This window comes from Bubalus kerabau, chromosome 12 (genome assembly GCF_029407905.1).
Source record: "Bubalus kerabau isolate K-KA32 ecotype Philippines breed swamp buffalo chromosome 12, PCC_UOA_SB_1v2, whole genome shotgun sequence".
Classification (NCBI taxonomy): Eukaryota; Metazoa; Chordata; class Mammalia; order Artiodactyla; family Bovidae; genus Bubalus; species Bubalus kerabau.
In genome coordinates, this window is record NC_073635.1 from 69,397,983 (window position 1) to 69,470,071 (window position 72,089).

The 72,089-nt window shown below is 41.4% G+C and overlaps 1 protein-coding gene across 1 annotated transcript; it reads right to left on the reverse strand.

The window, feature by feature from the left end:
• Positions 1-4,067: 4,067 nt before the first annotated feature.
• DCT (dopachrome tautomerase) lies at positions 4,068-44,035 on the reverse strand. The gene is made up of 8 exons (XM_055541869.1): positions 43,741-44,035; positions 34,863-35,162; positions 32,764-32,864; positions 32,469-32,635; positions 29,748-29,927; positions 28,021-28,156; positions 8,640-8,841; positions 4,068-4,613 (listed from the first exon to the last, which is right to left on the reverse strand). Exons 1-8 carry the CDS (start codon positions 44,033-44,035, stop codon positions 4,408-4,410), a joined length of 1,587 nt encoding a protein of 528 aa, XP_055397844.1. The 3' UTR covers positions 4,068-4,407.
• Between the last annotated feature and the right edge of the window lie 28,054 nt (positions 44,036-72,089).

The following is a 72,089-nucleotide window of genomic DNA, read 5'->3' on the forward strand; positions in this document are numbered from 1 at the left end:
ATCCCCCTGTACTAGACTGTGTGGAGTGAAATTCTATCTGGCAGATGTACAACTCACAATCTGAAAGATAGGCTGCTATTCATTTCACGACAGGGATACACAACCCTATTATCTTACGTTTTATCCAGTAAATGTTCAAACACAGGCCAGGGGCCCTAAATGAAAAGTTTTACTTTGAGAGTAGTTTATTCATTCAAAAAATATTTATAGAGTGATGAGCATGGGTTTCCCTGGTGGCTCAGTAAAGAATTTGCCTGCAATTCAGGAGACCTGGGTTCGATCCCTGGGTTGGGAAGATCCCCCCAGGAGGAGGGCATGGCAACCCACGCCAGAATACTTGCCTGGAGAAGTCCATGGACAGAGGAGCCAGGCAGGTCGCAGTCAGTGGGGTCGCAAAGAGTAGGACATGACTGAAGTGACTTAGCACAGATGCACACACACATTTCCTAAGTACTTAAAGTGCTTTGACACAATAGCATTGGAGCAGTATGGAGAGCTGTACAAGCTGACCTCTAGAAGCTTCAGGTCTTCTAGTAGAAGTGAACACCATGTCACCGTGACCTCATTGGCTCTACTTTCCTTCTTTTGGGCGTCTCCAACAAGTTGACTGAGCTAATAGCCTCTCTAGAAGGAGCCTGCCTCCCTAGGCAATGACTGCAAGTGGCCTCCCTACTCACCTCCCTCTCCAATATCACTCTTTAGACTATAGGGACATCAGAGGTAACTCTTTACCTGGGGAAAGGGGTAGTAGCTCATTTTCCTGCTTGTAAAATAGAGAGCTAGGAAGTAGGAGCTCAATAGAAACTCAATAGAAAGTAGAAACATCAGTTTATTTTAAGAGTTCTTTGTTTCTAAACTGAAGTATAATTGATGTATAATATCATATAAGTTACAAGTGTACAATATAGTGACTCAGAATTATACTGGATTATTATACTCATTTATAGATATTATAAAATACTGGCTATATTCCTTGTGCTGTACAATATAGCTTGGTAGCTTATTTTATACCTGATAGTTTGTACCTCTTAATCCCCATTCCCAGACTACCCCTCCCTCCTTCCCTCTCCCACTGGTAACTAGTTTGTTCTTGATATCTGTGAGTCTGTTTCTTTTTGTTACTTTCACTGTAAATGAATATGTATATTTCCACATGTAAGTGAAATCATACAGTATTTGTCTTTCTCTGCCTGATTTATTTCACTTAGCATAATATCCTCCAAGTTTAAGGACTTATTTTCCAAAGTGAAGTAGTTACTCATGTATTTTATGCATATACATAAATCTTATGTATATATTGAGTGCCAAAAAGATGTGAGTTGATGTTCACAAATTAAAAAACAATAGCCACCAACAAACAATAATCTGCAAAACATTTATTTTTATTTTCCTTTATAATAGCTTTCTACTTCTTCTTAATGTGAGATTAGAATTTTTCACTAGGATTATTATAATTAATAATATTAAATCCTAAGCAAATCACAAATTTATGTCAATGAATTTTAGAATTAGAAGAGAATTTAATTCACAAAGGAAAGATGTGATTGGATTTCACTTTTGAATGTTAGCTTCAAAAAAGCATTTCTTTTAAAATCATAATTCATATACATACAAGTTTTCTTATACTGCAGAGAGAAGCATATAAACCAATCTATTCATTTTCTTCAAGGTTGAATTTTTCCCCCCATCATTGAGATGTATTGCCATAAAATGCTTAATGATATTTTCTAAGTTCATTTGCATAGTATTCACTGCAAGTAAATAGCAACTTTTTACTCTACAGGTTTATTCTACCTTTAGATTTGCTGAAAGGCAGTCATCATTGATTTATTGTAATGTTAGAAAATGCTAGAAAATTTTACTCTTGTAATATGAGCTACAAAATTAGGAAATTATTTCTCTTAGGAAGGCATCATAAAGCATAATATTTATGAGAAGTTGCACACACTGTACTTAAAAGGAGCTAAGTATAAGTGGTTAGTCTTTATTTCTACTGCAGACAGATCTTGCTTTTAAACAAATCTTATGAGAATACGATATATGAAAATTCTGATATACTGGAAAGATAAGCTAGAGGTGGTTATGTGCTTTATAGAATTATTCATAATAGTTCATCCATAAAAAGTAATTTCCCCTGGTGCTTTTAATGTATAATTGATTTATACACAACTTTTCAGGAACGTACCTACCATGCACATTTATATCTTCATCTTAACATATTTCTCTTTTGGTTTACAAATTGGATGTAAAAATTAGTCCTCCAACAACTCTGAGGTCAGAGCATAAACTTTCCAGAGTGGGCCATGTTAATAACTCATTGATGAGTTTTCCATGAACTCTGTTAAAGGGAGGCATTGAGATCTATGCATGCGGCACTGGTTAGAGGTCCAGGCAAGGTTTCACCCCGTTCAGGAGCCTGGGCTGTTTTAATTCTCACCTGCTGAGCCTACTCTCAGATATACTTAATGAGACCCACTCAAATTCACTTAGTTCAGATTGAGCTTTGTCCTTTTCTCTCGCGTCTGAAGTCTTATTCCAGGGGATAACACAGGGTCTTGGTAACCTTGCACCTTCTAGCACTCCCATGTGGAGAAGGCTACAGAGACCTCTTAATCCCATTCACATACATCCATTCCAGTAGAGAGGAGCTGAAATGAGTGGACAGAAGGGCCACTCCTATGGCTTCACTCCTACTGCATGGGTATCAGATAGAAACAGATGAAATTGCCTTAAAAATCTCAAAAGCCATTAACATCTCAGAGGTGGGGATCATCTTGGTGAGTCTAAACATCTTTGTAAAGATTGCCTCATTCTTATCTCTCATAATCTGATGATTACTTAGTGAATCATAACCATTTAATTCTAAATTATTATATTTTGTACAGATGGTTCGCTTTTAAATGCTAAGACTTAACCAATTGGCATTTGTAAGTAACCATTAGTACAGTGCAGCATTAATGAATTTAAATTCAACTCTTTAAAATAAGTCAAATGCTTGAAAAATTTTTCATCTGAGGTTACCCAGCAAAGGAACTGGTTCAGGGTTGTGGCTTAGCTGGTAAAGAATCTGCCTGCAATGCGGGAGACCTGGGTTTGATCCCTGGGTTGGGAAGATCCCCTGGAGAAGGGAAAGGCTACCCACTCTATTCTGGCCTGGAGGATTCCATGGACTATATAGTCCATGCTGCTGCTAAGTCGCTTCAGTCATGTCCGACTCTGTGCGACCCCATAGACGGCAGCTTACCAGGCTCCCCCATCCCTGGGATTCTCCAGGCAAGAACACTGGAGTGGGTTGCCATTTCCTTCTCCAATGCATGAAAATAAAAGGTGAAATCGAAGTCACTCAGTCGTGTCCGACTCTCAGACCCATGGACTGCAGTCTATCAGGCTCCTCCATCCATTGATTTTCCAGGCAAGAGCACTGGAGTGGGGTGCCATTACCTTCTCTGTAGGGTCGCATAAAGTCAGACACGACTGAGGGACTTTCACTTTCAGCCAAATGATCAGGGCAATGGAATGTTAATCAAATTGTCTCCTGTTCAAGCTTAGAAGCTCACCAGACTTCTCCAGTCAGACTTTCCCAGAAAGAGTGATGCTGTACTCGTTAATAAGTTCAAAACAGTATATTAATCAACTAGATTAATTTAAACTAATTTAATCCTTGTCTGTTCACTTACCACTATAGGATCAATGTTTATTCAGCTATTGATTCTTGTGAGAGCTCTGCTATTAAGAACTGCAGACCCTTTATAAACTCTGTAACATCTAATTTATAAAAGAGAACCAAACTGATCATTCATTCATCCATTCTTATTCCCATATGGAAAATAAGGCCTATTTTCATCTTCAAGGCCATTTTAAAGACTGGAAAGAAAAAGAAAAATGAAGCCTCGGGAAGATGATCAGGAATCCACCTAAAAGCATAGATGTTTATGCCTAAAAGAGACCTTGGAGACTCATGCAGCACCTGCCACATTCCTGCCCTCCTTTACAAAGGAAGAAATGTGAGTTAAGAAAGATGTAACCATGACCTGGTCCAGTTCTCAAATTACACTGACCTACATATTTCAGTGAGTCCACTGTATTGATTTGGGGGGGGGGGATCAGAACACGAGGAGGCTTAATCAATCAGTATGGGGAATTATTATCAGATACCACCAGTTGTCCTCAGCTGTACCTTTGTTTGATGGTAGAGATACCCTCAAGCACTTTAGCTTGTTTGTTAAACAAACAAGCAAACCAGAAACTAGAGTTTCTACACATCTTCCATACTTGGGATCATCACTGTAACAGGAGGGGCTATACCAAAGCCCTTCAACGAAAGGAAGAACAGTGAGGATTCATTTGCAGGTTGTCAGTCAGACCTACGGCTTAGGCAGCCTCTTCTCTAGAGCAAGGTGTGAGCATCTAGGCTTCTTCGGTGTATCTTCTGTTGCTTAGCTGTGTCTCCACTAAGGGTGTATACCCTTTTCGAAGTCGTCTATATTGAAGGAAAAGAAGCAATGCAAAAAGGACAACCAAAACCACGAGCATCCCCGTAACCACTGAGAGCACTGTGGTCCAATCTGGAGTTTCTTCAACTGAAATTAAAGCAGAAGAAAAGAGTCTTACAACTGGGGTTTTCATCAGCTGAACACTCTTAGAAAAGGGAAGAATAAACCAGTGTGTCTTTTACGTGTGCTTTTGTTGATAAAGCAAAACTACACTGACTGGAATAAAATTTTTCTCCTTCCTTACGAACTATTTATCATATCCATAACTTTTTTTTGTGGAAGTGGAAAATGACATTCCATTGTTTGAATATAGCTTATTGTATTTTAAAAATTCCTTACGATAAATACTTATACAGAATAAACCCTCCAAGGAAGTATATAACTACTTTTGTGAGTTAGAAACTCATTTGTAAAAGTGCATGCTAAAATGGTATCTGGAGAACTGCAAAATATACAACAGCCAGGTCTAGAAATTCTGCTGTTGTTTCTACCTTTTTTATGGAGTGATCAGTGAGTAAGACGGATGAGACTGGAGATTATAACAGGGGTCATTCAAGAGAGAGAGTAGAAGAAATTTGGACCCATTTAAATAGTTGTGAATAAAATCAGGATCATTACATGATAAATGCAATCCTCTATTCAAACATATTTTTATAAGCACTTTTCCAAAATATTAATGGATTTCACTTCCAATGTATTTATGCCTATTTGTCATTTTCTTAAAAATTATTCTTGGGCAGTTGTTCTTAAAATCAGTTTTTCTGAAGTGGGTTCTTGTTCTGTACTCTACACTTCTCTAAATGTAAGACTGTCCTTCTAGTCCTTTCTCTCCAGTCCCACAGAGGACCCTGACTCATCCTGATGGGGTTTCTCCAAAAGGATTTTAATTTGTCTTTTCCTGCAACAATTGCCATCCTCATCTTCTTAAAACACAGGTTTTTATTCCGTCATTTCTTTGTTCAGGAGCCAAAAATGATTGCCTTTTGTTATTGTCCAAACTCTTCTGCCTAGCTTTTTTAAAAAATTACTTCTTTTTTTTTAAATTGCGGGAAAACATATATGACATATATTTTATCACCTTAACCATTTTTAAGTTCTGTGACATTAAATACATTCACATTGTTGACATTCATCACCACTATTCATCCATAGAACTTTTTTCCCTGCAAAACTGAAATAAATAATTCTCTAGTCTTCCATCCCTTCCCACTCTCTAGCAACAAGCAACCACTCTTTCTGTCTCTATGAATCTGACTACTATAGGTGCCCCATATAGTGGAATCATATAGGTTTTATCCTTTTGTGATTGGTTTATTTAACTTAGCATGTCTTCAAGATTCACCCATGTTACAGCATGTGTCAGGACTTCCTTCCTTTTTAAGGCTGAATAATATTCCATTGTGTGTATGGACCATATTTTATCTGTTGTTATTTTGCTTATCTATCAGTGGGTACTTGGGTTGCTCCCATCTTTTAAAAAAATTATTTATTTTTAATTGGAGGATAACTGCTTTACAATAGTGTGTTGATTTCTGCCACACATCAATATGAATAAGCCATAGGCACACATATGTCCCCTCCCTCTTATATCTCCCTCTTATTGCTTCCACCTTTTGCCTTTTGTGAATAATGCTGCTATGAATAGAGGTGTACAAATATCTGCTGGAGTACTTGCTTACAATTCTCTGGGGTCTATGCCCAGAAGCAGAATTGTTAGATTGCATGGTAATTCTGTGTTTAATTTTTTGAGGAGCTACCGTATTGTTTTTCACAGAGCCTATGCTAACATTCCCACCAGCAATGCATGAGGATTCCATTTTCTCCACATTCCCATCAACACTTGTTATTTTCTGCTTTCTTGGTAGCAGCCATCCTAATGGGTATAAAGTGGGATCTTATTATGGTTTCTGCCCAACTTTTACAGTTCCTGATAACCAGGCATTCTCTCAGATCCAGCCTTAATTCACAGTTAATTACTCAAGCCTTTCACTGCAGCCAGGTTTTCTTCTCATGGTCCTCTATATGGACTACATGTGTCTGTCATAGTCCTGTTCCCTGCCTGTCTTCAATCTAAAATGCCCCTTTCTTTCCCCCAACCTACCTAAAACTACCATCTCTTTTTTAAAAAACCTTTTTTCTTTTTTTGACCACATAGCACAGCATGTGGGATCTTAGTTCCCGTCCAGAGATTGAATCTGAGTCCCCTGCATTGGAAGACGTGGACTCAACCACTGGACACCCAGGGAAGTCCCTCCATCTCTTTAATCCAGTTCAGGACCCAGCTCCTTTCCCAAATCCCTCTCTCCCTTCTTCAATCTTGGGTTATAGTTATGTCGCCTCGGAGAGGATGTAAATTTTTGTCAAACCAATAAAAGAATGTGATTTGTATCTTCTAATGAGTTAGTGCATTCTGGGCATATTTAGACTCTGGGGTTATATCTGTTAATTGACTGATGTCAGAGGCCGTGGAAGCATGGTCAGAAGCACATGCCAAACTTTCTGACTATTATTATGTTCAATCCCAGAGAAATGAGAAAAGTTTCAAAGAGACCTTCTTACCTCAGCTGCCTAAAGAAGAGAAACTTCAAATCAGTAAAGAGAACAAGCTGCAGTAGATGTAGAACTGGAAGGGAAAACAGAGGGCAGAGTCCAGGGTCTGAAGGTTTTGAAAGTTGAGAGAGAAGGGGGCGGGGAGGGAGTAAGACACAGAGGGAGAGAGAGAGATGTGACCTCAGAAATGGTCTTGATTACTTTGCAGGCTGAGATTTAGAGAAGACGAAATAGCCATTAATGGGAAAATGCCACCAGCACATAGGCTGTGTGTTTTTCAGCTTCTTGACAAATTAAGAGATATTTTTTTTGACTGTTTTACCTTTCCTTTATCAACCTGTCCGAAGGTTCTTTAAATGGCACATGGAGCTATACTGGGGTCTGGACAAATTTGAAAAAAAAAAAAGTATGCCCCTACATTTATCAAAATATCTTTCTGTATTTTGAACCAAGTAGAAAAGCTAATAAAAAATCTACAACTTAAAAACAAGACTTCAGGACTTCCCTGGTGGTACAGTGATTAGGAATCCACCTGCTAACGCAGGGGACATGGGTTCGATACCTGGTCTGGGAAGATTCCACATGCCTGTGCAACTACGCCCATGCACCACGATTACTGAGCCCGTACTCTGGACGCAACATGCCATATCTCCAGAGTGCTACAACTACCGAAGCTCACGTACCGAGAGACTGTGCTCTACAACAAGAGAAGCCACCGCAGTGAGAAGCCTGAACACCGCATCCAAGAGCGGTCATCGCTCACTGCAACTAGAGAAGCCTTCACACAGCAACAAAGACCCAGCACAGCCAAAAATAAATCAGTAAAATTATTTTTTTTAAAGAATAAAAACATGATTTCAAAAAATTCATTTAAAAAAGTGTACCCATGAAGTCCCACACAGCCCAGTCTACTGGCAGGTCATTGTCATCTTTAGAAACCCACCAGGCAGGGGTGGTGTGGGTTAACTGGGAAAAAAAATACATGGCCTACTTACAAACTAACACAGAGGTATAAAACAAACAACAGCCTGGCTTTAAAATTTTGATACTGTATTCAACATGGATTTTTTTTTTGGCATTAATTTGGGTTTTTGATAATATTGCATTATATAATTACTTAGCTCAATTACTGAATTTTTGGCTTCCCTTTGAACTTTGTGCCTGAGGCAAGTGCTGCATTTGCCTCACCTTAAACCCAGCTTTGTCTTTAAGTAAAGATCTCTAAGAGGTCCTGCTAGTCGCCATCCATCTGTGGCTACTGCATTTTGATTTTATTGGTTAGGCATTTCAAACCATGACTGGTTTTCAATTGTCAGATCAGGTGCAGTTGTAGATACTTGCCCTAAAACAAGTTCTCTTAACAACTTTCAATTTTCTAAAACAAGAGTCATCCAACAGTCCCTTTTCTGATGTTTAATTGGTAGTTTAAAGGCTCATTTTGTAACTATACATACTCTAAAAAATTGCCAATAAACTTATCTAGATCTGAGCACTTCAATTTAAGGTCTTGATTTAGAAGAAAAAAGAAAGGAAAAAAGAAAAGAAAGCCTCTTTAGAAGATTAATGAATCAGTCATTTAGAAGTTGCATTAGTTACCTGGCAGATCAATGGCATAACTGTAGCCAAGTTGGTCTGCGGTTAAAAAGAGTTCCTCATTAGTCACCGGAGGGAAGAAAGGAACCATGTTATACATCCGATTGTGACCAATAGGTGCCAGCTCCCGAGGCCAGGCATCCACAGGCGGATTGAATCTTTTCATCCACTCGTCAAAAATGGCATCAGTGAAGGAATGAAGGACCTTCAAGACAGTTGAACACAGTGTTAACACTGATGGATGTGTGTTCAGTCACTAAGTCATGTCTGACTCTTTTGTGACCCCATGGCCTGTAGCCTGCCAGGCTCCTCTGTCCATGGGATTTCCCAGGCAACAATACTGGAGTGGGTTGCCATTTCCTTCTCCAGGGGATCTTCCTGACCCAGGAATACAACCAGTGTCTCCTGCCATAGCAGACGTATTTTTCACCACTGTGTCACTCGGGAAGCCCTGCCAATATTGATGAGTCTGTTCTAATCAGACCAATCTAATTGGAACTTTCTCTAAAATGAAATGAAGTTGGTTTTTCTTGACATCAGGAACTTCTTGATGACATACTCACTGGCAAGTTCCCCTGGAGAAGGGAATGGCAACCCACTCCAGTATTCTTGTCTGGAAAATTCCATGGACAGAGGAGCCTGGCAGACTATAGTCCATGGGGGCAGAGTTGGACATGACTCAGGACTAACACTTTGCTTTTCACTTTCAAGGCTGTATGGCATATCACTCCATAAACCCCTTTGTTAAGTGAACAAAGTAAGGTTCATGTTGCAGATGCAGCACTGGTTTAAGAATATTTGAGGCCTTCAACAAATTCATGTTAATTATTACATTCAGAAAAAAAGGCAAGTATGATCAGATATATAGTGCAGCCAATATTCAGATGCTTTGCTTTTAACAAGGAAGAAAGGAGACATTGTGTTTACCAAGAGTATAATACAAATGGATAATTAAAAGAAAGAAAACATCCAAAACGGGTCTTCAAATTTCTCCCACCCTTCTATGTGCTCACTATATAAGCCTCTTATTTGAATTCTCAGTGTTAGGCCAGCAAAAGAAAAGTCTAAAAACGTTGTGCATAGTGCTGTTTTATTTTCTCAAGAAAGCTGTCAAAGTCCTTTTCAAAGACAGCAGTTATTACGTGTTTTAAAATATTAACAGCAAAATTTCACATTTATAGTCCTGATTTTGCAATAGGACACAAACATGAGTGTTCAGCCCAGGCCGTTAGAGGTCCTCTTTCACTCCTAGAAGTTCAGGGAGCCCAGGGACTCCGTCTGATTTTCCTTCCCTCTTTGTCTGCAGCGTCTGTCAGTCACTCCAGGGCTTGTCACACAGGGGAAAGGAGATACTTACTTCAGTAAACGCAGGTTAAATGAATTCATTTATCCGCCCACCAGTATAGTACTGGTGAAGTTATACTACCACTTATTTGTTCATCAATTTTCCATAATGAGACTCCTAACCCCTAAAAGTCAGAGATAAGGTCTTTTCACCTTTGGAGTTTTAGGCTTAGTCTAAAACTTGGACAGAGTCGATGTTTAATAAGTTTCTGTTGGCTGACGACAGTGCCATGCAAAGTACTTTTATATTTTGTACAACTCGTCCAAGGGCTTCCCTAGTGACTCAGATGGCAACAAATCCATCTGCAACACAGGAGACCGGGGTTCAATCCCTGGGTTGGGAAGATCCCCTGGAGCAGGGCTTGGCAACCCACTCCAGTATTCTTGCCATAAAGAAGTCTGATCATTGAAGAACTGATGCTTTCAAACAGTGGTGCTGGAGAAGCCTTTTGAGAGTCTCTTGGACAACAAGAGGTCAAACCAATCAATCTTAAGGAAACCAACCCTGAATATTCACTGAAATGACTGATGCTGAAGCTGAAGCTCCAATCCTTCAGCCACCTGGTGTGAAGAGCCGACTCACTGGAAAAGACTCTGAAGTTGGAAAAGATTGAGGGCAGGAGGAGAAGAGGGTGACAGAGGGTGAGATGGTTGGATGGCATCGTCGACTCAATGGACACGAGTTTGAGCAAACTCCAGGAGAGAGTGAAGGAGAGGGAAGCCTGGCGTGCTAGAGTCCATGGGCTCACACAGAGTCGGGCACGACTGAGCAGTTAACAATTTCACTTTCTGGTTTGTACTACTGCTGCTTTTTAGTAGATAATAGTTTCAGATTTTACCCGAGGTTCCTTGTAGCTTTCTACCTGAATTGTCTCACGTGTCTACATTCACGATAGTGAAAAGAATCAAGTGATTTACTGAAAGGATTTTTTTTCCTGAATGGATTTTTAAAGTTCATGGCAAGTATGAAATGAAAATATCTCCTGCCATATTAATAAACAAGACATGTCACAACCATCAGCGATTTCTGGCCTCCGAATGGGCATGAGGGCTCCTGAAACTGCTGCCACACACCACCCCCGTGGTGATTGCTGAGGAGCTGGGAGAATCCAGGAAGCAATATGAACAAGGAAACAAGATTGGCCCCAGATAGTTGAGGCACATATGAAAGGAATGAATTCAATGAGCCCAGAGGCTTACACCTTCACATGCACAGAATGCTAAATTCCTTAACTTGATACCTGATCTTTGATGTTAAGACTGCCTGTTCCCTTTGTTGCAAACTTGTATATAGCAGGACTTCCCCTCCTGCCTTCTTAGAGCGGTTTTCTCAGAGCCACTGAGATGCTGTCTCCCGGACTCGGAGTCCTAAACATTCCCGCCAAATAAAGTAACTCTCTACTTTTAGGTTGTGACTGTATTTTTTGGTCAATGCAAGATACATGTTAAAAACCAAAACATCAAATTGTAAGACCTGGGCTTTCACAGAGAGAAAATATTTTTTGAGTTCTGAAATCTTGTCTTTGAGTCACAGAATTTAAGCCCCGAGGGAATAAAAGGCATCAAGCTTATCAAATGAACAACAGCTTTGAAGGAACACATGATAATTCGAGAGATCATGTCTCTCACAAATAGAGTTCAAGAGAAGTTCCTCTTTGAGAAGGGGCATTAACCCTGGAAAAGGAGCTGAGCGTTAGCTGTTGGTGTAGGTCTCTGAAAACAATATCACGTGTGGTAAAATCCTGGGAGCTCCACATAAGGTTAGAAGTTTCCCAGAGAGAGCTCCATGTTCCAGGTCTGGCCTCGGGAGCCTGCCTCAAGTGTGGAGCCTGAGCAATAGATGTTCAATGTCTATGAGTAGCAAGCACTATTGATTGCTTGCCCAATAGCGTTTCTCCTCTTCTTTCTCGGTAACTTCTTTGGTGTTTGTGGTGAAGCAATGTGCCAAGTTATCCATGAGATTTAGCTGGAAATCACTGGATAGGACTTCTAGAAAATCTTGTTAAAGATGGTTTCCTAACCTAAAAAGGGGCCCCTTTCCCCTCTCCATTCCTCCTCACTGCTTCCTGGAACATGGGTGTGATGGCTGAAGCTGCAGCAGCTATCTTAGCAGCCCGCAAGCAAAGCTAAGAAAAGAAGCCACGCACCAAGGATGGTTAAGCAGAAAGACAGAAGGAGTTGATGATGACTATGGAGATACTATACCAAGGCTGAACCACCTGCCACCGGAGTTCTTTTACATAAAGAGAAAAATAAACCTCTCTATTTGTTGCTTAGACTTCTGTAATTTTGGTTTTCTATTTTAAGCAGTTGAACCAAGTGCTAACTGATACACAGAAAAAGGCATGTATCAGAATGTACTTTCTAAGAAAGGCCGCACAATATCTCTTAAACTTTTAGAAACCATCTGAGTTGAAGTCAGAGATCAAACTGTGATTTTTAAAAAAAAGAGATAAGAGAATCTCAGGGCAGAGAAAGATGTAGAGTCAATGCTCTAAGAGGCAAATAACTGGGTGAAAACACCAGAATTCACCAGGTGTGGAAGGGTAAACAATTAGGGAGGGGATGAGACTCTAAAGAAATTCATAATTTGGAGGGAAAGAACAGGGGAAGAGTAATAAGGAGAAGATTATAGGTCTCAGATGAACCGTTAAACATTATCCAATAAAAGCTCTAATAGGAACTACATACAGATGAACCAATTTATAGAATGTAGTTTAAAAAAAAAAAGGCCAGCATATGCCAAGGAGATGCAAAATAGGCAAGAGACCAAGTGCTGTGAGCAACAATGTATCCAGAGGCTAGAAAGAAAAGCAGGGCAACAGGGAGACTAGGTATTTTTGATAAACTTGTGACCATTGTTCCTAAATGAAATAACCTGAATTGCTTTTGATAAACCAGTGGTATTTTTGTTGAAAAGTGTTGGTCGCTCAGTCATCTCTGACTCTTGTGACCCAAAGAGCTACAGACCGCCAGGGTCCTCTGTCTGTGGGATTTCCCAGCCATTCCCTTTTCTAGGGGATCTTTCCAACCCAGGGATCGAACCCAGGTCTTCTACACTGCAGGTGGATTCTTTACCATCTGAGCCAACAGGGAAGCCCCATCTTTGTTGAACACAGGTTGAAAATAAGCTACTATCTCTGTAAACATAATTCGAGGGCATAAATAAAAGCAAAAGCAAAGTAAAAGTAAACTGCTGTTGCCTTATATCTGCTATAGAGATTTATACTTATATTTTAGCATTAATAATTGAGTGCCTCAGAAATGAGGTTACAAATTTTGGTACACAAACTTAGCCTATCTTATTCCAACAAAGTAAACATAGGTATAGGAAGGAAAAAATAATGCTAAATTTCAACTTGCAAAGCAGTATTGAAGAAAATGTGATTACATGGGCTTTCAAGGTAAAAAAATTTTAATGCAACCTTGCAGAAGAAAGCAATTGATCGACAAATACTGTGCTTAGAGGCATAAAGAAACTTAATAAAGTACTGGGAAAACATGCATATCTTTCTCAAGATCACTGGAGGATAAAGTTACTAACAACCTTCTCTTGTCATTGTTGTCATTTAGTCGCTAAGTTGTGTCCAACTCTTTTGCGACTCCATAGATTGTACCCTATCAGCCTCCTCTGTCCGTAGGATTCCACAGGCAAGAATACTGGAGAGGGTTGCCATTTCTCCAGGAGATCTTGCCAACTCAGGGATCGAACTTGTGTTTCCTGTATTGGCAGGCAGATTCTTTACCTCTGAGCCACCTAGGAATCCAACCTTCACTTAGGGGACTGAAAATTCAGATTGTTGCCACGTGGAATCTCTGACATAAGAAGAGTATTTGTGCCTACAGCAAGATTGCTATGGAATATTTATTTATTCTTGCTTTCTTCTATCAAGGATTTGAAGCATGGTATAGCCAAGATGTTGGTTTTATATACCTAAAGAAGCCATATGTAATAGGCTTGAAATAGTTACATAACACTCAATTTCTACTTAGCTGACTACTAAGCTCTCCCACTGGAGAAGGCAATGGCACCCCACTCCAGTACTCTTGCCTGGAAAATCCCATGGGCGGAGGAGCCTGGTAGACTGCAGTCCATGGGGTCGCTAAGAGTCAGACACGACTGAGTGACTTCCCTTTCACTTTTCACTTTCATGCATTGGAGAAGGAAATGGCAACCCACTCGAGTGTTCTTGCCTGGAGAATCCCAGGGACGGGGGAGCCTGGTGGGCTGCCGTCTATGGGGTCGCACAGAGTCAGACACAACTGAAGTGACTTAGCTTAGCTTAAGCTCTCCCACAGGGAGATGAGTACTCCATAGGCAGCACATTTAGTGAGAGACAAGAAACCACCAGAGAAAATGGGCATTTGAATAACAATAGAGTCTCCCGGGCAGTGCTAAGCCCAGATGGTGTTTCTCCTTTTACTATAATTTTCTTTCCCTCTCCTTTTCTACCCACTCTCTCATTGCATCCTGAGCAGACAGAATGGAAGGTATTTTTTCAGGCAGTTTGGAAGAGTTACTGAAGGAAAGCACCCTTTCTGCATAGCTTTGTATGATAGCATTGTATACAAAATACACATATGTATACATATAATTATACCATATACATTGTATACAAGATATAATAATATGCATATAAAAGAAATAGCAAGAGCATTAGGAATTCAACTGCGATATCCCTGAGAAAGAAAGCTTGTAGTTTAAACATTAAATTTTGAACAGATGCAAACAGAGGACTACAGGAGAGTTCTGCTGTTAATATGTCCTTTAAAAGATGTGACTAGTTTGGGATACATCATAGGCAAACAATACGGATTGAAAAGAGAAGACCAGGGTGATGTTAGAAGAGATTCTAGATAGGAACTGAGATACTCCCAGGCCATTTGAGGTTAAGGAGCCTCCAAAGCTCTAAGAGAGGAACTCCAATCAATGCTAGAACCATCTTAGATATGTACATATATTATGGTTTGCCATTATATTACTTAATTCATCAATGTGCTGAGTTGCTCAGTCATGTCCAACTCTTTGCAACCCCATGGACTATAGCCCACCAGCCTCCTCCATCCATGGGATTCTCCAGGCAAGAATATTGGAGTGGGTTGCCATTTCCTTCTTCACAATTCATCAATAATGAAGTGTATACAGTTCATCTCTTAGGTTTAATTCTTCTGTGTAGACTATGTGTTTATCCTTATAAAATTTAGACTTGAAAAGAACCCTTTCAGCTTCATTTAACCATTTAGCATGTGCAAGTTAAAGATCAAAACATCCCTACAAACTATTATTTATAAAATAAGCTACAAGGATATACTGTAAAACACAGGGACTATAGCTAATGTTTTTAAATAACTCTAAGTGTAGTATAATCCTTAAAAATTGTGAATCAGGGCTTCCCTGATGGTACAGTGGTTACAACTCTGAGCTTCCAATGCAGGGGGCACAGGTTTGATCCCTGGTCAGGGAACTAAGATCCTACAAGCCACATGGTGCAGCCCCCCAAAAATAAATAAATAATTATTAAAATAAAGTAAAATTATATTAAAAAGAAACCCACTTCTGTATAATTTTTAAAAATTTAATTAGGAATCACCAAATTGTATACTTGTAACATACAATATTGTACATCAAGTATACTTCAATAAAGAAAATAAATAAGAGTATATCATGATAGAATGTGTGATATACACTTCAGTCAAGAGTATTTCTTGTACTTAATTAAATATTATTATAGCTTTTCAATTGTTAAGAAAAATAAAATCACCCCCTGCTCAGAACTGAGCCTATGGAAACCCTGACATCCTGGAAGATCCTGCCCCAAGGAGGTGGCCAGCCACCCTTGCTGGTACCTCAGCTCTTGCAAAATTCACCAAGATGGTAGGAATTAGCAGCTGTCTATTTCAGGTATTTAAAAACACATAGATTCAATAAAATAAATGTGACATTTTAAAAACATGAATCCTTACTCATGATAAAACCAATGCCCTATCTTTCCAAAAGTCAAGCAAAATCATTTAGACCTGCCTCTTCACCAATTAGTGTTAATTCCCTGGTGGCTCAGAGGGTAAAGCGTCTGCCTGCAACGCAGGTAGACCTGGGTTCCATCCCTGGGTCGGGAAGATCCTCTGGAGAAGGAAATGGCACCCCACTCCAGTACCTTTGCCCAGAAAATCCCATGGGCGGAGGAGCCCGGTAGGCTACAGTCCATGGGGTCACAAAGAGTCGGACACGACTGAGCGACTTCACTTTCACTTTCTTTCCCATCAACATGATCTGACAGGACAAAATGTCCTCAGTGGTCATGAAAGCAATTGTGAAGGGATCAAGGGAAGAACTGTCTAAACAGACAAAAGGCAAAATTGCAGCTGGAATACTCAACATGGGGAAATTTTTGAGTAGAAAACTTTTCTTATAATCTCTTCTCAGCCACTTACATAGGGTGTTGTACTCCCCTTAGCCTCTCTGAACTTTATTGTCCCCATATTCACCACACACAGTTTTGTGAAGTTAAAAATTATGTTTACATGGCATCTAGTGACACAGTAATAAGTGCTCAATAATCTGATATTCTCCTCACAAGTTTACTGCATATCAACCGAGTACTAACCACTAACTAACCTACATACCTAACCACTGATGCAGAGGTTGGATGTGGTATTAGTTATAATGTGAGCTTCCCTTAAGCTAGTGAACCCTAGAAAACACAGTAAAATTTTAAGATTCTTTTTATATCGACCATTTTTTAAATCTTCATTGAGTTTGTTACAATATTCTGTTTTACGTTCTGGATTTTTGGGTCTGAGGCATGTGAGATCTTAGCTCCCCAACAGGGATGGAACACATACCCCCTGCATTGGAAGGCTAAGTCTTAACCACTGGACTGCCAGGGAAGTCCCCTAAGAACACATTTTTATATGAACAGAGTATTAGGTTTCCAAGAAAAATAAAATATTTAAAGAGGATGTTTTATATGTTGCTAACTTTGGGGGCTTCCCTCATAGGTCAGTTGGTAAAGAATCCGCCTGCAATGCAGGAGACCCCAGTTCGATTCCTGGGTCAGGAAGAGCCCCTGGAGAAGGGATAGGCTACCCACTCCAGTATTCTTGGGCTTCCCTTGTGGCTCAGCTGGTAAAGAAACCTCCTGCAATGTGGGAAATCTGGGTGTGATCCCTGGGTTGGGAAGATCCCTTGGAGAGGGGAAAGGCTACCCACTCCAGTATTCTGGCCTGGAGAATTCCATGGACTGTATAGTCCATGGGTTTGCAAAGAGTTAGACACGGCTGAGCCACTTTCACTTCACTACATAGAGAACAAAGCATTTCACTATTTCTCTTGAAAGTGAAAGTGAAAGTCGCTCAGTTGTGTCTGACTCTTTGCAACCCCATGGACTGCAGCTTGCCAGGCTCCTCTGTCCATGGACTTCTCCAGGCCAGAATACTGGAGTGGGTACCTGTTCCCTTCTCCAAGCGATCTTCCCAACTCAGGGATAGAACCCAGGTCTCCCGTACTACAGGTGGATTCTTTACCACCTGAGCCACCAGGGAAGTCCTAATTCTCTTAAGAACCTTTCATTTTTTTTTCTCTTCCCAGAACTCATTATCCTATGTGAATAGACAGACCACAGAAAAGAAAATGCAAAAGATTCCTTAAATATGTGAAAAGATGCTGAACTTCATTTAGAAGAAAAGAAATGAAAATGAAACTCACTGAAATATTTTCACCTATCAATTGGCAAAAATGGAAAAGGTGATAATATACCAGACTAATGAGAGAGAGTGGAGGAGCTGTCCCTCTGCTACATAGCTGGGTAGAGGGAAAAAATCATTCAACCTTCCACAGGGCAATTTGGCAATATCTACCAAATTTCAAATGCATTTATTTCACTTTTCAGCCAGTAATTCTCTCGCTTATCCTATATGTTCATTTATTGCTGAATTGTTCATAAACCAAAAGATGAGAAACCACCTAAACATCCATCAGTAGGAGACCAATTTGGCAGTGAGTTCATGCTAGAGATGGAGAAGGAAATGGCAACCCACTCCAGTATTCTTGCCTGGAGAATCCCATGGACGGAGGAGCCTGGTAGGCTACAGTCCACTGTGTCGCAAAGAGTCGGACACGACTGAGCGACTTCACTTTCACTTTCACTTCATGCTAGAGAATACCATACGTGTGTGCTCAGTCATGCCCAAGTTATTTGTGAACCTATGGACTGTAGTTTGCCAGGCTCCACTGTCCATGGAATTTTCTTGGCAAGAATACTAGAATGGGTTGCCTTTTCCTCCTCCAGGGGATCTTCCCGACCTAAGAATGGAACCCCTGTCTCCTGCATTACAGGCAAATTCTTTATCACTGAGCCACTTGGAAAGCCCACAGAACACCATGCAACCTTTTAAAAGAAAAGTGTTTAAAATAAGTAAAACAAATAAAGAGTAAAAGTCACAGAAGTGTCTATAGTATGCCTTCATTTGGATAAAGAAATATATAAAGAAATATATAATGTTCTTGTATATTTATAAATTATATCTGGAAGAATAAATAAAAATGAGAATGGATAGCTGGGAGCTGGTATTGATAAAGGGATTTCATTTTATGCCTTTTTCATTTGAACCTGTTATGTGCATTATATGTTATAAAGTTTTTAAATTAAAAAATTTAGGAAACTACATAACATTCAGAAAATATGTGCATTATATTGGCTACTGTCAAATATATATGAATATGAAAGGAAATAAGCAAGAATATTAAAATGGAATTATAGGCACTTTAAAATATTTTTGCCAATATATCTGCAATTATAAATTATTAAAAATCATTAAATGGTTAAAAATTTTTATTTTATTTTTTAACTTTACATAATTGTATTAGTTTTGCCAAATATCAAAATGAATCCGCCACAGGTATACATGTGTTCCCTATCCTGAACCCTCCTCCCTCCTCCCTCCCCATTCCATCCCTCTGGGTCGTCCCAGTGCACCAGCCCCAAGCATCCAGTATCGTGCATCGAACCTGGACTGGCAACTCGTTTCATACATGATATTTTACATGTTTCAATGCCATTCTCCCAAATCTTCCCACCCTCTCCCTCTCCAACAGAGTCCATAAGACTGTTCTATACATCAGTGTCTCTTTTGCTGTCTCGTACACAGGGTTATTGTTACCATCTTTCTAAATTCCATATATATGCGTTAGTATACTGTATTGGTGTTTTTCTTTCTGGCTTACTTCACTCTGTATAATAGGCCCCAGTTTCATCCACCTCATTAGAACTGATTCAAATGTATTCTTTTTAATGGCGGAGTAATACTCCATTGTGTATATGTACCACTGCTTTCTTATCCATTCATCTGCTGATGGACTCTAGGTTGCTTCCATGTCCTGGCTATTATAAACAGTGCTGCGATGAACATTGGGGTACACGTGTCTCTTTCCCTTCTGGTTTCCTCAGTGTGTATGCCCAGCAGTGGGATTGCTGGATCATAAGGCAGTTCTATTTCCAGTTTTTTAAGGAATCTCCACACTGTTCTCCATAGTAATTGACATAATACAACATTATTTTCAATGCTCAAGGTATTTGTCTAATTACAACTTTTCTTTTTAAAAAAGATAAATAAAGTAGATCCATTTTTAAGTGTTCTTGAGGGGATAAAAACAAGGCCCTATATACTTTTTAAAAATTTTTCAACTAACTCATAATAATTCAGAAATATTTATACTCGCTATTGTGACCTATTAATTTTATTGCAGTTTAGGAAAATAGAGTCAGACAAGATCTTACAGGCTTAACTTGGTGTAGTCCATTAGATCTTCGTTTTTAGAAACTCATTTTTGGGAATTCCCTGGTGGTCCAGTGGGTAGGACTCTGAAATTCCACTGCAGGGGGCACGAGTTGGATCTCTGGCTGGGGAACTAAGATCCTGCAAGATGCACAGCATGGCCGAAATACAACAGAAAAAACTCATTTTCTCTTTTCTTGCTTTATATTCTTAAATTTGTCTCTTATCCAAATGATTGTCATTATTAAGAAATATAAATAAATAGGATTTACTGTATAGCATAGGAAACTATTTTCAACATCTTGTAATAATCTAATAACCTATAATGGAAAGAATCTTAAAAAGAATATATATATACATATACACACATATTGTATTAGTTTCAGGTGTAAAGTGATTCAGTTACATATATAATATACACAAAGTGAAAATGAAAGTCTCTCAGTCGTGTCTGACTCTTTGCGACCCCGTGGACTATACAGTCCATGGAATTTTCCAGGCAAGAATACAGAAGTGGGCAGCCTTTCCCTTCTCCAGGAGATCTTCCCAGCCCATAGATTGAACCCAGGTCTCCCGCATTGCAGGTGAATTCTTTACCAGCTGAACCACAAGGAAGCCCGTAATATATACAATAATATATGTAAATAAATCAACAGACTGAGGCGACTTAGCAGCAGCAACAGCAGCTCAATAAAAAAAGAAATAAATATGAATGGTAATAAGGCTGCTGGTATGTCTTAATTCCATTTAGAATTTTAACGTAAAAGGTGAAGAACAGACACATGAGCTATTCAGTAATTATTAACTGTGCTGCTGCTGCTAAGTCACCTCAGTCGTGTCTGACTCTGTGCAACCCCATAGACAGCAGCCCACCAGGCTCCCCCGTCCCTGGGATTCTCCAGGCAAGAACACTCGAGTGGGTTGCCATTTCCTTCTCCAATGCATGAAAGTGAAAAGTGAAAGGGAAGTCGCTCAGTCGTGTCCAACTCTTTGCGACCCCATGGACTGCAGCCTACCAGGCTCCTCCATCCATGGGATTTTCCAGGCAAGAGTACTGGAGTGGGTTGCCATTGCCTTCTCCAATTATTAACTGTGCAACCTATTAATCTCCCCACCAAGAATTAAAACTTGCTGAATGTACCTTTTCTAAGAGGATAACATCCAAATACATCATTAAGAATATTTTCTTTAGGAATTGGGCACAAAGTCACTAATCCTCTAACATAGTTTCTTTCATGGCAGTTAACTATTTAACTTTGCAGTCTATTGGTTTCCCTCCTTTTTTTCTTTTCTAGGTTATACCCAAATTTGGTATTGAAAACAGAACTATTTAGCATTCTTGTGACCTAATCTTACTTTCCATGATAAATGTGTGCATTTCCTTCAATTACCTTAAAATTAGAATTTCAGAGATTGGTTCAGAGTATTTCCTGCATTTTAACATCACACCTTCTCATACTCATTTCGATCAAATACAAATGTGTGTTTCTCTTGCTTGAAGAGATTTCACAAAAAACAAATTTAATAAATGTCATATGCAATATGTTTGCATAAATTTGAATTCCAGAAGCCATAACTCTGTAAACTTAAATGCTTTCACCTGGCTCTCAATATTGTTGAAGCTGAATTGGCTTCAACATGAAACTCTTTGTCAATAGCCTAAAGTAATTGTGAGTTCTGGAACTGGTGCCAAAACATTACTCCTTCTGTGCCTTCAAAGAAAGGCTGTGGCTTTTTGTCTATTTATATGCACACAACTTATACCAAGGAAAACAAATTTTTAAATATTAAAGGTATTAAAAGTAATGAAGACAAGGATGATAAAACATCTTGTGTCTTTCAACTAATGTAAGTCACAGAATCCCACATCCACAAAATCATAATGTGGGCTTCCAGCTAGAGCAGGAAGAGAAAGATGACTAAAGAGATATCTGTACTACACAGAAGACACTGATCCCTTCCAGCCAGGGTTGACAAACTAAAACCTGCTGGGTAAACAGGGCTCACTATTCTTGTAAATAAAGTTTTATTAGAACACCACACTTGTAGGCAGATAGGAGACAGATGGTCTGAAAGGAAAGAACCAAATATAGCTTTTTGACATAAAAAACACCATTTTAAGCCTATGCCATTTTGCCATCTAGGCCTGGCCACAGTGTTTGCCCTTGAACAAGCCTCAGTAATGAGGATTTTAAATGAACAAAAAACCAAATTGACTGTTACCAGACAAGATAAGTAACAATAGCAAAGGTAACAAATCAGTTGTAAAGACTCTCCGTTCTGTTTTAATATTAAAGATTAGCCTCAAGCACTTTCTTGAGCTGTTCTGAAGAATCTAAACCCTCTTCTGAAAGCCCTCATCCACTAGATGAGTGGAGCCTAGGAGATGATGATGTTAACCTTTTCTCACTTGAAACTTAAGCTGGGACTAAAGCCAAGTCCAACTAAAGCTTGGACTCTGTCAATCTTTGCTCCAATTCTATGCTGAATCCCGGGTGGTTCAGCTGGTAAAGAATCTGCCTGCAATGCGGGAGACCTGGGTTTGATCCCTAGGTTGGTTGGGAAGATCCCCTGGAGAAGGTAAAGGCTACCCACTCCAGTATTCTGGCTTGTATAGTCCATGGGGTCACAAAGAGTCAGACTCGACTGAGCGACTTTCACTTCAGTTCACTTTATGCTGAATTCTCCTATGCACAAGTCCCTTCATGAATATTCATGTACCCTTAGCTTAAAACGTCCCCAGTTTTGCTATTCCTCCAGGAGACGCTGCTTTGGGAAAGACCCCAAATGTTCTCCTTACTTGCTATAAGTAATAAATCCTTCCTTCTCCCAATTGATCTTTGGCTTGGCTGTGTTTTCTGGCTAAACATCCACCAAGAGATGATCCCAGTTTTGGGTAACACACTCACTTGTTCATGATTGTCTATGGCTCCTTTCCTGCTACAGCGGCAAGGCTGCACACCTACAACAGAGACCATCTTGTCTGCAAAGCCTAAAACATGTGCTATCTGGTCATTGACAGAAAAATGTTGTCAAACCCTGCAGATTAGTAGGGTTTCCTCAAAATACTGCTGCTGAGTCATGTCCCACTGTCTGACACCCCACTGAGGTGGGACTGTGGCCCATCAGGCTCCTCTGACCATGGGATTCTCCAGGCAAGAATATTGGAATTGGTTGCCATTTCCTGCCCTAGGGGATCTTTCCAATCCAGGGATCAAATCCATGTCTCCTGCATTACAGATGGATTCTTTACTGACTGAGCCACCAGAGAAGCCCACTTAGTGGGTTTCCTCAAAATAAGGAGATAAGATTTGGCAATCCTTGAAACTTAGGACCAAAAATCAAATTACTAGCCATCACCACTCTTACCTTTGGTAGGAGTGAAAGGTTTGGGTTTAACCTTCAATTTGTCAGAGGACTGCTATTCACATAATATTTTGGAGTACTGTGTAAAGAGTACTGTAATATTCTCCCTTATTAATAAGGGTTGTTATGTACAAATTAAAAATGTATGTTTTAATAAAAATTTAGAGATGTATTATATTGATAAATAGCTAGATAGCAAAGAAGGTAGACATGGAAATATTTGGCATTGCTGATGGCTGAAATGATAGCCTGAAAGTGATGTGAGATATCAAATTAGAACCAATGAACAAGGCAGGCATCTTACAGAAGAGCAAAGATGACAATGGAGGATTTACAGATAACCCCTCACCTTATTAGAAGTGGGGACCAATAGTCCACATTTCTGATCCTCTGATGGCAAGAGCAGCAGCTCATTTTCAGTCAGTCCTTTGCGAAGTGAAGGGGGCCAGGACCAAACACTAAACAGAATTTTGGACGTCAGGTAGGTAGGCATCATGCCAGGGTCATGGCATATGCACAGTCCTTCTAGTCCATCACGTACCTTCAACACTGCTCATTCTACCAATGAAAAATCCTTCCTCTTCATGCTCATGTTAAGTTATGATATAATTTATAACCTTATTAGGGTTTCCCAGGTGGCACTAGTGGTAAAGAACCAACCTGTCAATGCAGGAGATGTAAGAGATGTGGGTTTGATCTCTGGATTGGGAAAATCCCCTGGAGGAGGGCCTGGCAAACCACTCCAGTAATCTTGCCTGGAGAATCCCATGGACAGAGGAAACCAGCAGGCTATAGTCCACTGGGTTGCAAAGAGTTGGACACAACTAAAGCGGCTTAGCACACATGCACGAATAATCTTATTATGTTAATTTATGAATCCACCTCTGAACTGTAAACTCCCATACAGTTCAGTTCAGTTCAGTCGCTCAGTCGTATCTGACTCTTTGCGACCCCATGAAACAGCACGCCAGGCCTCCGTGTCCATCACCAACTCCCGGAGTTCACCCAGACTCACGTCCATCGAGTCAGTAATGCCATTCAGCCATCTCATCCTCTGTCATCCCCTTCTCCTCCTGCCCCCAATCCCTCCCAGCATCAGAGTCTTTTCCAATGAGTCAACTCCTCACATGAGGTGGCCAAAGTACTGGAGTTTCAGCTTTAGCATCATTCCTTCCAAAGAAATCCCAGGGCTGATCTCCTTCAGAATGGACTGGTTGGATCTCCTTGCAGTCCAAGGGACTCTCAAGAGTCTTCTCCAACACCACAGTTCAAAAGCATCAATTCTTCGGCGCTCAGCCTTCTTCACAGTCCAACTCTCACATCCATACATGACCACAGGAAAATCCATAGCCTTGACTAGACGAACCTTTGTTGGCAAAGTAATGTTTCTGCTTTTGAATGTGCTATCTAGGTTGGTCATAACTTTCCTTCCAAGGAATAAGCGTCTTTTAATTTCATGGCTGCAGTCACCATCTGCAGTGATTTTGGAGCCCCCCAAAATAAAGTCAACCACTGTTTCCACTGTTTCCCCATCTATTTCCCATGAAGTGATGGGACCAGATGCCATGATCTTCGTTTTCTGAATGTTGAATTTTAAGCCAACTTTTTCACTCTCCACTTTCACTTTCAACAAGAGGCTTTTGAGTTCCTCTTCACTTTCTGCCATAAGGGTGGTGTCATCTGAATATCTGAGGTTATTGATATTTCTCCCGGCAATCTTGATTCCAGCTTGTGTTTCTTCCAGTTCAGCGTTTCTCATGATGTACTCTGCATAGAAGTTAAATAAACAGGGTGACAATATACAGCCTTGATGTACTCCTTTTCCTATTTGGAACCAGTCTGTTGTTCCATGTCCAGTTCTAACTGTTGCTTCCTGGCTTGCGTACAGATTTCTCAAGAGGCAGATCAGGTGGTCTGGTATTCCCATCTCTTTCAGAATTTTTCACAGTTTATTGTGATCCACACAGTCAAAGGCTTTGGCATACTCAATAAAGCAGAAATAGATGTTTTTCTGGAACTCTCTTGCTTTTTCTATGATCCAGCGAATGTTGGCAATTTGATCTCTGGTTCCTCTGCCTTTTCTAAAACCAGCTTGAACATCAGGAAGTTCACGGTTCACATCTTGCTGAAGCCTGGCTTGGAGAATTTTGAGCATTACTTAACTAGCATGTGAGATGAGTGCAATTGTGCGGTAGTTTGAGCATTCTTTGGCATTGCCTTTCTTTGGGATTGGAATGAAAACTGACCTCTTCAAGTCCTGTGGCCACTGCTGAGTTTTCCAAATTTGCTGGCATATTGAGTGCAGCACTTTCACAGCATCATCTTTCAGGATTGGAAATAGCTCACCTGGAATTCCATCACCTCCACTAGCTTTGTTTATAGTGATGCTTTCTAAGGCCCACTTGACTTCACATTCCAGGATGTCTGGCTCTAGGTCAGTGATCACACCATCGTGATTATCTGGGTCATGAAGACCTTTTTTGTTCAGTTCTATGTATTCTTGCCATCTATTCTTAATATCTTCTGCTTCTGTTAGGTCCATACCATTTCTGTCCTTTATCGAGCCCATCTTTGCATGAAATGTTCCCTTGGTATCTCTAATTTTCTTGAAGAGATCTCTAGTCTTTCTCATTCTGTTGTTTTCCTCTATTTCTTTGCATTGATTGCTGAGGAAGGCTTTCTTATCTCTTTGCTATTCTTTGGAACTCTGCATTCAGATGCTTATATCTTTCCATTTCTCCTTTGCTTTTTGCTTCTCTTCTTTTCACAGCTATTTGTAAGGCCTCCCCACACAGCCATTTTGCTTTTTTGCATTTCTTTTCCATGGGGATGGTCTTGATCCCTGTCTCCTATACAATGTCACGAACCTCATTCCATAGTTCATCAGGCACTCTATCTATCAGATCTAGGCCCTTAAATCTATTTCTCACTCCCACTGTATGATCATAAGTAATTTGATTTAGGTCATACCTGAATGGTCTAGTGGTTTTCCCTACTTTCTTCAATTTAAGTCTGAATTTGGCAATAAGGAGTTCATGATCTGAGCCACAGTCAGCTCCTGGTCTTGTTTTTGCTGACTGTATAGAGCTTCTCCATCTTTGGCTGCAAAGAATATAATCAATCTGATTTTGGTGTTGACCATCTGGTGATGTTCATGTGTAGCGTCTTCTCTTGTGTTGTTGGAAGAGGGTGTTTGTTATGACCAGTGCATTTCCTTGGCAAAACTCTATTAAGTCTTTGCCCTGCTTCATTCCGTATTCCAAGGCCAAATTTGCCTATTACTCCAGGTGTTTCTTAACTTCCTACTTTTGCATTCCAGTCCCCTATAATGAAAAGGACATCTTTTTTGGGTGTTAGTTCTAAAAGGTCTTGTAGGTCTTCATAGAACCATTCAACTTCAGCTTCTTCAGCCTTACTGGTTGGGGCATAGGCTTGGATTACTGTGATATTGAATGGTTTGCCTTGGAAATGAACAGAGATCATTCTGTCGTTTTTGAGATTGCATCCAAGTGCTACATTTCCGACTCTTTTGTTGACCATGATGGCTACTCCATTTCTTCTGAGGGATTCCTGCCCGCAGTAGTAGATATAATGGACATCTGAGTTAAATTCACCCATTCCAGTCCATTTGAGTTCGCTGATTCCTAGAATGTCGACATTCACTCTTGCCATCTCTTGTTTGACCTCTTCCAATTTGCCTTGATTCATGGACCTGACATTCCAGGTTCCTATGCAATATTGCTCTTTAGAGCATCAGACCTTGCTTCTATCACCAGTCACATCCACAGCTGGGTATTCTTTTTGCTTTGGCTCCGCCCCTTCATTCCTTCTGGAGTTATTTCTCCACTGATCTCCAGTAGCATATTGGGCACCTACTGACCTGGGGAGTTCCTCTTTCAGTATCCTATCATTTTGCCTTTTCATACTATTCATAGGGTTCTCAAGGCAAGAATACTGAAGTGGTTTGCCATTCCCTTCTCCAGTGGACCACATTCTGTCAGATCTCTCCACCATGACCCACCCATCATGGGTTGCCCACAGGCATGGCTTAGTTTCATTGAGTTAGACAAGGCTGTGGTCCTAGTGTGATTAGATTGACTAGTTTTCTGTGAGTATGGTTTCAGTGTGTCTGCCCTCTGATGCCCTCTTGCAACACCTACCGTCTTACTTGGGTTTCTCTTACCTTGGGCGTGGGGTATCTCTTCATGGCTGCTCCAGCAAAGGGCAGCCACTGATCTTTACCTTGGACGAGGGGTATCTCCTCACTGCCTCCCTTCCTGACCTTCAACGTGGGATAGCTCCTCTAGGCCCTCCTGCACCCGTGCAGCCATGGCTCCTTGGACATGGGGTTGGTCCTCCCGGCCACCGCCCCTGGCCTCTGGTGTGGGGGTGTGGGGTAGCTCCTCCTGCCTGCCGCCCCGGGCATGGGGTAGTTCCTCCCTGCTGCAGCCCCTGACCTCAGACACAGGGTAGCTCCTCTCAGCCGTTCCTGCGCCATCGCAGTCTAGCACTCTCGGCCTCTGCCCCTGACCTCAGACGTGGGGTAACTCCTCTTGGCCACCGCCCTTCGGGCATGGGGTCCTCCCAGCTTCTGCCCCTGACCTCGGATGTGGGGTAGCTCCTCTCGGCCGCCTGAGCTTAGTGTGCCGGTCGCAGCCGCCCATACTCCCATCCAGGGTCATCCCAAAGCTAACCAACCATCTCTAAAGCACAGCTGAGGGGACTTCAAACACTTTCTAACCACCCGTATGGTATAGACTAAAATTAATTGACATATGCATACATCCTATTGTTCACACAGAAAATAAAACACACACCAAACCTTAATCTTGTTGAAAAGCAAATAAATCCAATCCATTATCTAGAACATTTTTCATCCGATCTGAGTCTTTGAACATACCACAAAAACAGGATCATTGGCAGCAGAATGTGGCAAAGCGCTTGTCCCATTCAGGAAGGAATGAACCAGATTATGAAAACTCATCACTTGAGAGTCCAGGGTCCCATCTGCTTTGCCAAACCCTTCCAGGGCATTCCTAAGAGAAATCAGTATTTCAGCAACTAGAGTCATAAACTGACAAAGAAAGCTCTCTTTTTGTTTCCAGCCTAGGTAATAGTCTTTTAATTTCAGATTGTGTAGGGAAATGGGACCAATGCAGGAGACATTGAGACATGGGTTTGATTTCTGGGTCAGGAAGATCCCCCGGAGAAGGAAATTGCAACCCACTCCAGTATTACTTGCCTGGGAAATTCCATGAACAGAGGAGCCTGGCAGGCTACAGTCCATGGAGTGACAAAGAGTTGGACACAATTGAGCAACACAAGGGGCTCAGAGTTGAACAGTTACTGTAAGGTTTAGTCATGAAAACCATGAATCTATCTGCATTCCTTTCTGGATCTTCAAAGATGCTTGTTAAAATCTTATTTATAGGGACTTTCCTGATGGTCCAATGGCTAAGACTTCATGCTCCCAATGCAGGGGGGCCTGGGTTCAATTCCTGATCATGGAGCTAGATCCCACATGCTGAAACTAAGACCCAGTGCAACCAAATAAACCATAAACAAAATTTTTTAAAAATCTTACTTACAGCCACACATAGTGGTTTAGTCACTAAATCGTGTCTGATTCTTGCGACCCCATAGGCTGTAACCTGCCAGGCTCCTCTGTCCATGGGATTCTCCAGGCAAGAATACTGGAGTGGGTTGCCATTTCCGTTTCCAGGGTATCTTCCCAGCCCAGGAATCAAACCTGGTCTCCTGCCGTGAAGGCAGATTCTTTACCAACTGAGCTATAAGGGAAGCCCATAGCCATTTCTCACAATTTTTACATAATTATTTATTCTTACAAAATTATTTCTCATAATTCTTACAATCTTTTTAGAGGGAGAAAATTATTAGTTGGCCTTTAAATTTCAAGTATCCTAATGTCGTTGCTGTGCTGAAATCTGAGTAGCATTTGGTCTGTATGCATGTGCTCATTCATTCAGTCGTGTCCAACTCTTTGTGACCCCACGGACTATCATCTACCAGGCTCCTCTGTCCGTGGGGACTCCCCAGGCAAGAATACTGGAGTGGATTGCCATTTCCTTCTCCAGGGGATCTCCCCAACTCAGGTACCAAACCTGAATCTCTTGTCTCGTGGATTGGCAGGCAGATTCTTTACTCCTCTAAGATCTCAGAACCAAACATTAAGGTCTATGGCTGATATTTCATAAACGCAGAAAAGAATAAGAAAGAACACAAGAAAATATTTTTAAAATACTCTATGTAATTGGTGAGGTACTGTGGTTCTGAAGACTGTACTTATATGTGTATAGAAATTAGAAATGCAAAAAGGTGGTTTTGAATAGCTGAGCTAGAAGATATAAAAACTAAGCTCTTAATGATAGTGAGGGACAGGGGAGCCTGGCATGCTGCAGTTCATGGGGTCAAAAAGAGTCAGACACAACTAAGCCACTAAATAACAATTAATGATAGGTAACACTATGCCTTGCTACCCTCTTACAAAGTGCTTCCCTATTACTGAGCTTTGATGTCTCCCAACATCTAGCTTTCTTTCCCATTCATTACAACTACAAGCATGGAAATCTAAAAAGGACAGTAAAATATAGACATCAGAGCACCAACCTGAAGCTGAGGGTAGAGTTCTGGAAGAAAGGAGGACTGTCAAACTTCTTGAGAGACAGGCAATTTTGTATGTCTTTTAAAGTTGGCAATTTCTCACTGTTTCTTCCCACTTGATTTCTTTTCAACAAACCTTCATAGGTTCCATTACACAAGGTGACTCGGCGGTTGTAGTCATTCAAGCTAAAATGTGTAAGGAGGTTAGAAATATTACCTGTTAGTTCATGGATAGTATCATAACTTTGAGCCCAACAAACCAATCAAGGTCATAGTTGGGGTAAAACTTTACTATAGTTACCTTACAAGGGTCAAACATATGTGGTAAAAGAACTGCTTCCAAAAGCAATTATGGATGAAGGAATTTTGAAAACATAGATGCATGAAATATGAATCAACACATAAATAACGAGGAAAATTACTATTCCATTGGAAAGACAGTAAGACGGCTTACTAGGCAAGATGGTGACTCCTATCATACGTGCATTTGAATCTGGAGTAACTGAAGAGAGACCAGGGTAGACTGTATTAACGCTGAGCTAAGCCAGTTTGATCTGATAAATTCAAGCATCCAGCACACATGCGCTTCCCTGGTGGCTCAGCTGGTAAAGAATCTGCCTGCAATGTGGGAGACCTGGGTTCGGTCCCTGGGTTGGAAAGATTCCCTGGAGAAAGGAAAGGCTACCCACTCCAGTATTCTGGCCTGGAGAATTCCATGGTCTGTATAGTCCTTGGGGTCGCAAAGAGTCAGACAAGACTGAGAGACTTTGACTAAGCCAGTTTGGCAGAAATGAAGCTAGGAAAGCATTCCAGGCAAACTGAAGACAAATGGAGGTGGTCAGAGTCAAAACAGATGATACTATATGGAGGAGAGGAATTAGGAGAAATGCCGTGTTAGAAAATGTTCTAAGGTCGGGATGGTTACTTGGCAAACATGGAGGCTGAGAAGGTGGGCCCCAACCTTTCTGGCACCAGGGACGGATTTCGGGGAAGACAATGTTTCCACAGACTGGGGTCGGGGGTGGGGGTGGGGGGATGGTTTCAGAATGATTCAAGCACATTATATTTTTGTGCACTTTATTCCTATTATTATTACATCAACTCCACCTCAGACCATCAGGCATTAGATCCCAGAAGCTGGGGACCCCTGCCCATAATATTATATCTCACGTGCCTGCTGTGGCCTGGAATTCCACCATCAGAGCAGTATTTCATTCAGTAGAGATTAATTTTTAAAGACGTTTCTGTGTGGATTTTAATGGATGAAGGGATCTTACTGAGTGTGTGAGAATAGAATCAGCACACACAGGAAGATGAAATAGGCTGGTGCCTAAAAACTAGGCAGAAACAGCCTCTAAAAGCTGCCTTTCCCAGAGCATTCCAGTGAGACGGCCTGTGAAATTAAGGGTGTCAGGGTCAGCTAAGTTTAAGCCCCTCTTGAAAAATAAGAATTTGGTTACTTAAAGGCTCTGAGACATTCTAAAACTTCTAAAGACTTTTTAAGTTCAGAATTCTCTAAATTTATCTGATCAGAAAAGTCTCTTTTCACATACCACCGACTAATAGCCCAGGACACTATGAGAAATGGAGCCTTCTGGAATGACTCAGAGTCACATACACAGTACTTACTACATCCCCATGGGCACTGTCTGGAAGGCTGTAGGAAAAGCTCAGGTTGGAGAAGATGGGGTCCCTGTGAGCTGGACCCCCGAAAACACATGCATGCCCAGCCTGGGGTGTGGACACAATGCTCTGTGCCATGGAGCAGTCCAAAGACACAGGACAATGGCGTGAGCACAGCAGGGTTCAACACATGAGGGTTGTGGAGGAAACAAACAAATACAGAGAGACAGAAGAGCTGCTTGGGGAATCTGTTCCTGAGATGTGTGCTCAGAGACATTCAAGGAATCACTGAGGACAGAATTCTTCATGAGCTACTGGCTACTTGTGTGTATTTGAGTACTGTATTTTTTTAACATTTGTTGGTATAACTTATGGTAGAAAAAAGTTCCTACACCAGCTGCACATGACCCAATTTTAGTATTTTAGAGATCTGTCTCCCTACCCCATTTTCTGTTCTCCTCAATTCCCCAGAACCCTGTGGTCCAGCCATACCAGACAGCTTCTAGAGGCTTTTCTAGCTTCATACATAGTGTTCCCCCCACCGAGAACACACCACCCTCCCCCAACTTGCGGTTGAAAAGCTTGTGCCTCCTTGAAGTCTCAGGATAATCATCTCCACCTCTTAAAGACTTTCCCTGATGTTCTTCTTGGCTTTGCAGACACACCTATTAAAGTAACTTCTCACGTTTTACTGTAATTTGTTTACCAGCCATCTACCTTTGTAAGTATAAAACGATATTCCAAAGGAAGGCTGTATTTTATCCATCCATGTATTCCCAGCACTATTAAACTGCTTAGAATATGATCGGAGCTTAAGACATGGCTGAATACAGGAACTACTTCTCATTTTAAAACAGTGGATCTCAAAGTGATGGCCAAGCATACTCAGTGTTATAAGTGTGATTTCCATACCTCTATTTTTTTTTTTTTTACTAAAGGACTCAGGATTTTAAAAAATCCTACTTTCTGCAGGAAAATAACTTTCAGAAACATGCAAACAGAATTCAACACGCATTAGAAACAGAATTGTGAAGTGACTGTCCATCTCTCAGACATGAGGAGATATGGTCTCTTGGATTTCCACAGCAGGTACCGTGTTATTACCTATCACAGACAATCTCCCAGCTGGAGAATCGGGAGTTCTGACTAATCAGAGTCGGATCGTCTTGCCTTGCTGCCCCGAGCAGCTGGTCTGTGCACACATCACACTCGTTCCTGCCGGTGGCAAAGTTCCAGTAGGGCAAAGCGAAGGACTCGTTGCCAGTAAGGCGCTAAAAGCAAAGGGCATGACCAGACATTCAATTCATGTCATCAGAAACAACAAGAAAATGAAGGAAGCAAAGACTTAGACGGGTCTTGCCCAAATACAAAGCAAAATTAAAAGAAACTTTTGACCAACCTGGAGATCCCTTTCCAGCCATAACAAGTGGTACCGGTGCCAGGTAACAAAGGCAGGTCCTTGGTGTGAGAAATCTATAGCCTTGTATGGGCGCCCTGGTCCTAAAACAATTGGGAAACATGTTGGAGGTCACAGAATATAATTTTTTAACGTGAACCTTACCTGGGATGTGCTGGAGAGCCAGTAAGTCCATGATGTTTTAGTCGGAAAACAACTGGATTTTTTTTAATTAATAAATTTTTATTAAAGCAATAGTTGATTTATGTTTCAGGGAAAGCAAAGTGATTCAGTTTGCTGAACGCGCATGTGTGTGTGTGTGTGTGTGCACATGTGCACACGCATGCACACATTCAATCATCAACTCTTTGGGACCCCATGGACTGCAGCCCTCCAGGCTCCTCTGTTCATGAGATTCTCCAGGCAAGCAGAAGCAAGAATCACCTTCTCCAGGGGATCTTCCTGATTCAGGGAATGCACCTACGTCTCTTACACTGGCAGATTCTTTACCACTGCACCGCCTGGGAAGCACATATATATTTTTTTCTTATTTCTCATTGTGGTTTATTATAAGATATTGAATATAGTTCCCTGGGCTATACAATAGGATCTTATTGTTTATCTATTAATATTTTATATACAGCAGTGTGTGTCTGTTAATTCCAAATTCCTAATTTATCTCCCCATCCACCTTTCCTCTTCAACCATAAGGGAAAACAGCTGTTTTTGTCATTTATTCCTCTGAAAACAACAACCACAACAAAACAATCTCAGAGGCAAATAGCACTTTCAGGATAAATTCTCCTTCATCTTTCAAAAGTCTGATGGTCAGCAGAGATTTGGAGAAACTCAGGTCATCTTAAGAGCTCCTGTTATAAATTTAATTTAGAAGCAGTGCTTGAGGAAGATAAAATAACAGTATCCCAAAGAACAGATCATTAAGATCTAAATGAAATATATTTTTAAAGACTTTTTCTAACCTATTCCTTACAAATGCCTGCATTTATAGGGAGGGATTAATGAATAACAAAGCAACTTCAACTACACTTAGTCTGAATTCAGCATTTGGAACCAAAAGGGACTTTCACGGGTTTTGCCTCAGCCATCAATCAGTTACAACTATTAGCTGACAAGCATGGTTGCCGAGACCAGAAGAGAGGAAAAATACATTCAAACCAATTTGGCTGGCCTCTGGAACTGCCAATTTTAGTGAAAAGCTCTGGGCGATTTAATGACCTCCTTACTGCCTTTCCAATCCTTCTTCTCCGTCTCATAACAGCTTTTGATGGTTATGTAGAAACTTGAGCTAACTTTAGTTCTTTTTCAAAGTCCCCATAATAACTTCAGAGAGATGAACAGACATGAATATAAATTTAATTCCTAGATGCGACCAGAAACTATAGTTTTCTTTTCCTCTTGAGAGACTACCCTCTCATAAAGCAGAAATTCTTCAGAGTGATGACAAGAAAACTATAAAGGTTTATAGCCAGAAGAGCCTCCGTATTTATCGATACAGAAAGACAGATGCTTACCTGTGAGGCAAGTTTTAAAAAGACCCACACTGAGGGGGGAAAACTGCTGTCGCTGCTGTTGGCTAGGCAGCCCTTTGTAAATGTTTTAATGCAGAACAAAGTTTAAAGTTCTCAAAACAAAATGAGGAGGGGGAAGGAGCAGTAAACACAAGGGCTGTGCTGTGCTCAGTCGCATCTGACTCTTTGTGACGCTATGGACTGTAAGCCGCCAGGCTCCTCTGTCCATGGGATTCTTTTCCTTCTGTAGAGTGGGTTGCTATCCTTTCCCCAGGGGATCTTCCCAACCCAGGGATGGACCCCTGCATTGCAGGCGGATTCTTTACTGCTGAGCCACCAGGGAAGCCCAAACACAAGGACAGATTCCAAATGAGAATCTTACTATTCAAAGTGAGCTGTCTTCACTCACCCTAACCCCAACGAGGAGCCTCAAAAGTGAGGATAATTGCAAACAGAGCATGATTTCAGAACGCCTGAGTCTCCTGAGGCTCCTGCACTGGCAGGCAGATTCTTTACCACCGAACCACCTAGGACGCCCCTAGGATACCTTAAGGTAAAGGGGGAAAAGCTCACCTAATAATGTATCTCTGACGGAATAATAATGGAGCCACACAAAGAAATCATAAATGCTGCAGTTGGCGATCTGTGGTTGGGTCCCATTGGGCCCCAGGAGGCCCAGCCAGTGTTGCGTGGTGATCACGTAGTCGGGGTGCGGAGTGTACTTTGCGAGGTCTAAGGCGTCCAAGAATTGCTCCCTCTCTTGAGGGGTCAAGGAATGGACATCTCGCCGGACAACCAATGGTTTCTTCTGATCGCATGTGGGGCCGGTCCAGCCAAACCTGCAGTCTCCACAGTTATAGCCGGCGAAGTTTCCTAGTGCGTTTGAGAAATTAAGGGAAAGATGGAAGAAGAAGTCAGCTTATGTAGCTTGGAAGGAATTTCTGGAGTAGAATGGAAGAGAAGGTCAGTTGCCTTTCCTTGCACTCTGCTTGAAATGTTTGTCTCTCCAAGGGGACTGAACACCAGAGAGTTTCTAGAAATATTCCCAGCAAAGAAACAGGACATGAAATGAATTCCATGGTGTTACGAACTGAACTGAATCCCCACCAAATTCATATGCTGAAGTCCTAACTCCTAGCATTTTGGTGGCTATTTTTGGAGATAGGGTTTTTTTAAAAAGTAAGTTAGAATGAAGGCACTGTGGTGGGGCAGGGAGGGGGTTGTGGTTGATCCAACATGACTGGTGTCCTCATAAGAAAAGGAAATTTGGACACAGAGAGGGGTGTCAGGACACAACAAGCCAACAAGAGAGACCTCAAGACGCACACCCTGCTGACACCTTGATCTGGGATGTCAGGCCTCCAGAACTGTGAGAGAATGAGTTTCTGTGTGAGCCGTCCAGTCTGTGGTCCTTTGTTATGGAAGCCCTGGGAGACTAAGACAAGTGCTGCCATCCGTTCCACTCGTGGATCATGTCAGGTGTCCCTTCCTGGGGCGGAGCTGCAGCCTCAAATGTCATCACTGCTGGGTCCCTCTGCCCTGAAGCACATGCAGAAGGTTATTGATCTACAGAAGGAAGAGAATATACACCAAGCTAAAGGGGGAGCAAAAATAAATAAACTGATTTCCAGGAATTTAGGTGAAATCCAACGTTCAAAAAGCTGGTTTATGTTACAAAGGAGACAGAGTTAAGACAAAATCAATGGAGGCTGGCAGGTCATAAAGGTGAATTAGTGGCCCTAGTGTCAGAAAGTGCAAATCACTGCAGGGTTGCCCATCTCTGTACAAACTGCTCTTCCATTTTATCATCTCAGGGACCGAGGAGTAGTCATACCAAGCTCCAGGCCTTTTTCTGTTTAGCGTCTAAAATTGAAATTATTTTAGGTTGACTTTTCCCCGTTTAGCCTTGATTATTTTATTTGTCTTTGGGCTTCCGTGGTGGCTCAGACAGGAAAGAATCTGCCTGCAATGCCGGAGACCACAGTTCAATCCCTGGGTCGGGAAGATCCCCTGGAGAAGGGAATGGCTACCCACTCCAGTATTCTTGCATGGAGAATCCCCCGTGGACAGAGGAGCGTGGTGGGCTACAGTCCATGAGGCCACAAAGAGTCAGACATGACTAAGTGACTACACTTTGACTTTCACTTTCATTGCATTTGGTATGACCAGCACCTCATTCCTTAGGTAGTGATAAGTTAGAGAGTAGACACTTAAATATTATTTGTGTGTTGAAACAAAAAAGGGCAATAACTTATCTCCTAGGGGTTGTAGGAAACATTTAATATATCAGCTCCCTGTCTTCTCCTCCTCTTCCTCCCAGATCTTTTCACTTGCTCTTCCTTCTGTTTTGAACACTTTTCCCTCACAGTCTTCCTACCTTCCTCTTCACCTGGTTTGCCTATTCCTCCTTTAAGCTGCACCATGGGCTCTCTACAAGGCCATTCCTGATCCCACACATTAGGGTCAGATGACCCCCAAGCTGTGTTCCCAGGACACCTCCTATTTCTTTTTTCATTGAATTAATTGTGGCAATTGTAGACATCTACTGGCTCAGCTACAGGCACCTAGAAGGCAATTATCCTGCTGCCTAGGTCTGTGCTGGGCCTTGTATGAATGAACCTTCACTTAATGAATGAAAGGAGCAAAAAGCCAAATCATCACAATGGATGCTTTAAATATCTTACAATTTTATTTGCCATTTATACAACAATAAAGTTGAAATTTAAAATTTTTAAGTTAAAAAAGGGATATAAAAAGCATGTAGCAGAAGGATTCAATAATTCTCAATTTTTTCCTTCCTTCCTCTCCCTGTCCTTGTGAATCAGAAGGAAAAGCAGGCCCTGCAAGTAATTTTGATAATCAGCAAGTACCAAAATAGATGTAAGTAAAACATACTATGACCCTAAAGAAAGGGTTAGGGACTTCCCTGGTGGCCCAGAACCCTCCTTGCTATGCAGGGGACACAGGTCCAATCCCTATTTGGGGAACTAGGATCCCACATGCTGAGGAGCAACTAAGCCTGTGTAGCGTAACTAGAGAGTCCATGCTACCACAAAGAAAGATCCCATATGACACAGTGAAGAGTCACAACTAAGACCCAACACAGCCAAATAAATAAATAAAAATATAAAAAAGAGGGTTATTTGGATCTCTAAAGGAAAAGAAAATTTTCCAACAGCATGAAAACAAAATGAGCATGTGTCCTGTATAAAGAAAATACAGTCTGCTATTTTTTGATGATTAAAAGAAATGTCCTTAAAAATATCGTAAGTAGGAAGAATTTGAGAGGGGGCAGTCCTATGCTGTTTGTAATATACAAAATATTTTACCTACCCGTGTGTGCGCGCGTGCTAAGTCGCTTCAGTTGTGTTCAACTCTTTGCGACCCTATGGACTGTAGCCCACCAGGCTCCTCTGTCCATGGGATTCTTCAGGCAAGAATACTGGAGTGGGTTGCCATGCCCTCCTCCAGGGGATCTTCCCAACCCAGGTATAGAACCCACAGTTCTTATGTCTCCTGCATTGGCAGGCAGGTCCTTTAACACTGGCGCCACCTGGGAAGCCCCTTACCTACCCTTGCTGCTGCTGCTGCTGCTGCTAAGTCACTTCAGTTGTGTCTGACTCTGTGCGACCCCATAGACAGCAGCTCACCAGGCTCCCCCATCCCTGGGATTCTCCAGGCAAGAACACTGGAGTGGGTTGCCATTTCCTTCTCCAATGCATGAAAGTAAAAAGTGAAAGTGAAGTCGCTCAGTCGTGTCCGACCCTCAGCGACCCCATGGACTGCAGCCCTCCAGGCTCCTCCATCCATGGGATTTTCCAGGCAAGAGTACTGGAGTGGGGTGCCATTGCCTTCTCCTGCTTCCTTCTAAATGCTAAGAAATAGCATGCACAAATTTTGAAATAATAAATTCAATACACTTTTAGATTTGGAATGAAATTTGTCTTTGAATTTTGGTGTCTCATTATTAAAACTGAGTAATTCATGACCTAGGCCATGAGTTTTAAGATCTCTACATTTTCTCTACTAATATTCTTTTTGGTTGCTAGAAACAAAATTACCAATAACCATCTCCCTCATTCATTGACTCAACAAATAAGTTTTTAGCACTTATTACCTAAAGAAAGGTCAAAATTAAACATGCCCTTCTCTGCACACCCACATATTTATGTACATCCATATAACTGCCACACTTAATTACTATGGACTTGACCTCTCAAAACCTGTCCTATTGGAATAAAGGGTTCTTACAGGAAGCAGTCATGTAACATAGAGCAGTACTGGTACATAGTATGTTCTATATGAAGCGTTACCATTACTGGTTTTACAAGTTACCACTGATCAAATCTCATAGTCTTTAAGTATTTGTTTTCATACCTGTCTTATTCAACTAGCACATTTGGACATATCAAAAATTGCGTTGGGGTTTTCCCCTTAGTATCTGAAGGACCTAACATAATTGGTGCTAAATAAACATTGGTTAGGTGGTTGATGAAGGAGTCATTAATAACTGAATAAAAGGCATTAAGTGCTAGAGGATATAAATATAAATCAGGCTCGGTGCCTTCATCTAGTGGTATGAGGAACATGAGTGCGATGAAATATCAACACCAGCCTCACTATGGGAAAAGTGAAAACAAGAATTAACTGAGCTCCATGGATGACAGAAGATGAAATGACTCATTCTGACTCAGAAGATCAGAGATGGTTCACAACTGTGTTGAACAAAGCCATCTCTTCTCACAAAGCCAAAGTTGCCCCCGAAAAGCAGTGCAGAAATGCTAATAAGAAAGTGTTGTGTGGATTTGAGCTCACCTATTACCTAGAAATGTATTTGACTTTTTAAAAATCCCTTTCCCAGCATGTCTCAGAGAAAACACGCCCCACAGCTCTGCAGTCAGCTGCCTTTCATATTTGTGCTTCTAAACCTGGTCTAAAGAATTTGTTAAAATATTGAAGACAACTGAAAAATGCGGTAACATAAAACCTTACCACACAAAATGTTTATTTCTTTAACTTAGATTTCCTAGCAGTCCCTTACATTAATTTAATGAGTTGAGTTTCTCCACTAATCCACCAATAGCAACAGTTTAAAAAAAAAAAAAAAAAAAAAAAAAGGAGACCCTTTAGGAAGGATTGCATTATCTCATTGGGGAATGGAGAGAGAAAAAGTAAAAGGTCCCTAGATATCAGTCTATCTGTTATTTAGTATGTCCTTGAGCAAAAATGAAATTTAAAAAGACAAAGTCTTATACCTACTTAGGACCAGGATAAAAATGGAAAGAGAATGAGAACAACGAACCAGTGCACGTTCCCACATGAACCACATCAGCTCAACCTCCAAAGGCTATTAGACTAAATAAGTTTAAAGACCACCGATTAGTGAATTTACAAGGAGCTCTAAATAGCCTATTCCTTTTAATTAGAGATTCTATTATATTAATAACAATACTTTACACTCACATGAGGCCTTTCATCTACAGAGCTCAAAAGGATTTTAGAAATGTGGTTTCATCATTATCCCCATTTTAGAGATCGGAAGATGGAGGCACTTAGTTGTACGACAAGAAGTTCTCAGACAATTGTTCATAGCTTTTCAAAAGTCCAAAGACACAGCTGCAACTGGTCTTTTCTCAGGAATGCCAATTGGCAGGTGAGATTTGGAAGGTGAATCGCTGATGCCAAGATCTCCTGAAATTAAGCTCTTCTTGAAAATTAAGTTCAATAATTTTTCAGTTTGAAATTATCCCCACAGAGAATACAAAAGTTCTCTCTAGAGAATTTGAGTACATAATTTAGGGGTTTTTTCCCCATCAGAGCTTGCATTTATTTATTTTTATTGAGCTAAAATCCTTTACCAACTTCAAGATCGTGGAGACTTTGGGTGGGTTTTTTTTTTAATTTTTATTTTTTTTAGCTAAGAATACTTTACATGAGATCTACCCTCTTAACTCACGTTTAATTGTTTAAAACATTACTGTTGACTCTAGGTACAGCGTTGTACAGAACTCTAGATCTTATTTGTCTTGATTAACTGAAACTTTATGGCCTCTGATTACTAAATCTTTATTTCCCCTCCCTCCCAGCTCCTGGTAACTACCATTCTGTTCTTTGATTATATGAATTTGACTATTTCAGATGCCTCACGTACATAGAATTATCCAGTATTTGTCTTTCTGTGGCTGACTTATCTTCTTAGCACAATGTCCTCAAGGTTCATTCATGTTGTTGCATACTGCTGAATTTCCTTCTTTTCTAGGGCTGAATAGCATTAAATTGCAAATACATACCATCTGACTAGGATGCAAAGAAATTGATGGAAATGCAAAATGATGCAGCTGCTGTGGAAAATAGTATGAAGGTTCTTCAAAAAATTAAAAATAAAACTACCATACAATCCAGCAATCCAATTTCTAAGTATTTATCCAAAAGAACATAAATCAGGTTCTCACAAAGATATTGAGATTCCCATGTTCATTTCAGCGTTATTCCCAATGACCAAGATGAAGAAACAATCTCAATGTCCATTAAAGATGAATGGTGTGTTTATCTTTCCACGGAATTAACAAAATTCTAAGGTCACCAACAGTCTTGTTGCTAATCTACATTTCATTAATAAATTTGAGATGACACTAGAAGAATCTACTTGCCAAAGAATTTTGAGGTTACAGCGGTAGGGGGGGTGGTACTTTGGGCACTGAAGATCAGGTTTTAACTTCTGAAGACTGCCTCCTAAATCATGAAGAAATTAGCCTGAGAAAGCAAGCAATTCACTCTTTAGGGAGAATAAACTGAAAAATATGTGTCTTGCTTTGGGGCATATGACACATCACAGTGATTATTGGATATACGAAATACCTGTCCAGCCCAATCACTAAGGACTTAGTCTGGTTTCCTGAGGCTCAAAGAAAAAGACCATCAAGCCAACATAAGTGGAGTCAATCCAAAGCTGGGATGGAAAGAGCTATGGTCCTGAATGAGTCTGCTGCTGCTGCTGCCGCGGCTGCTAAGTCGCTTCAGTCATGTCCGACTCTGTGCGACCCCATAGATGGCAGACATCTAGACAGATCAAATCCTGGAGGAGGGAGACAAGGGGTTCTAAGAGACAGTCCTGGTCTTGACAATGGCTGGAGATGGAGACCATACACCCTGCTTCCTTTGATTGGTCTACAGATATGCGATGTCCTTCTGGACTTACAAGTCAGGCCCTGTTTCTGGCCCACTGCCTTCTTAGGTATGTTTACCTAAGAAGCTCAGGTTGCGCAGTGGTAAAGAATCTGCCTGTCAATGCAGGAGACACAGGAGACACGGGTTCAATCCCTGAGTCAAGAAGATCCCCTGAAGTAGGAAATGGCAACCCACTCTAGTATTCTTGCCTGGAAAATTCCATGGACAGAGGAGCCTGGTGGCTCCTACAGTCCATGGGGTAGCAAAGTGTTGGACACAAATGAGCGCTTGAGCACACATATCCTCCTGAGAACATTTTGAAAGTAGGTCACTGTGACCCTAAGTTACTGCCAGTTCTAGAGGGAATATTTGTAAGTACTCCCTCAGGACAGGGAGACTGCAATTATCTCTTCTACTCTGCCATCCCTGATTGCTTCCATCTTACTTAATTAAAAAAAAAAAAAAAACTTCCTTGTCAGATCATAAAGATAGAATAGATAGTGAAGTGGGTGCATGTGCTCAGTTGCTCAGTTCTGACCGACCCTTTGGGACCCCATGGACTGTAGCCTACCAGGCTCCTCTGTCTATGGTTTTCTCAGGCAAGAATACTGGAGTGGGTTGCCATTTCCTTCCCCAGGGGATCTTCCTGACCCAGGAATTAAACCTGGGCCTCCTGCATTGGCAGGTGGATTCTTCACCACTGCACCACCTGGGAAGCCCAGGTATGGGTAGCAATAAGGAGAGTTAACAATTATACCTGAGTTCCTAATGTCTTCTGCTGCCTGGATTCCATGAAACGGAGATTCCCAAAGCTTCTAATTTGTAGCACTCTATCATTGACTGACCTGGAAATAAGCTTTCTAGAAGAATTTTTGAGTCACCAACAAAGAAGTCACTGTGTAGTGTGGTTTCCAATCCCACAAGTAATATGAAACCTGCTGCATCTCATTAGATTGAAAAACCATGAGAATCTATGAGATAATGTCTACAGAAGCAAGTGGTCAATTAGATTAGAAAAAAATGAATAGTATACATTCAACATGCTATTACAAACATTGTCACAATTAATACCCCAAGACAAAGCTAACAAATCCTTTGAATTACAGAATTAACAATATGACTACAATATAATGATTATAAAGCCAGAATTTTTCCTTTTCCATTATGGTTTATTATACAATATTGAATATAGTTCCCTGTGCTATACAAAGGGCCTTGCTTATCCATTCTATATAAAATAGCTTCAGAATTTTCAGTTAGAAATCTGATCTCATTCTTACATCAACATCACAGCCTTTTGTACATTCTCTTAGTTTACCTTTTTACGTCCTTACATAGCTCAATTATCTATATTCTCCTATGTTTTAGCATCGTAAAATATCAATAAAAACATAATTAAAAAGGAAAACCTCTTAGGCAGCTGGACACTGTGGAACAGTTTCCAAGGGCTTTGCTAAAGTTGCTGCTTATGTTTTTGTGTGTGTGTTTCACACACCCTGCCAGCCTTTGAGTGTTTATCACTGCTGTGCATGTTTGCTGAACACTGGAGGGGAGCCCCACTAAAGAGGATTTGAGAAGGCTCAGAAGAGCAGGAGAAGTAAGAAGTGCACAGAGATTTCAAAAAAACAGGTAATAAGAGAGACCAAGGTCTGAAAGAGGGATACTGCATAAATTCTGAAATGCTCACATCACACCCAGACAGGAGTGAAAAAAACCATTGTTATCTAAAAACCACCCTCCCTTCTTCAGCTCTGTCCGTCTGTCTCCCCAAGGATGGCAAAGTTACAAGCCAGTCATAACCTTCACGAGCAAGATATATCCTGCTTAAGACCTGTTCAGATCGTCAGAAATGCTGAGACTCGAACTTCAGAACACCTACCCCCCCGACGTCTGTCTTACCGATGCCAAGAATCACCCACCCTCCCTCTGCAACAAGTGCAAACCCATCTCAGAAGGAGAGGGCACTGAATCCATCTTGAAAGGACTTGCTCTGAGTTTCAAAGCTGACTCTGGGGCTCTTTAGCTTCCCTCGCCAACAGACAAGCCCATGGTGTGCTGGCACGTGTTCATAGAACCAGCGTGGCCCACAGAATATTTATTTAGTTCTCATAACTAGATCTACTAAAGGGTGTGCAGAATATACCCAGACATCAGCCTTACTCAATGCCAATGGACCAACTTGGTTTGCCTTTCAAAGCCTAGGCCGAGCATCTCTGCCTTGGAAGGGGTTCCTCCCTCAGCCCCACCCAGCTGGGCGCATGCGCACATCCGCCTGCCTGCTCACCTGTGCACCTGCAGGTCCGGTCGAAGAACTTCCGGGGCCATCGCTCTCGGTCGTCCTGGTTGCGCAGGACGTAGGGACCGCTCCAGGGCCTGGTGTCAGTCTGCACCTCCGCGCACTGGCCCCGACCCTCCCGGGAGCCGCAGATGTTGGCGGGGTCGGCGCCCAGCGGCGGGCAGCATTCCTTGGCCTGCAGGCTGCCCACCGTCATGCAGACCCTGGGGAACTGCGCCCGGGCCCCCGACGGGAGCGCACAGCCCAGACAGCCGAGCAGAAGCCCCCACCCAAGGGGGCTCATGGCTTTAGAACCGGGAGAACTCTCTCGCCTTCCACTCCTTGCTTCTCTCCAGCTTTCTCCTGTTCTTCCTTCCACTCTTGGACTCTTGAGCATTCACCCGCTTTTTGATTTGGGGGAAATTTACGTTTTAGGGGGTATATTTTGGATCTGCCTTCTATTCCTCTCGAAAAAAAGACCCACAAAAATTACAGAACCCACATGTGTGCTCGTGTGTACATGCACACACACAGACGACTTTATGTGATGCAAACCGCTAAAACAAATTTCATTGCATCAGAAGCTCCTCTAACAGCCAGATTAATGAGGGGAGCGCTTCTCACCGCCTTCCCCGGTTAAAACAGGCTTTGTCTAATTGAGTTAATTGACGGAGCGCTCCAGTCATACTACTTATTATACTGGTATTTCTGAACCCCCTCCTTCCCTCCTTAGTCCATGACTTTAATTGCCTTGAACTCAGTTCAAAAGCCAAATGCCGTGCTGCCTTTATTCTGTCTGGCTTGCCAAATCACGGGGCCTGGTGGGGTTTGTGTAAGGGCTGGGAGAAGCCGTCATTAGTGGGATTAGTATTAGACAAATCCCCATCGTTAGCACATGACCCAGAGTGCACAATGAAGTAGATAAAATTTCTGGCTTTGTTTCAAGAGGGCAAAACCATCTTCATTATCTGGGCTCATGTGTTCTGGCCAAGCTTGTGACCTCAGACTTCCTAAGGAGTCAATAGATGCAGTGAGCTTGTTGTCAAAAGCCCTTCAGAGATCAACCCCACTGCTAACAGCCGTTCACTCCTGACTGCTCCCTGACGTGCTTCCAAAGACCACTACAGGCTGTCACACAACTTCACAAATAAAGAAACACTTATTGAGGGCTGACATACAAGGAATTGCTTTGTTTCACAATTCACAATGAGGGATCCTCTTCTCTCCAAATAATAAGTCCTATTCTATTCAGGGCTTCCAAGGTGGTGCTGGTGGTAAAGAACCACCCAGTAATGCAGGAGACTTAAGTGGGCTCTATTCCTGGGTTGGGAAGATCCCCTGGAGAAGGAATTGGCAACCCACTTCAGTATTCTTGCCTAGAGAACCCCGTGGACAGAAGAGACTCGTGGGCTACAGTCCATGGGGTCACAAAGAGTTGGACACAACTGAAATGACTTAGCACCCATTCTATTCAGCACATCTCTGCAGCAGGTTTTTCTTCTTAAATACATAAAGTACCATGTCACGCATGCTTCTTGGAAAGAAAGCTATGACAAACCTAGACAGCGTACTAAAAAGCAGAGACATTACTTTGCCAACAAAGGTCCATATAATCAAAGCTATGGTTTTTCCATCAGTAGTGTTCAGAGGATGTGAGATAGACTATATATAAGGAAGGTTGAGTGCCAAAGAATTGATGTTTTCCAATTAAGATACTGGAGAAGACTTCTGAGAGTCCCTTGGACTGCAAATAGATACAAAACCAGTCAATCCTAAAGGAAATCCACCCTGAATATTCACTGGAAGTTCAGTTCAGTCTCTCAGTCATGTATGACTCTTTGCAACCCCATGGACTGCAGCACACCAGGCTTCCTTATCCATTACCAACTCCCAGAGCCTGCTCAAACTCATGTCCATTGAGTCGGTGATGCCATCTAACCATCTCGTCCTCTGTTATCCCCTTCTCCTCCTGCCCTCAACTTTTCACAGCATCAGGGTCTCTTCCCATGAGTCAGTTCTTCATATCAAGTGGCCAAAGTATAGGAGCTTCAGCTTCAGCATCATTCCTTCCAATGAATATTCAATGTTGATTTTCTTTAGGATTGACTGGTTTGATATCCTTGCAGTCCAAGTGACTCTCAAGAGTCTTCTCCAACACCACAGTTCAAAAGCATCAGTTCTTTGGTGCTCAGCTTTCTTTATGGTCCAACTCTCACATCCATACATGACTACTGGAAAAGCCATAGCTGTGACTAGATGGACCTTTGTCAGCAAAGTGATGTCTCTGCTTTTTAATACCCTGTCTAGGTTTGTCTCAGCTTTTCTTCCAAGGAGCAAGTGTCTTTTAATTTCATGGCTGCAGTCACCATCTGCAGTGATTTTGGAGCCACCAAAAATAAAGTCTGTCACTGTTTCCACTGTTTCCCCATATATTTGCCATGAAGTGATGGGACCAGATGCCATGATCTTCATTTTCTGAATGTTGAGTTTTAAGCCAGCTTTTTCTCTTACCTCTTTCACTTTCATCAATAGGCTCTTTAGTTGTTCTTCACTTTCTACCATAAGGGTGGTGTCATCTGCCTGTCCGAGGTTATTGATATTTCTCCCAGCAATTTTGATTTCAGCTTGTGCTTCATCCAGCCAGGCATTTTGCATGATATACTCTGCATATAAGTTAAGTAAGCAGGGTGACAACATACAGCCTTGACATACTCCTTTCCCAATTTGGAACTTTGATATATTCCTTTCCCAATTCATTGGAAGGCCTGATGCTAAAGCTGAAGCTCCGATACTTTGGCCTCCTGATGCGAAGGGCCAACACATTGGAAAAGACCCTGATGTTGGGAAATATTGAAGTCAAAAGGAGAAGGGGAAAGTAGAGGATTAGATGGTTAGAGAGCACCACCAACTCAATGGACATGAATTTGAGCAAACTCCAAGAAACAGTGGAGGACAGAGGAGCCTGGCATGCTACAGTTCATGAGGTCACAAAGAGTTGGACACGACTTAGTGACTGAACAACAACAACAAACCATGCCACCAGGAATTCAAAGTTGTAAATATCTAATTGTCAAGAGGCAGTGGACAATTTGGAGTGAGGGCCCACACATGACATCTTTTGATTTATGTTAAAGTTAAGCATTGTCCAGCTTCAATCTAGAGGGCAATGCCTCCCCAGTCCTTCTGGGAAACATCCAGATGAGCAACAGTGGTTCACCTGTCAGAGCATCCATATTTTCTCATGATGGAAACAGGATTCTCTTGGTGTCAGAAGGTAAGTGCAGATAGCTTATGCATAAATGCTTCAGGCAGTGTCTAAGAATGCTTTCTATTTCAGCATAAAGGTATAGAATGTTATGCTCCAAAGCAAATTCCTAAGTTAAAAATTTCTTTATACCGCTGTTCCAGCCCCATGTACTTCTGTGTCACCCTCATGACATTAAATTGCTGTGACTAAGTAAATGGCAACACTTAACTCTGACTATACACCGTTGCCAGCCTACAGCCCAAGCCTTTTGAAGTGGAATCTCTGTGGATGTGACCCAGATTTCAGCCTTTTTTCTAAGCTCTCTAAGCCATTCTAATGGGCAGTCTGAGGTGAGAATCACTGGGTCAGGATAAAGCATGGATCCAGAGGAAATGTTGGCATCAAGTCAACTGAAATAATCCACATGTATTCATTTCCTTAGGCTTCCCAGGTACAGCTAGTGGTAAAGAACCCACCTGGCCAAGGCAGAGACACAAGAGACGAGGGTTCAGTCCCTGGGTTGGGAAGATCCCCTGGAGGAGGGCATGGCAACCCACTGCAGTACTCTTGCTTGAAGAATCCCATGGACAGAGGAGTCCAGTGGGCTACAGTCCATAAGGTCTCAAAGAGTGTGACGTGGCTAAAGAGACTTAACACTTTCCTCAGGCTGCCTTAACAAATTTCTGCTAACTGGGCGGTTTGTATTCTCTCAGTATTCTGAAGGCCAGAAGTCCAAGCTCGGTGTGTCATCTGTAGGGCCGGGCCCCGGGCCCCCTCTGAGGGTTCTAGGGGAGAACCTTCTCGCCTCTTCTAGCTTCCAGTGGCTGCAGCCATTTCTCAGCTTCCTCTCTTTGAGCCCACATCATTCCAATCTCTGCCACAGTGTGTGGCCGCCTTCTCTCTGTGCTTTAACACTGCTACCCTAGAAGCCCTAAGCAGGTCAGAATAGAGTTAAGAAATCCCCATCTTGATATAGGAGGCTGGCTAAAGTAATAATTTGGGGTCCCTCCTCCCCTTACACTAACAGAATTATCTTTTAGTATCAAGCCATCAGCCTCCATTAAGGCATGTCATGGAGAAATATCATGTGAAACTTGTTAGACATTTTTATATCATCTAATATATATCACAATGTCATTTTTATGAGGAATCAGGGGAGAGATTTCTTTCAGAGTTCAATATCCATTAAAGCTGTGCTCCCCCGTAGCATCTAGATCTTATGAATCTTGGGATAGCATTTCTTTCTTGGCCTTGGCCGTTTATGACATTTGGAACCAAATTCACAGCCCCATGTCCAGCAACTGATTCACACATTGTTTTGTTTGATATTTGCCTTACATATGTTCCTAGATGGGCTTCCCAGGTGGCGCTAGCGGTAAAGAATTTGCCTGCCAACGTAGTAGAAACAGGTTCAGTCCCTGGTTCAGGAAGATTCCCTGGAGGAGGAAACAGGAACCCGCTCCAGTATTCTTGCCTGGAGAATCCATGGACAGAGGAGCCTGGCTGGTTACTGTCCATAGGGTCACAAAGAATCAGGCATGACTGAGCATCTAAGCACATGTTCCTATATATGGGAATTCTTAGTTTATCCTTTTGTGAATTTATGTATTTATGTATCTCAAATTCTTTGAAAAAGGAAGCAAAGAGATATATACATGCTCACATATATTTCTGCATAAGTACAGCAGCAATAAACTCCTAGCCAAATTGTTTGTAAGCAAGCTGGGGCTTAGAGAAGAATTCAAAAAGAATTTCTGAGAAGCTGATGTATGTAATCAGAAATCTAAAGACATAAGCCTAGAGGACCTCAGATCATGAGTATGGCTATAATTAAACACTGGCTTGTTTATGAAAGGGAAAATCTTTGCTAAAAACCCAATAGCAGAATCCAGGAGGAAATACCATTTGTTGTCAGTGTGTGTGTGTGGATGTGGGTGTATGTGTGCGCGTGCGTGCTCCATCATGTCTGACTCTTTGAGACCCCCTGTACTATATCCAACCAGGCTTCTCTGTTCATGGAATTTTCCAGGCAAGAATACTGGAGTGTGTTGCCATTTCCTCCTCCAGTGGATCTTCTCAACCCAGGGGATCGAGCCTGTGTCTCTTGCGTCTCCTTCTTTAGCATGCGGGTTCTTTACCACTGAGCCACCAGGGAAGCCCACCATTGTCAATGGAAGTCATAAGATCAAAGATTATTATTCTAAGGAATGTTCTGAAAGCCAGTAAAGAGAGGCACCTGTGTATTACAGAGCAGAATGATCTGGAGTAGAAAAGTGTCTTATCAGAAAACAATATATCTTACCCTGTCCTTTTACCTTTAAGGAAAGATTCTGAATGAAAAGAGATGTTCTGTATAGTTTGATTTTGCATCTCAGCATCTTGTACCATCTTGCTTTCAAGAAGGATTCAGTGTGCAATTCTTTGGAGAATCTGTGAGGGGACCATGCTGGGTGGACGTGGAAAACTTTGGAGGCAGGATGCCAGCCGTGCCTACCCTACATTCATAGGAGGAAATGATGGCTCAGAGCCTGGTAAGCAATCCAGTGATGTGGTAAATATTTTAAAGCCCTTGCTAAAAGTAATATAAAGAAATCAATCATCTGCATCTTGCTTCTGCTTTTCAGCAAATTCCTGCTCTTTTCTCTATACCTCTGAATGTGAAAACCCTCCTGGTTTCTAGCCCTGCTGGACTCCTCTGTCCAATGCTTTTTGATCTATTCTCTGCAGTCACATCATAGGGAAAAGAGATTATTCTTTTTCCTTGTGTCCAAATTGTTTCCTAAATGCTGGGCATGTGTCCTGATAAGGGTTTTGCTTTTTCCATCTAAGAGCTTTTCTCTTCTTGTTGCTGTGAATTGTTCTTCAGAGGAATCAAGGGTTAGGAACGGGTTGTGTGGTTTCTCGTATTTCAGTTGGATGCATTTTTTTCCATCTTGCATGCGTTTTTTGATAGTCTATTCTTAACACTTGTTTATACATCAAACAGCCATTTTAAGTTCAGATTTTTCGTCACTGAGCTTTATATCCAACTCCATTCCTTGTTACGCACACCTGAGCCTTCTAATTCTCATTTTTATCATTTTGGCTTTTATCCTTTATCCTGATCATGAGTATTCAATTTGAAAATTTTATACATACCCCTCTAATTTAATGACTGACTTGGATAAACAATATAATTACTCCTACGTCAAAATACAAATCTGTGGAAGAGGGGAATTCACTCCCCTCTCCACCCACTTCTGATCAAGCCTAGCAAATACCACCTATACATTTACAAAGAGATTGCGTGGCCTGAAAATGTAATTTTTAGACTATTTTAGTCCACCAGAGTTTATAAATTGTGCAATTAAGAAAGTTTGGGGGCTTCCCTGGTGGCTCAGTGGTAAAGAGTCCACCTGCCAATGCAGGAGACACAGGTTTGATCCCTGATCCAGGAAGATCCCACGTGCGACAGAGTGACAGCCCGTGTGCCACAATTTCTGAGCCTGCGCTCCACAGCCTGCAAGCCACAACCACTGAAGCCCGTGTACCTAGAGCCTGTGCTCCGCAACAAGAGAAGCCACCACAATGAGAAGCCCGTGAACTGCAATTCGAGAGTAGCCTCTGCTTGTCACAACTAGAGAAAAGCCCTCCCAGCAACAAAGACCCGGCACAGCCAAAAATAAAAAATAAATAAATATTTTAAAAAATAAATAAGTACAAAAGAAAATTTCGAACCTAGAAAGATCACCAAAATACAATGTCAGGAGAAAAACAAGATACATAACTGAATTCACTATGCTAACAGAGATCCACCAGAGTTTATAAATGTGCAATTTATAAACTTAAGGAAGTTTGGGGTCTAGCTGCTGCTGCTGCTAAGTTGCTTCAGTCGTGTCCGACTCTGTGCAACCCCATAGACGGAAGCCCACCAGGCTCCTCCATCCCTGGGATTCTCCAGGCAAGAACACTGGAGTGGGTTGCCATTTCCTTCTCCAATGCATGAAAGTGAAAAGTGAAAGTGAAGTCGCTCAGTCGTGTCCGACTCTTAGCGACCACATGGACTGCAGCCTACCAGGCTCATCTGTCCATGGGATTTTCCAGGCAAGAGTACTGGAGTGGGGTGCCATTGCCTTCTCCATTGGGGTCTAGAAAGATCACCAAAATATAATGTCAAGAGAAAAACATAAGATACATTACAGTGAATTCCCTGTGCTAACATAGTGAAGGAGTGTGTGCACACGTGTGCACACGTGCCTGTCTGGATGTGTAAACATATAGAATATTTACAGGAAACTGGTGGAGTGGCTGCTCTGGGAAGGGGGCATAAAGATCTGGGGAACTAGAGAAAAAAGAAGATCTATTTTATTCTATATTTTTGCACATCTTGAACAATGAGCCAAGAACATATTTATTTTTATTCATAAACTTAAAAATTTAAGTTAAAAATTCAGAATGATGGGTACTTATGAGACTGACATTATATAAAGAAACTTCCTATAAGTACTAAAAAGAATATGATTTTGGCACAGCTCAAATTTATTTTCTTGATCTTGGTCCTGCTACTTACTAGTTCAATAGCCTTGAACAATGTGGTATCCTTTTCACACACGCATACATACTTCTAATCCAACAATCTAATTAGAAGTACTTTTCAAAATAGTTTTCTTTCTGGAAACCAAATCAGTACTTCTAACTTCAGTATATGGAAAATATTTTTAACCTTTATGTAACATTACTACCCAGAAATGGAGGTTAACTGTTCTTATCTGGATTCTGTTGAATTAATTAAATGATGATATGGTATTTTCAGGTACGCTATTCTCTCTTAGCCTTAGAACTTAGGAATCTCCATCCTTAATTATAAGAGAATTGTGGACAAAAAGTTAAATAAGCCCCAGAGACTGTGGGTAAACCAGATTTGAGGCAACTCATTAATTTCAAGAGCTGACAAAGATGAATTCTATCATTAAAAATAAGAAACATAAAATAAAAAGTAAATCTTCTTCAAAAAAAATAATTGACCTGAATCTGATGCTTTATACCAAGCTCATTATTTTATCACCGCTGTCAAAAAGCATCTAACCATGGTACCTGACACCGTCTTTGGAAATGATTCCTTCTCGTTTAATCTCATCTAAATTAATTCAGTTACTTTTAATAACTTTTAATGCCAAGTGTGTGCAGACACACACACAGCCCCAAAGAATAACTCTAAGCTTCCAATTCATTTTATAAGCTATAAAAAAGAAATATGTTCTTACAAATCATGGCAGACAGCTACCTACTAAATGTAAATTTTGCTGGTGTGAATTCTTCATTTCTTAAAAGTATTCTGGCATAAGATGAACAGACTGAAAACTATGCAAAACAAGATCATTTCTTGGAGATTTTGGTTTACTTCAATTATAAGAGGTGCTTATGATAGCATAATATTTTTATACTAACAAATATAAACTGAAATTTATGAACACCAACTGTCTATTTATGTCACAGAAATGAATTTCATCTTGAGTAGGATGAGTTGAAGCCCAAGTCAGAACTCAGCAGAAGATGCAGAAATGATAGAGGAGTGAATGATTTTCTCGGTGGAAATGTGTTTGTCCTCACCGAAGACGTGAAGAAATACAAAACTGTAAGTGAACACGCAAAGTCATAGTGACATAGGGCCTGGGAACTAGAGAAGGTGAAGCGTTAGGGAGTAAAACACACTTTACAAATATATATCTACATTAAAAAAAAATACACCACCCTCTATGCCTTCAATTTCCACTGTGGAAATTTGAGCTCATAGAATTTGTCTGAGTTGCTCAACATCACACAAATGGTATATTAGCTTGCTATTGTTATCATAAGAAACTGTTAAAAGATAAACTAAAGCACAATAATTTTTTTCCTTTTTTGGCCACGCCATGTGTGAGATCTTATTCTCCAACCAGGGATCGAAACTGCACCTCCTGCATTGAAAGCGCTGAGTCTTAACCACTGGACAGGCAGGGAAGTCCCAGCATATTACACTTTTAAAAGTTTATTTAAGCAAAAATTAATTTGAATTGAGTAGTCCCAAACCAAAAGTGATTAGGAGTACTCCACGAATAGGAGCTGGGAGCAAGGTTTTTATAGAGACGTTGTGGAAGCAAAGCAAGGAAATTATTTGATTGGTTAGAGCTTAAGTGGTTTTGTTTGGCGGTGGGGGGGAAGCCTAGTTGGCTGTTTTGTGATTGGTTGTTCCTTAACCTTGAGGCTTTTACAGGAATTCACCCTGGCATGGGTTCTGATTTGCTTACACAGATGACCAAAGCATTAGACCACTTCAGACCAATGGCCTCCTTGTTTGGTACTTTCACATGAAGTACCACAAACTGAGAGGCAGAAATGTATTGTCTCACAGTTCTTGAAGTGACGATCAGGGTGTCAGCAGGGCCATGCTCCCTCTGAAAGCAAGAGGGAAGGACATTTTTCAGACTCTCTCCCAGCTTCGGCATGTTCCTTGACTTGTGGCAACCTAACTCCAGTCCTCACATGGCTCTAATTACTTACTTCCGTGTCTGTGTGCCTCTGTGTGCAAATGTCCCTTTCTATAAGGTCACAGGTATATTGGGCTAGGGGTCCACCCTACTCCAGCATGACCTCATCTTTCCAGTGAAGTGTTAGTTATTCACTCATGACCGACTCTTTGCGACCCCATGGACTGTAACCCACCAGGCTCCTCTGTCCATGGTATTCTCCAGCAAGAATACTGGAGTGGGTAGCCCTTTCCTTCTCCAGGAAATCTTCCTGACCCAGGGATTGAACCTAGGTCTCCTGGATTGCAGAAGGACTCTTTTACCATCTGAGCTACCAGGGAAGTCCATGAGCTCATCTTACATTTGATTAAATTTGCAACAATCCTATTTCCAAATAGGCTTACATTCAGAAGTACTAGGATTAGCACTTCAACACGTATGTTTTGTTGGGAAACACACTTCAACTCAAAACAGATGGTAAATGGTGAAACTAGACATCAAAACTCATAAATTCAATCTCTTTTCACAAGCAGGTCACCCTCAACACATCCTCAAACTTTTGGTTTTAGGAGGACCATCGGTGTGGGTCATGTGGTTGGGGGAGAGACACTGAGGAGGTGTTGAGGAGACACACCATAGGATTTAGCTGCTTTCTACAGACATGAACAATTCTGTCTCCTCTCATGGGGAATTCCAAATTGGGTGAAGGCAGCCTACTTCTGCAAAGCTTTGCATTTTCAGGCAGTACCAGGAGCTCCAATTATTCTACAATTAGTCCTACACATGGCCTCTCTGAGCCACATTATCTCATAAATTATTCATCTGATGAGAAATTCAAAAATTATTTGGATCCGTCATTTGAGAAAACCATGCCTGCCCACGGGCTTCCCAGGTGGCACTAGTGGTCAAAAAAAATCTGCCTGCCAGTGTAGGCAATGCAAGAGACGTGGGTTTGATCCCTAGGTCAGGAAGATCCCCTGGAGGAGAAAATAGCAACCCATGCCAGTATTCTTGCCTGGAAAATTCCATAGCAGAGGAGCCCTGTGGGCTACAGTTCGTGGGGTCCCAAAGAGTCAGACAAGACTGAGTCAGACACAATGCTCACCCAGAGTCAAAAATAACTTGCCCAAGACCACAGAGCTAGTTCACAACAGAGTCTCGTCTCGTGACTTACAATTAAAGTGCTTTTTTCTGACACTAGGCAACCAGGGTGAGTAAAATATGAGATATCTTTTTCCTGATATGGATACTTTTTTCCCCCTTATCTTTGTCTCAAGTGTCTTATATTTAAAAGTCACTCTTTACAAAAAAAAAAAAAAACAAAAAACCTGCTTGTTTGTTCATTTATTTATTTATTTGGCTGCCCTGGGTCTTAGTTGAGGCAAGTAGGATCTAGTTCCCTAACCAGGGACCAAACCTGGGCCCCCTGCACTGAAAGTATGAAGTCTTAGCCCCTGGACCACCAGGGAAGTCCCTAAAGGTAACTCTTAATTCTCATCTTTCTGCCAACTCAACAGTTAGGGATGGACAGATAAATAGTGTCTGATAATATTTATTAAATGAGTCTATGAATGAGAACAGGGAAGCACTGTGCCTTTAAGGATAAATCAGCCTAATACCCAGGTGGTCTCTTGACTTACCAACCTCTCCATCTCTAAGGAAAGATCCAAGAAGCTCCTTTTCTTCCTTCTGAGTTGGGAGGTAGGTTGGGCTCCTTCTGGGAAAACTCTCCATCTCTTCCCCACTCAGATTTTTCCCTTGATTTTAAGTCTGTAGATCAAATATGGCTGTTTGTCTTGTTGTAGAAGAAATAGAAGCTTCTCTGTATATGGCTCCATGGCTCCAAGGTTACATTCACTTCCAGATGCCCCTGTCGAGGCCTCTGTGAGACTGCGCACTGCTCAGCAGTCTTCTTCGGGAATAATCCTTCCATCAGTCTTCCTCCCACCACTACAAACATCCTTAATGATCACAGGCTAAGTTTTTTGTTCACAGAGTTCCCAAAACCTGATGACTAGAATCTGGTCCTTCACATTTGTATACTAACTTCAGTCAAGAAAATAATCTGAATTTAAGGTGATTGCCAGGTAACCCTTAAAGGAATGAATATTTTTAAGATATAAAGAAAAATCTACCATAAGGGAGGCCTTTATTAAAATGTGAGAGAAAAAGTCAATGTTGCAGAATCCCACCAAGAAAGTTAGGAGTAAATGCTATATGGGCTTCGTTAGTGGCTCAGTGGTGAAGAATCTGCCTACCAATGCAGAAGGTGCAGGTTCAATTCCTGGGTCCAGAAGAGCCCCTGGGGAAGAAAATGGCAACCCACTCCAGTATTCTTGACTGGGAAATCACGTGGACAGAGGAGCCTGGCAGGCTGCCATTCCATGAGGTCCCAAAAAAGTCAGACACAACTTAGCAACTAAACAACAACAAACCTGCTACATACAAAGTTGTGAGGCTGTACTTCCCTCTTCTTCATTTTCCTAGGTATTAATATCTCTAGAATGTACGATATTATACTATAGTTTTGCAGGATGTTACCATTGGGGGAAATTGTGTAAAGGGCACATGGAACCTCTCTGCTATTTCTTGCTACTGCATATGAATCTAAAATCGCTGCAAAAAAAAATAACAATAATCAAATCAAAGCACTGCAAAGAGGGAAGGGATATATGTATACCTGTGGCTGATTCATGTTGCTGCATGGCAGAAATCAATACAACATTGTAAAGCAATTATCCTCCAATAAAATACAAATTTAAAAATTTCAAATGAATAAAATCATTGCAAAGTAAGAAGTTAACTGCCAAAAATCTCTAGAATAATGGAATCAGCAAACACATTGGTTGAAGCATAGTTGCTACTGCCTTCAAGTACTTAATGACCCTTCCAGTTCACTGATGGAGTCACCAATACAATCATGTTGAATGACATTTGTCACTAGAATGGATTCCATACTCCTGGGTACCAAGAGCAGTACGCTTCTCCTTTACTATCAAAACCAGCTTCCTAGTTGAATTCTTTTTTTTTTTTTTTTCCTTTTTTTTTAATTTTATTTTATTTTTAGACTTTACATAACTGTATTAGTTTTGCCAAATATCAAAATGAATCCGCCACAGGTATACATGTGTTCCCCATCCTGAACCCTCCTCCCTCCTCCCTCCCCATTCCATCCCTCTGGGTCGTCCCAGTGCACCAGCCCCACGCATCCAGTATCGTGCATCGAACCTGGACTGGCACTCGTTTCATACATGATATTTTACATGTTTCAATGCCATTCTCCCAAATCTTCTTAACTACTACCACCACCCAGCCCTGCCCCTCACCTTGAATGACTTCTTCAAATCAGTAAACTAACCTGAATAACTGATGGGCTGAAGACAAATCTTTCCAAGGGAGGGGGACTGGTATTGTGTTCATCTTTGTATCCAGCATCTAACATAGAGCCTAACAGGTAACAACTGAATAGTAAGTGTTGCTGAAGGACTAAGTGAATGATTGAATAATGAACGATGAACAGTGACTATTGTTGCCTTAGTGTTCTAGTTAGTTGGGGATAGGAAGTTATTCCAAATAACTTGGCAATTTCTTGCAAATCAAAACTCCAGTTGGGGGTTTACTATAAATTTTTTCGCACTATTTCTGATAACAATATACACATTCACTCCAGAAAATTTGACAAACACAGAAAAGTACAGAGAAGAAAATTAAAATGACTCATAATTTCACCATCCAGAAATGATTCTGATTGTTCTTTTGCTGTTTATCATTCCAGATGAATGTAATTATTCATTCCTTCAACAGTCTTTTCTTAAACTGGAATTATAGAATACACATTTTTATAATCTACTTCTATCCTACATTTCATTATATGCTGAAAAACACTTTTCCGTAATTTGCAACTGTCAAAACAGAGAGCTGAAAGGAAAGCTGAAAGCTTCACTCCATCAAAACCACATCAGTCATACTAAAAACACAGCAGTCATAGAGAGCGATGGTTAGGGAGGGGGCGGGGGAAGGGCACTGTGCTTGGAATGTTCGTGCATCTGATTGGAAAAACCATTCATGTGTGGACCAGAGAGAGTGGAGACTCTTTTGCACTTCCAAAAAGCATAGCATGCGAAGTGTCCAAGAAATAAACTCATCATGAAGGCCAAAACTTAAAGAAAAAAATGTATTACACATTATCATCAGAATTTAAATCTTAGTGGGCTGGAAATTGCATGTCAGGATGCAAGATGCAAAAGTTTGAAGCAAAAATAAGAATATCACATGAGATATTTTATGTCATGAAATATCTCATAACACTAATATCGTAAGATTTCTGTTAAACGTTCATTGTTAGCTATTGTAATTAAAATAATTATATTAATCACACCACAGTTGTAAAGGAGAGAGAATATAAAAGTATCTCAGAGGAGAGGGAAACATGGTTTAACTGTATAAACCTTTCCAGAGTAATAAGAAGTTTTATTTGATTTAATCATGTTTGATTCCACATTTCAATTATGAGAAATTTCTTTTAAATCTGGTTATACATAATTTGGGCTTCTCGGGTGGCGCCAGTGGTAAAGAACCTGCCTGCCAATGCAGGGGACGTAAGGTAAGAGAGGTGGATTCAATCCCTGGATCAGGAAGATCCCCTGGAGGATGGCATGGCAGCTCACTCAAGTATTCTTGACTGGAGAATCCTATGGACAGAGGAGCCTGGTGGGCTGCAATCCATGGGATCGCAAAGAGTTGGACATGACTGAATGGACTTAGCATGAATACATAATTTACTATGGCATCTCTTCAAAATTCATGCAATGATTACTCTGCAAGGCAAAGAGAATCTATTGTAGAAAAGAAGTTAGATAACCAGCTCTTCTCAGATAGGAACAGTATACTGCACGCTTCAGAGCACTGCCAACTGACGTGTCTCCATGCCTCTATCATCCCCTATTCACTCCGTTTCAGCATTCACTTTATCTTCAATGACATGTTGCTGTTTCCCAACTCTATCTTTTGATCTTCTTCTGAACTCCCTTAAGTGCAATCCAGATGAATCAACTTGGAGCTTAAGAGGTGTGTTCTATACAAGTTGTCTTTGGAACGGATTCTGGCATGTCCTCAACATTCCCACCCATCTCAGAGATCTTACAATGGCAGGTACAGACCTTGTCGATCTTCTTCAAGTATGGACTGGTCTAAAGGTACAGGACTGGGATGCGCTAAGGCATAGAAGTGAAGGAGAGAAGATATTTATGTGTGTTATGTTTTGGACTTGGTATGCTGAGCATCCCTTTTACCTGCCAAAGCACTAAGATTAAATACTGTGTGAAATCCAAACAGAACCAAAGACCTACTGCTCCCTATGATTGCTAAGAGATTTCTGCTGCTGCTGCTGCTGCTGCTAAGTCGCTTCAGTCGTGTCCGGCTCTGTGCGACCCCATAGATGGCAGCCCACCAGGCTCCCCTGTCCCTGGGATTCTCCAGGCAAGAACACTGGAGTGGGTTGCCATTTCCTTCTCCAGTGCATAAAAGTGAAAAGTGAAAGTGAAGTTGCTCAGAGTACTGGAGTGGGGTGCCAAAGGTCATCAATTCAGTGGAATGACTGACTGTACACCAGCCAAACCATCTCAGGATGGTTTCCCAACAATCCCAGATCACCATGATACCGAGAGTCCTGGGACAGCCAGCCAGACTTCAAAACCCCCGTGCCAAATGTTGGCATGCTGTTTTGCCAAAACTCAGGTGGACCCTTCAGATTATAGTCAGGGCTGGATTCCCAAATTTTACAAATAAAAATTCCCAAGCTGCCTGGGAAGAATTCCAACTTGCATAGGTGTTAGAAGATCTGATTAAGAAAGAAGAAAAAAACCAAAGATAGGCCAGCCCCCCCGGAAAATCATCCTGCATGAGAAAGATCTCAAGAAAGGAACCAACTGGGCTTTCACATTGCCTGCATTTTTCTTTCAGTCACATGTTTCCTTCTGAATACCCTTCTAACAAAATGCTTCCTAAGTAATTTTCTCCTTTCTATACCCCTCTTCTCCCTTGGTGATGTGTGAAGAGAAATGGCAGATCCAAACATAACCAAAGCTGAAGTTCATTACAGCCTGTCACAGGACATCAAAACAACCTAAATGCATAAGCCAGAGAAAGGCAAGGAATACCTATCTGCTTTCTTAAAGACCAACAGAACTTCATCCTATATCTTGGTCACACTTTATTTTTAGCTCTTCACTCATTCTGTCAGCTAACACATACAGAGAGTTTGGTATGTGCCAGGTACCATGATGGGTCTGATGAGAGAGAAAAGCACGTGACGGTACAAAGTGAGACAGCAAGATCCTAAAGTTGAAGGACCTGGGGAGGGCTATGGGAGCCCAAGGGAAGAGGGAACAACCCCCCATGTTTTGCTATTTCCCCCCAACCCCCATCCATCTCTACCTCCGATTAGTGCCATTACGTTTCGCTTGAAACAGCCAGTCAGAAATGAATACTGAATCAGGAAAATTCAGGGGGAAATGCTTATTTACCCCCATGGCAAGCAGACATCTTAGGCTAACTTTAGAATTAAACCACCATGTACAAGGTTCTTCCCAGGCACACTTTGTTTTAGTGCATTTCACAAGTATTGTGTTCTACAAAGTGAAGGTTTGTGGCAACCCTGCTTGTCAGATGATGGGTGACATTTTTTAGCAATAAAGTGTTTTTATTAAAAAACTGTTAGCTATATTCATTAGCTGTATAGTATATCCCTGTAGCTTATTTACTATACACAGAGTAGTTTGGTCCTCTTAATCCCCTATTCCTGTCTTGCCCCTCACCTCTTCCCTCTTCCCATTGGTAACCACTAGCTTGTCCTTATAAGTCTGCTTCTGATTGCTATATTCATTTGTTTTAATTTTTAGATTTCATATATAAGTGAAAACATACAGTGCTTTGTCATGAATATTGGGTGCGCGTATCATTTCAAATTAGTGTTGTTGTTTTCTTCTGAAGAAAAAAAAAATATATATATATCCAGGAATTACTGGATCATATGGTAGCTCTATGGGCTTCCCTGGTGGCTCAGATGATAAAGAATCTATCTGCAATTCAGGAGATCCAGGTTTGATCCCTAGGTCTGGAAGATCCCCTAGAGAAGGGAATGGCTACTTATTCCAGTTCTTGCCTGGAAAATTCCAAGGACAGAGGAGCCTGGTGAGCTACAATCCATGGGGTCACAAAGAGTCAGATATGACTGAGCGACTAGCACTTTAATTTTTCATAGTAACTCTATTTTCTGTTTTCTGAAGAAGCTTCATACTGTTTTCTACAGTGGCTTAATCAATTTACATTCCCACCGATAGTGTACGAAGTTTCCCTTTTCTCTGAATCCTCAACATTTCTTATTTGTGGTCTTTTGACAATAGCCATTCTGACAGGTGTAAGGTGATACCTCGTTGCGGTTTTGATTTGCATTTTTCTGATGATTATCAATGTTCAGCATATTTTCAGGAGCCTGCTGGCCATCCGTATATTCTCTTTGGCAAAATATCTATTCATGTCTTCTGCCCATTTTTTAAAAAACTTTTTTGTTTTCTTTTTCAATTTTTGTTGTTTTCTTGATACTGAGTTGTTTGAACTGTTTATAGATTTTGGATATTAACCCCTTACAGGTCATGTCATTTGCAAACATTTTCTCCCATTCTTTTCATTTTGTCAGTGGTTTCCTGTGCTGTGCAAAGGCAATAAAGTATTTTAATTAAGATGTTACATGGTTTTTAGAGACATAATGCTATGTAGAAAAAGTTTTCCATGTCCTGGGAAACCAAAAAATTCGTGTGACTGGCTTTACTGCATTCACTGTATTGCCATGGTCTGGAACCAAACCTGCAGTAGTATCTCTGAGCTATGCCTGTAGTTTGCCTTTCCAAGCCCAGTTGGTGGAATCCATTGAGCTCTACCCTTATGAAGTACAATGTGTTCTTCGGCAAAAGACTATGGACTTAGCTTTTGTTGCACATTGTGTGGCATATTTCTAATAAGATCAGATAATACACCAGTAGTTTTGCGGATAATCTCCCAGTCTTGTGATGCATCTAGCCCTCAATAAACAATGTATATCTCTTTCCCGGGATACATTTATCTCCCCCATACATTAGGCATTCAGTTATTACAGACACACTGTTTTCTCAGAGCAGGCTGAGGTGGCATTTTTAGTCTCTGATTTTATGATACTGAGATTATCCATAGTGAGAGAGGGGCTTCCCTAAGTAGCTCAGCTGGTAAAGAACTCACCTGAAATGTGGGAGACCTGGATTTGATCCCTGGGTCAGGAAGATCCCCTGGAAGAGTCATGGCAACCCACTCCAGTATTCTTGCCTGGAGAATCCCCCATGGACAGAGGAGACTGGCAGGCTGCAGTCCATGGGGTTGCAAAGACTTGGACATGACTGAGCGACTAAGCATATACTCACAAGCAATCTTTGGGCTATCCCAGGAAAATATTTAACCCTGGGACTGAGGACCAGCTTCTGTGTCTTCACTTCCTTCAATTTTGTGAGACTGTGACTTGGCTTCCCTGCAGAAACTTGAGGCAAACGCTGCTTCCTTCAGACAGTGAAACACAAAGAGACACAAATAAAGAAATCAGAGCCGAACAGAAAAAGCTTTGAGGGCTGTACCTTTATTCTTCACAATAAAATTTAGCATAAAGAACACTAAAAGCCTAAAGACATTTGTTCTTATTCCAGAAGCAAATAAGAGGATTGAGAAAGGATTTTTTTTCCCTCTGAAGTACAAAACATCGGCTGTTGATGGCAATATAAGAGAGAGAATACTGTTCTCTTCAGGATGTTCCAAAGCAAAATTGGCTGCATGAATCAGAGTGCCTAACAGAACATCTCTGATTCTTCTTGGATAAATAAGCAAAATGTATCATCAGTGGCTAAACACCATTTCAATTTTACACTGTAAACAAAAAATGAAGTTAGAAATCATTTGATTCTGGGATCTAACTCCCAGCTCCAAGACACGCAGAATATTAAACTAATCTCCCCTATGACTCTGACCCATCCTGTGTTTCAGACGCTCGCTCTTTCCATAGGGGATGATTAGACCCTTCTGTGCCCCAGTCCAAAACACAGCCAGTCTTCACTTTTTTAATATATTTTTGTTTTAAAAGCCATTCAGATAAACAAGAAGAACAAAACAGAAGAGCACAATCCACCACTCATAAATAACCCCAGTAACATGTGGTGGCTATCTTTCCCAACTTTTCTACCGCAGCCATCCTCACACAAGGTATTTTTAGCTTCTTTCTTTCTAAGTAATTGTTCCAGAAAGATTTTAAAGTAGTTGAGCACATACATCTCTCTGAACCTCTATTTTCACCATCTATAGAAGGGAGATGCTGTTCATAAGACCTAGCTGATGGGGTTGTTGGAAAAATTAAATAAGTTAGCACACCTAGTTGACCTTCCTACCTTCCATCTGCCCTTCCTTGCTTCTTTCCTTCCTTATTGATTTATTCATTGAAAAACTTGTTTGCTAAGCACCAGCTAAGTGCCAGGCACTGCACAGGGCACTGGCGGCAGAGCATCACAGTAATGAGCAAGAGAAGAGTCACAGCGCCTGTGCTCACCGCACATGCGCACATTGAGACAGAGAAAAGGCAAGACTGGGGGCTATAAACCAACCAAAGAGGAGGGTAAAGAGGGAAGAAGAGTGTGCCAACCATAGGGAAGCGAAAAGCGAAAGTGTCAGTCGCTCTGTCACTTAGTCGTGTCTGGCTCTGAGACCCCATGGACTGTAGCCCACCACATGAGATTTTCCATGCAAGAATACTGGGTGGGGTGGCCATTCCCTTCTCCAGGGGATCTCCCCAACCCAGGGATTGAACTTGGGTCTCCTGCATTGCAGGTGGATTCTTTACCATCTAAGCCACCAGAGAAGCCCAAGCATTCCCAACAGCATTATAAAAGCTCTGAGACAAACTGTCAGAAGGCAGCTGATGCACTTAGCTCCAGAAGGAAACAGTTTGTGATGACGAAGCTGCAGCTACCAGAAGCTGAAGGAGATGAGGAGGGACTCGCCCCTGAAGCCTCTAGAAGGACTGCAGTCTGCCTACGCTTTGATTTCAGACTGTTAGCCTCCACAACTATAAGAAAATAGATTTCTGTTGCTACAAGCCACCCAGTTTGTGGTCATTTGTTACGGTAGCCCTAAGAAACAAATACAGGTACATATCCATGTTTTCTCTTTTTTTTAATTGTTTGCACAATTGTAGATTGGTGACCCTGGTTTTCATAACCACTAGAGTGATGAACTACACATTTGTCTCTTATCTGTAAAATGAGTGCTGTTGATTATGCATAAGTGACATAAATATTTTCTTTCCATCTTGTTTGTGTGGTCTTTATTGATGAGCTCATTTATCAGAGTGAAAGTGAAAAATAAAACATTAGGCTATCCTAATCCAAGCCCAATTTACAAGCTGCAGAATCAAAAGATGCTACTGTAAAATGGTGTGATCTTTGCTACTTTCATAGAAAATGACACTTGTGTTTGGCTAATGTAATGGTCAGCCAAAATCATCTGTTCTAGTTTCACACTCTATTGTCAATGCTTCAGACTGTTTGGAAAGCACTATTCTATTTCTGTTCACTTCTCAGAGTGAGCTTAGAAGCTTTACTGCAGGTAGGCACCCAACTAGGGTTCTTAGGAAAATAGTGGATTCCAGGGCTGGGGCAGAAAAAAAAACAAAAGCAGAGCCTGAAACATTTTGTGGTGCCAGAAAGTGAGAAAGTGCTCAAAAAATGATGTGGTATGTCAAAAGGACATAAGAAACAGATAAAAGAAGCCCCTAGGGGTCAAAATCAGAACAAGTTAAGTAACACAAGACATTATAATAGTAATGCATTATAACCCACAAGACTTCCCTAGTGGCTCAGACAGTAAAGCATCTGCCTAGAATGCAGGAGACCCGGGTTCAATCCCTGGGTCGGGAAGATCCTCTGGAGAAGGAAATGGCAACCCACTCCAGTACTCTTGCCTGGAAAATCCCATGGACGGAGAAGCCTGGTAGGCTACAGTCCACGGGGTCACAAAGAGTCAGACACGACTGAGCGACTTCACTATCACTATAACCCACAGAGTAAATAAATATTCATGAGTCTAAATAAACAAATAGCATGAGAGAGACCATAGAGTTTGATTCATAAATGTACAAAGAATGTTGTAAATAGAAAGTAACTATTAGACAAATTCCATAGCATCTGAATGCAGAGTTCCAAAGAATAGCAAAGAGATAAGAAAGCCTTCCTCAGTGATCAATGCAAAGAAATAGAGAAAAACAATAGAATGGGAAAGACTAGAGATCTCTTCAAGAAAATTAGAGATACCAAGGGAACGTTTCATGCAAAGATGGGCTCGATAAAGGACAGAAATGGTAGGGACCTAACAGAAGCAGAAGATATTAAGAATAGGTGGCAAGAATACATAGAACTGTACAAAAAAGGTCTTCATGACCCAGATAATCACGATGGTGGGATCACTGACCTAGAGCCAGACATCCTGGAATGTGAAGTCAAGTGAGCCTTAGGAAGCATCACTACGAACAAAGCTAGGGGAGGTGATGAAATTCCAGTTGAGCTATTTCAAATCCTGAAAGATGATGCTGTGAAAATGCTGCACTAAGTATGCCAGCAAATTTGGAAAACTCAGCAGTGGCCACAGGACTGGAAAAGGTCAGTTTTCATTCCAATCCCAAAGAAAGGCAATGTCAAAGAATGCTCACACTATCTCACAATTGCACTCATCTCACACGCTAGTAAAGTGAGGCTTAACATTCTCCAAGTCAGGCTTCAGCAATATGTGAACTGTGGACTTCCAGATGTTCAAGATGGTTTTAGAAAACGCAGAGGAACCAAAGATCAAATTGCCAACATCCGCTGGATCATCAAAAAAGCAAGAGAGTTCCAGAAAAACATCTGTTTCTGCTTTATTGACTATGCCAAAGCCTTTGATTGTGCAGATCACAATAAACTGTGGAAAATTCTGAAAGAGATGGGCATACCAGACCACCTGACAAGCCTCTAGAGACCTATATGCAGATCAGGAAGCAACAGTTAGAACTGGACATGGAACAACAACTGGTTCCAAATAGGAAAAGGAGTACGTCAAGGCTGTATATTGTCACCCTGCTTATTTAACTTATATGAGGAGTACATCATGAGAAACGCTGGGCTGGAAGAAGCACAAGCTGGAATCAAGATTGCTGGGAGAAATATCAATAACCTCAGATATGCAGATGACACCACCCTTATGGCAGAAAGTGAAGAAGAACTAAAGAGCCTCTTGATGAAAGTGAAAAACGAGAGTGAAAAAGTTGGCTTAAAGCTCAACATTCATCAAACTAAGATCATGGCATCTGGTCCCATCACTTCATGGCAAATAAATGGGGAAACAGTGGAAACAGTGGCAGACTTTATATTTCTGGGCTCCAAAATCACTGCAGATAGTGATTGCAGCCATGAAATTAAAAGACGCTTACTCCTTGGAAGGAAAGTTATGACCAACCTAGATAGCATATTCAAAAGCAGAGACATTACTTTGCCAACAAAGTCCCGTCTAGTCAAGGCTATAGTTTTTCCACTGGTCAAGTATGGATGTGAGAGTTGGACTGTGAGGAAAGCTGAGCGCCAAAGCATTGATGCTTTTGAACTATGGTGTTGGAGAAGACTCTTGAGAGTCCCTTGGACTGCAAGGAGATCCAAACAGTCCATCCTAAAGGAGATCAGTCCTGGGTGTTCATTGGAAGGACTGATGTTGAAGCTGAAACTCCAATACTTTGGCCACCTGATACGAAGAGCTGACTCATGGGAAAAGACCCTGATGCTGGGAAAGATTGATGGCAGGAGGAGAAGGGGACGACAGAGGATGAGATGGTTGGATGGCATCACTGACTCAATGGACATGGGTTTGGGTGGACTCCGGGAGTTGGTGATGGACAGGGAGGCCTGGTGTGCTTCAGTTCATGGGGTCACAAGGAGTCGGACACGACTGAATGACTGAACTGAACTGAACTGATAGCAGTTGTTGCGTGATGAAAGGTAGTATATTTGCATAAACTCAAAGTAGCTTCCTAGAAGGTATTTATTTATTGTAAAGGAGAAAACAAACTTGAGATACACATAAGCTACTGAATTAATTAAGTGATCAAATTCATTAAATAGCTTCACCAGTGATAAGAATAAAACATACCAATGTCTTGAACCTCCTGATATCATGCACTGAGAAGGCTATAGGATTACTCAGATGGTACTCTTGCCAAAAATTCTTACCTAACTTTAATCTCTTTATAAAAAAGAAAATAAGACAGATACACATTGAGAGTTTTTACTATTACCTTGCTTTATGGTGCTCTCTGAGTCTTGGATTCTTTATCTGGAAAATAAACATTCTTCCAAAATTTCAAAATCATGAAGGACAAAGACAGACTGAGGATTGTCACAGATGAGACTAAAGAGACAAGACAACTAAATGTCCTGTGGGATCAGTCAGTAGAGGGAATACTGGTAAATTTCACATAAGGTCTCTAGATTTGTTAATATTGTATCAATGTAAATTCCCTAGTTTTGATCATTCTCCTATGGCTATATAAGATAATCACATAAGGGTAAGCCACTCCAGAAGTCTTTCTACTCTTTTTTGCAACTTTTATACAAATCTAAAGTTATTTCAAAGGACTTCCTCGCTGGTCCAGTAGTTGATAATCCACCTGCCAATACAGGGGACATATGTTCGATCCCTGGCCCAGCAAAATCCCGCACATCAGAGAATAATTGGGCCCGTGTGCCACAACTTACCGAAGCCCAAGGGCCTAGAGCCTGTGCTCCACAACAAGAGACACCACCAAAATGAGACGCCCAAGAACCACAAGGAAGAGTAGCCACCACTCACCGCAACTAAAGCAAGCCCTGGTACAGCAATGAAGACCCAGTGAAGCCAAAAATTTAAAAAGTTATTTCAAAATCAAAAGTTTAAAAATAAAAAACCTTACTTGGCATTCTAAGATTGGATCTCATGGTCTTTCAACCTCCCACGAACAATTTAACATGTGCAGGACTTTTGATCTAAGCTATAAAAGAGTCTCTTCTCAGTTGTTATGTCTCCTCCCATACCAAGGACAGCATGCTTTTGAACAGCAGATGGAGTTTGCATATTTCTGCTATATTGACTATTTTTATTCAAACCCTTAGAACATATTAGTTCAGTTTTAATTTGCCTCTTCTAATTTTACAGTCAAGAGTCTACAGGTTTTAGTCTCTGTCTTTGTCATCATTCATGATTGAAGGAACTAACAAAAGAAAAAGTGTGCACATCAAGGTTCCTATATTCTACTCTTCAGTCATTTTACATGTTTTTCACGTAACTTACATAGTCAAATCTCAGTGAGTGTCCAGAATGTACACAGCATGCTACATTTCATAATGACATGAGGAAAAAATAATGACTACTAGTTGTTATGTCGGAGAAGGAGATGGCACCCCACTGCAGTACTCTTGCCTGGAAAATCCTGTGGATGGAGGAGCCTGGTAGGTGGCAGTCCATGGGGTCGCTAAGAATCAGATACAACTGAGCGACTTCACTTTCACTTTTCACTTTCACACATTGGAGAAGGAAATGGCAACCCACTCCAGTATTTTTGCCTGGAGAATCCCAGGGGCGGGGGAGCCTGGTGGGCTGCCGTCTATGGGGTTGCACAGAGTCAGACACGACTGAAGTGACTCAGCAGTAGCAGCAGTTGTTATGTATCATGCTGGTGGTAGAAGCTGTCTCTGTTGTTTAATTGCTAAGTCATGTCCGACTCTTCATGAGCCCATGGACCATAGCCCACCAGGCTCCTCTCTCCATGGAATTCTCCAGGCAAGAATACTGGAGTGGGTGGCCATTTCCTTCTCCAGGGATTTTCCTGACCCAGGGATCAAACACGGGTCTCCTGTGGCTCCTGAGAAGCTAATATTATCCTAATTACTGGTAACAACTAACATTTTGTTCTTAAGACATATCAGGCACTGAGCAGACTACTTAATGGATTATGCCTTTAATCCTTCAATAGCCCAATGAGTTGACACAGATGAGGCAGCAATCATACATTTGCTCATAATATCTGGCCAACTAACCCTAACCCATCTGTACAAGGGAAGAATAGCAGCACCCACCTCATGCAGGTTGCTATTGGAATCACGTGAGTGGGTAAATTCACAGGAAGTTCTTAAGCAGTGCCAAGTTTCTAAATAAGTGCTTAAAAATATCTTCTACTGTCATCATTACACTGTACGCTCCACTGAGTCAGGAACCACATGGCCTGGCACATTGCAGGCACTCAATACAAATCTGTTGAAAAAGTAAATTAAAGTTGTTCTTGACAAGGACATCAGTGATGCAATCTGAGCTGGTGCTAATCCACTGAACATTACTCATGACTTCCTCCTTGAACTCCCCCACTTTGCTTTCTAAAATAACACTCTTCACTGATTCCCTCCTCTTTTCTGGCCTCTCTACAGTTTCTTTTCCCTTTCACCTTTCCACTACTCCCTTACTCTCTGTACCATCCTCCAGGGTTATGTCTTTGACCCTCTTCATATTGGAATTAATAGGTAGCTTTTAAAAATGTACTAATGACTGGATCCCACTTCAAATATCCTGATGTAATTGGATTGGGTGCATCTGGGCATCAGGATATTTAAAAGTCTGTCAAGTGATTATATTATGTAGCCAAAATGGAGTCATGCTCTCCACCTGCCCTGTCCAATACAGTGGTCATCTGCCACAAAGGACTGCTAAGCACTTAAAACATGATGAGTCCAAAATGGGATGTACTATAGGTATAAAGTGGATTCCCTGATGGCTCAGCGGGTTAAGAATCCACCTGCAATGCAGGAGATCCAGGAGACACAAGAGATGTGCGTTGGACCCTTGAGTCTGAAAGATCCTCTGGAGAAGGAAATGGCAACCCACTCGGGTATTCTTGCCTTAAAAATCCCGTGACAGAGGAGCTTGGCGGGCTATAGTCCAAAAGGTCACAAAGAATTGAACACGACTGAGCGACTAAGCACTCACATGCAGGTAAAAAGAAAAGCAAGTGAAGAAACTCGTTAATAATTTTTCTATTGAGCGCACATTGAAATGATGATATTTTGGATAATGAGTTAAATAAAGCATTATTGAAATTAATGTGGCCCATTTATTTTTACTTTTCATTGCAGCTACTAGAAAAATCTTAATTACATATGTGACCTACACTATATTCCTACTAGATAGAGCTGCTCTGGGCACTAGATAGATGATTCTTATTTTTTGGATTTTATTCATTTATTTATTTTTAATTAAAAAAATTTTTTTTCTGATTCTGATTTTTACTGCCTTACACTGACGATGCTCAAATAGGTTTCTCCATATGTATCTGTTTCTTTTTCAAACTTGAGCTTCACATGTCCAGCGCAAACACGTCTTCTTCACAAAAGCGGTTCTTGCTCTTCACGGGGCTGCCTGTGTAGCATCAACCTTTATTGGCAAAGCAGACCAGCAGCCTGTAGCTCCTCCCTTACTCCTCCCACCCTCACATCCTCCCCAAACCCTATGGACCAACCCCTATCCCTTCTACTTCTTCAGTGTCTCTCGAAACTCCCACTGTTCCATTTCCATGCATCGCTGTCTTTGTCCTCTTTTAATAGGCTCCTAACAGTCTCCCCAGGTCCTCCCTAATCTATAGTTGTTGTTGTTGTTTAGTCGCTAACTCGTGTCCAACTCTTTGCAGCCCCATGGACTGTAGTCCGCCAGGCTCCTCTGTTCATGAGATTTCTGAGGCAAGAATACTAGAGGGAGTTGCCATTTCCTCTTGCAGGGGATCTTTCTGGCCCAGGGATAGAACTGGAGTCTTGCATCTCCGGTATTGGCAAGCGAATTCTTTACCATTGAGCCACCAGGGAAGCCCTGAATACAAGGAACTAGAGGCTTATGAAGTCTCAAGAATGGCTAACAGTGATGCTAGGAAGCTCTAGAGCTGCTACCCAGAAGAGAAGCTACTTTGATTCTCAAGAACTTCAGGAATGCCTGGGCTCAGCCTGCAGGGGGTGCCTGAGAAGTGGCCTGCAGCTACATAGACAGCATGGTAACCCGTGCTCGCCTGGAAAACTGGCTGGGGAAGGAAAGCTGAGTCAAGGTGTGCTGTGTGACCTCCTGGTGGGATGTTTGGCCTATGCATCCAGACCACAAGACGGAGCTCTGAGCTAAAGGACAGATGTGAGAGTCATGGGCCTGAAACAATGACTTTCCTGAGAGACACTGTAGAGAGGGAAATGAGAAAGAGGAGGGTCCCATCCACGGTGGCTTGGAAATAAGGCAGTGATTTGCAGCAAGCCAGGGCTTCCCTGGTAGCTCAGATGGTAAAGAATCTGCCTGCAATGCAGGAGACCCAGATTCGATCCCTGGGTTGGGAAGATCCCCTGGAGAAGGCAATGGCAACCCACTCCAGTATTCTTGCCTGGAGAATTCCATAGACAGGCCATGGGATCACAAAAAGTCAGACACGGCAGAGCAACTAACACACACACAGCGACCTGAGTTCCTGGATGCTGGCCACCCACTGTAACCATGCGAACACCCTCATCTCTCAGACCAGGACTTGGAGACCAGATTCCATTGGTTCCAGCAGCTCCCAAGCCTCCTATTAACCAGGCCTGCGATTCATGGGGTCGCAAAGAGTCAGACACGACTGAGCGACTGATCTGATCTGATCTGATGTATGGAAAGGGATGTGCTGATTTAGTGTCCTTGGCAGGTACTGTGAGCCCAGATTAGCCCAAAGGAGAAAGAGATGGTGGTCGCATGTGGGTGGGTGGAGAGGGAAACTGACAGAACTGGGCTTGAGGTACAAACTGAGTCGACTGTTTTCCACATTAAATTTGAACCCTCCCATAACTGCCCCCAGAAGAGAAATATGCCTGATGAAAAGCACATGATTCAAGCAAAGGGAACTAAGCAATGCTTCTTTGTGCCCAAGATTTCATGGCTGGTGTCATTTGCAATGGGGAAAACAAAAAATCTTTTCAAAAGAATACTTCTATAAAAGCAATCCATGTTGATACCAACCGATTTATGAGATCATTCAAAGAAAGACAAAATAAACCAATATCAAAAGTATGTGCTAAAAAACAAAGTTTATACAAAGATTAACTGTGGCAAATAAATGTCAAGGCATACTAATTATGTGGCTTCTAATGTTTCTGCCCAAAATGTGATCATTTGCAAAATCACAAGAGAATAAGTGTGAAATAGGGGATTGAAGAGAATGATATATGTTGGAAATAGCTTCCAGACAATTTCTCTTGTGCTCTTTGAGTTTTATTCCACACTCCAATATCTCTTCTTGTTCTATACTTTTCTGACTTACAATTGCATTTCCTAATTCTCTGTGGACCTGGAAACTGACCACTGCTTTTCCAGCCATCGTCCAAAGTGACTTCAAGGTCTGTATGAACATCCACCTGGTATCCAGGCTCCAATCTCCTCAACCTCATCTCCTATAAACTCCTCCTTTTCTCTAGCTTAGCCACCACCTTCATGGTCCTGTTCTTGCCTTTCACATC

Coding starts and splice junctions, on each gene's coding strand:
- DCT (XM_055541869.1), bottom strand. CDS start 44,035: ATGAGCCCCCTTGGGTGGGGGCTTCTGCTCGGCTGTCTGGGCTGTGCG. Junction 32,865..34,862: donor CGTCAGAGATACATTATTAG/GTGAGCTTTTCC, acceptor CAATTGTTTTAG/GACCAGGGCGCCCATACAAG. Junction 28,157..29,747: donor AACTCTACCCTCAGCTTCAG/GTTGGTGCTCTG, acceptor GATTTCTCTTAG/GAATGCCCTGGAAGGGTTTG.